The 72,089-nt window shown below is 40.2% G+C and overlaps 4 protein-coding genes across 4 annotated transcripts in view; 1 reads left to right on the top strand and 3 right to left on the bottom strand.

Annotated features, from left to right (window-relative positions):
- The window catches only part of PTPN9 (protein tyrosine phosphatase non-receptor type 9), an 11,396-nt gene extending 10,936 nt beyond the window's left edge, over positions 1–460 (bottom strand). Inside the window, exon 1 of the mRNA XM_053464724.1 lies at positions 186–460. Coding sequence (XP_053320699.1) covers positions 186–218 — 33 coding nt within the window. The 5' untranslated portion in view covers positions 219–460. The remainder of the gene's footprint in view (positions 1–185) is intronic.
- Positions 461–4,452: 3,992 nt separating this feature from the next.
- On the bottom strand, positions 4,453–8,185 carry SNUPN (snurportin 1). Its single transcript, XM_053462989.1, has 9 exons — positions 8,045–8,185; positions 7,472–7,630; positions 6,752–6,932; positions 6,553–6,657; positions 6,365–6,461; positions 6,178–6,275; positions 5,630–5,707; positions 5,410–5,490; positions 4,453–4,737 (listed from the first exon to the last, which is right to left on the bottom strand). Exons 2-9 carry the CDS (start codon positions 7,627–7,629, stop codon positions 4,483–4,485), a joined length of 1,053 nt encoding a protein of 350 aa, XP_053318964.1. The 5' UTR covers position 7,630; positions 8,045–8,185; the 3' UTR covers positions 4,453–4,482.
- Positions 8,186–15,798: 7,613 nt separating this feature from the next.
- Positions 15,799–23,345, top strand: SNX33 (sorting nexin 33). Its single transcript, XM_053464412.1, has 5 exons — positions 15,799–15,958; positions 16,398–16,540; positions 18,579–19,282; positions 21,113–21,828; positions 22,443–23,345. Exons 3-5 carry the CDS (start codon positions 18,603–18,605, stop codon positions 22,694–22,696), a joined length of 1,650 nt encoding a protein of 549 aa, XP_053320387.1. The 5' UTR covers positions 15,799–15,958; positions 16,398–16,540; positions 18,579–18,602; the 3' UTR covers positions 22,697–23,345.
- Positions 23,346–28,972: 5,627 nt separating this feature from the next.
- CSPG4 (chondroitin sulfate proteoglycan 4) lies at positions 28,973–66,985 on the bottom strand. The gene is made up of 10 exons (XM_053464806.1): positions 66,919–66,985; positions 58,480–58,631; positions 53,265–56,825; positions 44,956–45,423; positions 44,527–44,703; positions 35,325–35,520; positions 34,878–35,009; positions 34,379–34,545; positions 33,413–33,596; positions 28,973–31,702 (listed from the first exon to the last, which is right to left on the bottom strand). Exons 1-10 carry the CDS (start codon positions 66,983–66,985, stop codon positions 29,301–29,303), a joined length of 7,506 nt encoding a protein of 2,501 aa, XP_053320781.1. The 3' UTR covers positions 28,973–29,300.
- Between the last annotated feature and the right edge of the window lie 5,104 nt (positions 66,986–72,089).

Genomic DNA, 72,089 nt, shown 5'->3' with positions numbered 1-72,089 from the left:
ACAACACATGCACAACAGATCTGCATACTGCGCAGAATGCACAGATGTCTTGTTACTATTAACACATATGTAATAGGTTTTCTTACAATTGAACCAGTGACATAGTGTACATTAATATGTACACATTTGTAGTTAGATTTCTGATCATTGAGTACACATATGCACATTTTTACAAGCTGCATTACCTGTTCCTCCTCCTGTGTGAGCACCTCTGCCATGCTTGCTTTCTCGGTGCCAGGTCTCTACTCCAGGCCGGGGATCCTTCACGGCCTATAATTTGACTGGTGTGTCTACTAGATGTAAGCTCTAGTCCAAAAAGCAGAGTCAGGAGTAAAGAAATATGGAGAATGCGGACTGCAAAGAATAAAAGGCTGGAGGATAAGAGATTTAATATTAACGAGGACGTTTTAGAGATTAGAGATCGGGTGGAGGAGAAGGAAGCAGTCATAAAAACAGTAAGTAAAAGCCACAGACACCCTCTAGTGGCATCCATTAATCCTACAAGACAGTGATGATCATTTAAAAGGAAGTTATACACAAAACAAAACATTAGTGAAACATTGTCATATACACAAAACAGATGGTATCATGCATTTAGCAGAAATAGTGATATCATTTGGTTATATGGTAACGTAACATACTATGCATTGTGTAATATACTGTTAATCACATAAGTGGGAATCACTTAATATGAGTTTGTATTTTCCGCATTGCATGAACACACCCACATTATATATATATATATACACAAACACCATCAGCCATACCATTATGACCACCTGCCTAAAATGGTGTAGGCCCCCCTTTTGCTGCCAAAACAGCCCTGACCCGTCGAGGCCTGGACTTCACTAGACCTCTGAAGGTGTGCTGTGGTATCTGGCATCAAGACGTTAGCAGCAGATCCTTTAAGTCCTGTAAAATGCAAGGTGGGGCCTCTATGGATTGGATTTGTTTGTCCAGCGCATCCCACAGATGCTCGATTGGATTGAGATCTGGGGAATTTGGAGGGCAAGTCAACACCTTGAACTCATTGTGTTCCTCAAACCATTCTTGAACCATTTTTAGTTTGTGGCAGGGTGCATTATCTTGCTGAAAGAGGCCAATGCCATCAGGGAATACCGTGTTCATGAAAGGGTGTACATGGTCTGCAACAATGCTTAGGTAGGTGTTATGTGTCAAAGTAACATCCACATGCATTGCTGAACCCAAGGTTTGCCAGCAGAACAAAAGCATCACACTGCGTCTGCTGGTTTACCTTCTTCCTATAGTGCGTTCTGGTGCCATGTGTTCTCCAGGTAAGCGATGCACACACACCCCACCATCCACATGATCTAAGTTCATGAAACTAGGCCACCTTCTTCCATTGCTCGGTAGTCCAGTTCTTATGCTCACGTACCTATTGTAGGCGCTTTCGGCAGTGGACAGGGGTCAGCATGGGCACCCTGACTGGTATGCACATATGCAACAATCTGCAATGCACTGTGTTTTCTGACACCTTTCTATCAGAACCAGGATTAATTTTTTCATTAATTTGAATTACAGTAGTTTGTTTGTTGGATTTGACCAGCCTTCACTCTCCATGTACATCAATGACCCTGTCTCTGGTTCACACATTTTCTTTCCTTAGACCACTTTTACTGACCAGTGCAGACCTGGAACACCACGAAAGAGCTGCAGTTTTAGAGAAGCCATCACAATTTGGCCCTTCCCATTTTTCCCACACATCAACTTCGAGGACGAAATGTTCACTTGCTGCCTAATATATATCCCACCCACTGACAGGTGTCATGATAACAAGATTATCAGTGTTATTCTCTTCACCTGTCAGTGATCATAATGTTATGGCTGATTGGTGTGTTATCAATCATTGTTGATTAAAACAAATTTAAAAAACAAACAACTGTTTTTCCCTCTGATACATGCTATTTTTTTAACATGTTTTGATGAGATACTTTGCAGATAATCTGTTTAATCATTAAAACAATGTTTTATGACGTAAAGTGGCTTTGTTTTTTTTTTTGGCCGCATAAGGTCATCTTACATTCAGGCCTGGTGTACAAAATCTGCGCCAAAAAAAAAATAAAATAGACACTGCAAAAAAATAATGCAGCGCATTTCAAACCAAAAACCTTACAAACCTTAAAAAAATATGTTTTCATTTTTAAACAGAAGTCACCCAAACATTTTGGGTCATGAAAGCAGTGGCCTCTTAATCCCTACTGGCTGTACTGTGGAATAGAGGACTGCACTGGGAGGCGGGTCCCGCGCCAAAAAACATGCGGGTGCGGGCGGTCAGGCACTGTACCTGCGGGTCCCGGTAATCCTGCGCAGTCCCGCAAGGCTGCCTTCTTGCTGCTCCCTTACAGTGTGTCCTAGCTTGCTCCGCCCAGGAACAAAACTGAGTCACGTGATGTGACGTCACTTCCTGTGACTCCGCCTTGTTCCTGGGTGGAGCAAGAGAAGAGACGCCGTGAGGGAACAACTCGAGGGCAGCTGCGCGGGACTGTCCGGGAAATCAGGTAAGGAGGCGGGCATGATTGGCCACAAATGTGGCGGGAGCGGGCAGGATTGGCCACAAAAGTGGCGGGAGCGGAACACCCACATTGCGGGAGCGGGATTAAAAAAGTAGTCCCGCGCAGGGCTCTACTGTGGAAGTAACATCCAGGACAGAGGTGCATAAGCCAGTTAAACCTCACGCTGATGGGTTCCTATTAAGGGGCAAAACAGCTGTTCAGCATATCATCAATGGGGAGAGGGTTTCAAGGATTTTTGCGTACAAGCAAACCCTTTGAATCTGCCATTGACAAGATTTGCTAATTATAAATTATGTAATGTATATTACCAGTGCAATGCTTTCCCTGCTGTTTTGTACTCACTATGAAGTAGTTTGCCGTAGCCACATTAAAGAAAGCAATATATTCCAGGGGGTAATTGATATCTACTGCTACATAGTTTATCCTAATCCTCATTATTAGTGTGAAAACTATATTACTGGGCCAGACACATCCCCTTTCCAGAGAGTTGCCGTCTCGTGGACAATTGCCCCCATTCAGCCTGGGCATTGGGGGGGGGGGTCAGTTGTAAAAATGCAGGTTGAAATGTACAAAGACTATCTGCTCACACCATAGGAGGCCCCTTCCATAGTCATTGTTTCCCTGCACCTTAAGTTAGTCTCTGGCATTTAGGAGGTTAAAAGGCATATTATGGGGCAGAGTGGCATTAAGGGAGTTAAACGGCATTTCATAGAGCACTCTGCCTACAGAAATGCCTTATGCCCCCCATTTAAGCCCCCCCCAAACTTACCGGTGCGTTGTCCGGGTATGCGATTCGCGTAGACAACTTCTGCTGCAGCGGGAAGGAGGTGCGGTTAGCAGAGGGGGTGGTCTGAGTCCATCGCGCAGACCTTCCCAGGCTGTCAGTGAGGAGAGTTCCCCGCACCAGGTGTCAGTGAAGAAAGTTGGACGATGGACGCAGACAACCCCCGCTGCTAACCGCACCTCCTTCCGGCTGCAGCTATGCGAATCGTTTAGCCGTCTACATGCTTCGCCCGGACAACGCACTGGGGAGTCAGAAGCACTGGTGAGTTTGGGGGGGAGGGGCATAAGACAGGAGGATCCAGGTCCCCTGCAGCGCTGTGGGGGATTTGGATCTTAGTCTCATAGTCAGACCTATTTGAGGTCTGATTATAAGACGAGGGGTCTTTTTCAGAGCATTTGCAGGGTTCCAAGGTGTGTGTGCTGAAAGTGTTTTTGGGGACAACAGGAGGACACATCTGGGTGATCTCTGGGAGTGACTACAGCTCTCTTGGTGAACCCGTTACATTAAGTTTTCAAAATTAGTAGTAGTGTACTGTATATCTACATATTAGATTGTAACCTCATTGGAGCAGGGCTCTACTCACCTGTTTCTGTAAGTCAAATTATCATGTTAAATATTACTTCTATATCATTTTTACCCATTGTACAGAGCTGTGGAATATGATGGCACTATATAAAATATATACACACACACACACTTTCATACATAAATACCCAAGCTTATAAAAAAGTATGTAATTATATTTATTTTTTGAGATAAACAAGTAGAAACAAAACAAATAGTGCAGTATTAGATGCAATTCTTTTACAGCACGTATAAAACGAGAGCAAGAGTGGCAATTGATGGGCTTTCTGCACTTTACATAGCTGCATCACACAGCAAAGATTATAAAAACAGTTCCACATGGGAAAAAGGAAACTGAAAAGTACTAAATGTTTTCACCATCAGTTCTTATCAATTTACCTTGTATAATATAGTCAATGCAGGACATACAGTACATCGGATGAAGAAAAAGCTGCATTTTCCTGCAAACCAGGCATGTTTCTCATCTTATGATCTTGTCATTGGAGACCAGCGTATCTCTCTCTCCCGCCCAGAAGGCCCTAGCACTAGGTGGAGAGTTTCTCTTATCCCTTTACATCGTCCTCCTCACATACTAAGTTATCACTCTGGGGGTGGGAGTGTGGAAAGGTGTTCGAGTTCGTACTTCCCACCCTCTGCGCCACCTTTCCCACCCTTTTTGTGTTCTACAATCTGGCGCATCTGCTCTTGGGCATAAAATGGCTTCTCTGCCAAAGGCCCCGGAGGAGCTGGAAATCCTAATATTTCAGGGGCCATGTATGGACGGAGCCATCCCACCAGAGGAGTGCTGCCTGGAGTGTAGTGAGTGTGCTTATGGTAAAAAAGAAGGCCATCAACCTGCAAGAAAAGTTAAGGAAAAATCGTTATGCTAGTGATTACGGAAGATCAACACACATCAGTCACTGGTGTCACCACTGTCCGGCATTCAGATACTAAATTTGTGCAGTTCTTTTTGTATGAACACATTCCCTTTAAAAGAAAAGTCTCAACATTTGTATTACTGGTATTATAAACACATTCAAAATTAGTATTCAAAAATATTGTGCCATTTCTTTGTTAAAACAGTTCTAGATTTTGCATAAAATGTCTTCAGACAGCTGCATATTAGTGATTTGTACATGTTCCAATTCTTTTATCTTAGCCCATTCAGCAAAAACACTGTGGCTTCTTATCATACTTCCTTGAGGTAGCTATGTGACACAATGACTAAAGAAACTATATAAAGGAAAGAGTTTCATTAGACAAGCAATGCTTCCTTATTACTACTATAAAGACTTAATACGACAGCCTCCATATCTACAGAGAAACAAAGTTTAAAACCCCTTAAAAAGACAACAGCCTTTTTAATACATTGTGAGCCCGTACATGTGCAGGCTTTGTCGTGAAGAGGTTAATGGAACAAAATTAAATGAAACCTAATTTTCTTCAATGGAAAGTTACTCCCACCACACGCTACCATTATTCTATGACTGCATGTAGAAGATTTAGCTTGTTGGTGGAGTATGTTACCTTATAGGGGAAGTTCTGCATCAAAACATTCTGCACAGACTCCAGAGAGCAAGGAAGATGATCTAGGCCGACAAACTTGAACTTGAAAAAAGAAACACAGCACTAAGTTAGAGATCACACCCTTTCCTTAAAGTAACAGTTTCTGTCCCCAACCCCAAATGCATAATGCATATTAAAGTACTCTGTGAGAAAAGTTAAAAGCACTATCATTTCTACTTACTGGGTTGCGCTTGGAAATCTCACTTAGTCCTTCTTGTTCCTGGAGTTTAGACTGCAGCCAGTAGAAACGGAAATCCGTCTGGATGTAGAAAATAATTCATAATCATTTTTTAATTAAGACAAAAAATGTGAAGCAGCCCTTCAGTGCCTGTTAGTATTCCTTCAGCTTACAAAATGGGCTTAATATAACACTTCTGATGTCTATACATTGTGCTTATGCTTGTCGGTACATTCCTTCCCAGTTTAGGCCAACATTTGCTATTATATTCCAGTTTTAAAATGATCATTCCTGTCCTATTTTAGTTTTCATATATTCCTAAACATACATGAAAAGCACTTAGAATGAAAGGATGAAGTGCTGTAAATAGTATTGTCCTTACCATTTTAGTCTGAATCATGCAATGCAAGTCTACAGAAAAGCAAGATGCTGAAACTTGCATGTTTAATACAGAAGTATGATGTCATACTAGTACAAAGTGCACAATAGCATACCACTACAGACAGAGCTAATAACAGCATCAAAATCATAACCATCTACATTCACGTTACCTGACAATCATACACTGGATGTCCCCTCCAACACATGACATCCAATACGTAATATGTCCTTGCCTCCTCGTTGTATATGCAGTCCAGAATGGTATAATCTGTAGAGGCAGAGAACAGAAACAGTTCCAATTTGCAAAAACACCAAGGTCATGTCCCTAATTTTGCTTCTGGCACCATTACCACTCACCTTTGCCAGTGGAGCTGTTGTGTCGGTTGCCCCCGGGCAGCAATGATGGGAACCTATTCACACAGTAGCCACTTTTTGTGTACGCAGCTGTGGATCCCTGGTTGACGAACAAGAAAATAAAATCAAATAAAAACGGCTTATAAAGGTACCAGCGAAGAAAAGGACATGCAAATTTAAAGAGAGCTTACCCGAGAAGCAACAATCAGGGAACGTTTCCCCACAGGACATACCACCAGTAGCCAAAGTTCAGCCAGGTCTGAAGGGATCTCTATTAACCACTCAGAGAGCATAAGCTGGAAGAAGGGAAATTAAATGGGGCATGAGGGGTTGCAAGACAGCCTAATGACAAAGAAAGTAAAATAAGTGACCCATTCCAGTTACACCTACTTGGTTAGAATAATGTCTAGGCAATTTCTTTCCAGGGTCCACATCCATCTCCTCTTCCTCTCCATCTTGTTCATTATTTTTTGGGTTTTCCAGATTTTCCTTCACTTCATCATCATCATCATTCAGTGACCAATCTCCCTCTGCAAGTCTTCGAGCATGATTCACATAGTCCAGACGTTTCCTGTCGAGAGGAACCGTATGTCAGTGACCCTTCTATAACAAAAAGTGGGTTTGTAAGCAATGATCGGCAATTGAGGCATGTGTTGGCAGCCCGGAGAATTGTGCTGAAATAAATCTCAATATGTAAATCTTGGAGAAGAGTGGATGTGATAGAAACATTTAAGTACATAAAGGGATTACACAAAATACAATAGCCTAGTATATTTCAAAAGAGAAGAAATGAGCAAACTGGAGGGTCAAAGACACTGATGTAAGGAAGTTTTACTTTATTGTGAGGGCAGTAGATAAGTGGAACAGCCTTTCAACAGAAGTGATGGAATATATATACTGGATATATTAAGGACAGATTAAGGTTTGAGTCTTTACAGCAGGAGCGATGGACTGACTAGATAGGACAGATGGTTATTTCAACTGCAGTAAAATTCTATAAGCTGAATAAAAATAAGGGGTGTTGATAAAGGATGGAATGTTTTGAAGTGACATATACACAATGTATTTTTGATTCTCCCAAGTAAACAAACAGAGCTTCCCCTTTCTCACGCTTTCTGAAGTTCCAATAGTTTTCTTCTACGCTCGCTCTGCTCCAGAGAACTGTATTTGCTCTTGTACTGAGACAACCGCGGATGGGGCGCTGAAGGATTGTTCAGGGATGATGAAACGGAAAAACTTCCAGCGAGAGCATCTGCAAGAGCGTCCATTCTGGAGGAAGAAACACCAGCTGAGTATACCTGAGGCATTAGCTTAAAATAAGGGACTGACTCTTATGAATGGATATAGTGGTTACAAATATTAATAAAACACGTAATGCAGACAAGCTCAGTATCATACATTAATATAATACCTTAAACATATACACATACAGGTACGCATATCGCCTGAGTGTCCACAAAGGTGGAGAAGTTGATTTCAGTGAAATGGAAAGAAGGCTCATAGAGAATGCATACACACATGCTACCCAATACCACTGAAATCAATCAAGACATTAACGTAAGCAGACAGAGCTCCCATAGAGCGCATAGCAAGTGTTAAATCAGCAAATACATGGTTAAACGGCACTAGGCAACGACACGGAAAACCATCAGGGGGAACACTCCATTTACACCTTTCACTTACTTTACGTGACGTCACGCACTCGGGAAGCGCCGCTAGCAGACGTATGCACGGCACCACAAAAACGAATCACGCTTAGATGTATTCACGTGGTCTTTCTAGTTGTAAGGAAGAGAGTGCGCACACTAGAGCCAGTAATACCAGCACTCGTTTCCACCAAAATGGTTGCCAGAGATATCATTCAGTATTGAGCCTCGACTGTATAATACTTAGTAGGGGAGAATTTGGGGCGTGGCAAGTAATAATGTTCTAAATACACAAGCCAACATTACATTATATTTTTTTATGTCTCTTATATAGTGTATACTAGCCTTCTGCGAACTGGGCAGCACGGAAGTGGTCGTGTGGTATTATGGCCTTTCCAAAATAATACTTTGTATAACCGTTTAGATACTTAAAATAATAAGTTACTTGTTACACAGCTATTTGACCCGGCCACACCAAGCGTGAGCCAACCAAACTATGTGGGGTTGGTATACAAAATATTATTATTAATAAAACAACCAACGGAATGGCCCTGCTGATTGGATGCTTTGGAGATAAAATTTCTTGTGTGTGATTCGTTTCATCACAAATTATAGAGAACTGTCTATGTATTTGGCGCCTAAATATAGCCCACACATCACTAACCTACTGTCCATTTCAAATGGCTACCCTTTGTTTTAGTAGCCACACAAATTCTAATTTTATTTTGTGATGCTTATGTCTCATTTGGGACTGTTTAGCAGCTCAACTGCTCAAAATACCCCCACAAAAAAGTATCTTTTTGGAGAGAAGACAAGCCAGGGTATGTCACTAGGGGCATTTGGATACTTGTTGTGCAACCAGTTGGTCACCAATCCCTGGCAAAAGGAGCCACAGCGTTAATTTCAGTTTTTTTTTTTTACAGAACCTTCCATGTTTCTTAGGATTGTTTGCACAGAATATATGCAACTGCAAAGAAACCCACCAAAATGTATTCAACTGTATCCCCGGATTATAAATATACCCCACATTCATAGGTTTTTGTATATTTTTTTAAGTCTACGGCACACTACATGGCGCGCTCATTTCACATAGAAAATAAAGTGGTGATACACTATACAAAGACAGTTTAAAAAAAAATAAGTTTTCACAAGTATGCCAGCCTTTTGCTTTTCTTGAGTACTTAAAACAAAGAAATAAAGTGCTGCGCAAAATTTACAAAAGACACCACAATATGTGCGCAAATGAAATAATACTTAAATATTTAATACTTAAATAATACTTAAATCCATTTAAGTGGACTCTTCAATAGGTTCCTCTGTTGGAAAGCCCATAGAGCCCCTTCTGGGGAATGGAATGGAGTTTCTTCTTTGTACCGGTATAACAGAAGAAGACTGGAGGAGAGAACTTTAATAGAAATAGTAACTTTAATAGAAACAAAAAAAGTAGTATCTTACATATAAAAATACTTTAAGGCTCCTCTGGAGAGGACCGGAATAATGCTGTGCTGTAGCAGTGACAGCTTGGTTCTCACAAGATTCCTTTGTGTCCACTTCCATGCATCTGAGGAAACCGATTGGTGAAACGCGTTGTGCTGAATACGCCCATTGAGGAAGTGGACGCAAAGGAATCTTTCCACATATTGTGGTATCTCTTGTAAATTTTGCCCAGCACTTTATTTCTTTGTTTTGTGTATTATCTTTTACACACTTGTGGTCAGTGTGTTGGTTCTGAAGCACCAAGGTATTATACCTGTTTAAGTTGTGTTAACACAACTTAAATACCAGATATCTGGCATTTTTAAGTTGTATAAACACCAGATATCTAGCATTTTTATTTTAAGCGCTGAATATCACTCTTTCTTTTCTTGTGTACCTGCTTTTGTGGCAAGGACTCCATCACCATACCTGGGTGCTCTCCAGGTTTGACTTGGAGAACTCTGGGAGAAGCACTTCTTCTCCTGTTGTCAGGGTCAACACGCGAATCCTCTAGGTCTTGGGAGCTGGGTCTTGACATGCCCCCGCTCCCCGCCCATTTTCCATCAGTGGGACCACCCACCAAGGACAGCGGGACTGCCCACTGATGTCCTGGCCTCGTCCTACAAGGGTAGGCCCTGGGTAGCCAGAGCTCTGTTTTTTCAGTGTGTCAGCCAGCTGATCTAACTACAGATAGGCTGGCAACACTCTCTATTAACTTTTATTTTTAACTTTAATAATTTTTTTGTTACTGTGCTGAATCTGCTGATTGTTCTCTGACTGATTAGCAGCGTTACATTACATAAATGGAGAATCCATTCAAATCTAGACTTCTCACGTGGGGATCATGAATGGCAGTTCCTGAGGTTTTTGAGCCACTTCCTTAATGAAGCCATGGAACATCAAGGTTTTAGCAAGCTAATTCCTCTCACGTACGGTAAAATAACCAGATTTTTTAAATGCAATCTGAGGGCTCTTTTTTTTAACAAATGTTGGTAGTAGAATTAGTGCATGGGGAGGGATACAATAGAAGCATTTAAAATACTTTGGGGTGTCAAGTTTTCAAAAATATATGGTTTGATATAAAATTGAAGTTGCCTTCTTCAAAGATGTCCCAAATAGCACGCAGGGGCAGAATCACCTGATTTGGAAAAAAGTGGTTTTGAAATAGCAATACGCTACTTGTACTTTTTGCCCTATAACTTGCAAAAAAAGCAAACAAAAAATAAAACATTGGGTATTTCTAAACTCAAATAGAATCTATTTAGCAGGTTTTTTCATTAGCACATGAATAAACAAATTTCAAATAAAAGTGAGAAAAAGTGCTTTTTCAAATTTATTGATATGATAAAAAAAAGTACCGGGAGAAAACCCTTCTTGTTCTGAAGAAAAGAAACAATATATAACTTGTGTGGGTACAATAAATGATAGCAAAGAAAATTACAGCTAAACATGAGCGCCACAAAAGTGTTAAGGCAGCCTTGGTCATGGAGGATAAATAAAAAACAGCCTGGTACTTAAGAGGTTAAAGCAAAAGATATTTTGAAATCTACTTTATGCTTCATTCTGGGAACAAATAAAAATTAAATATATTTATGGTCACCTTACCTGATAGAGTAGTTCAGTCCATCTCTTGTTTCTGGAGATTGCTTTATCACCATATGGGCATAGAGTTGCACACCTTCTCTGCTTAGCATCCATAGACAAATAGTCAAAACCTTTGCATGTATTGTAACGTTGAACAGAAAACTGTATTTCTCTTCTCCCCAAATCTGAATCTTTGAAGAACAATGGCTTCTCACCCTTGTGTGTAACCTACCTTTTTCTACCTTGACTTGCCAGCTGTCAATCAACATATTGTAGATCTGGCTGTCCACTGGTGAAGGGTGAAAGAACACCCGGAGAGAACCAAAGTGAAGGCTGCAAATAAATGCAGAAGTCCAGCACCAGTCTATTAGGCAGGGGACTTTGTCTGGTTGTCCACATAAACACCCTCCAGGAAGTTTGGTCCTAATTTTATAGGACCCTACAAAATAAACCAGAGGCTCAATAACATCTCTTATAAATTGGCTTCAAGCCACCCTCAGAATACCCAAAGCTTTTTATGTGTCTCTGTTGAAACTCGTGATCAGGGCTCCGCAGCTCCTTGTGGCGCTCTGCTAGTTTGGGTCCAGGACCATGACGAATATGCGGTCTATATAATCCTTGACTCATGAAGGGTCAGAAGCTCCCCTCAATATTTAATTGAATGGAGAGGAGTCGGTTCAGAGGTCTTGCCTGGCTGCGCTAGGCAGCCAGTGTACGTCTCGAGTCCTGACTCCGGTATACGTGACCTCAGCCTGTCTTGGCTAAGATTTTGCCCTGCTCTTCTGCACTACGTTCTTACTGTTCCTGTCCTGTGTTTTGCCTTAAGGCTGCAGCGCAAACATGTTAATCCATTTACACAAATACTAAACTACCCATTATTCTCTGGCATTAGCCTACACAGCCTCTTTCCTCGTAAACCTTGAATCCCTCTTTGCTTTTGCATGCATAAAAATGCTAATATTAAGGTTACACTCAGTTATATGCATTGAAGGGTGTAAGATGGCTGGAGTGGACCTTTAATAGGTTATTGAATAGTCTCATGTAGAATCAAAGCATACCAGTGACTTTTCACTGAGTTAATTTGAGTTTATTGAAGTGGCCGGAAGATTCTCACAGGGAGCGGAAATATAACATTGTAATGCTTCAGTTCCTTTTGTGTGTAAATGGCCTGAGGAAAATTCTATTGCTAGTATACCAAGGCAATTGTGTGCAGCTGGAAATAACTGGCCTAATGTGGATCACAAATGCTTTTCAATGGCCCCTGTCTGACTTTATGGTTTATAATATCATTTTTTTAATAATCCATCTTGCCATCATACCACGATGATCTGTAAGCCTCATTTGTTCTATGGAACAGGACTGCCACCTAGTAACAGCTAGACAAAGGGACTCACTGCTAGTTTATACTGGATGTTGTGGAGGGATTAGGCCAGTTCAAGGTATACGAATGAGACACATGTCATTGATTTCCACTTCCATCAGCCTGGGTTGAGAGTGTCTTGCACTGTTCCTAGGAGCAGTGTTCATCCCTACCAGACTACCCCAGAAAAAGGCAATGCAAATGACCTTTTTCCCCAAATTCCCATAAATGATAATGGACTCCATTTCCAGTTGGACTAGGGTATCTTACAACTGTAGGGGGAATGCTAACTGCAGCAGGGCTCAGGTCTCCTAGTTGACTAAACTCATAAAATCAGGGCCTTCCTCTCCTTCTAATACATCTTAACATGTGTTTATCTTTTTGTCAAAATGCATATTGTCTGTTTTATTGTTATTGTTAGATTTTACGATCCCCTATTGTAATAGGGCAATTAATATACATAACATTGATTTACCATATTGGCTCGAATATAGGCCGCACTTTTTTCCCCCACTTTAAGACTTTAAAGTGGGGGTGCGGCCTATATTCGGGGTCTAGCGCCCGACGCCCGGGACATGTAGTCCCGGGCGCCGGGCAGGCAGCGGGGTTAGGATACAGATCCCCCGCAGCGGTGCAGGGGACCTGTATCCTACTCCCCGATACGCTCAGACAGCCTCCCCTGCCAGCACTTCCCACGGGGGGGGTGCCGGCACGGGAGGTTGTCTAAGCGCATCGTGCGGATGCGTTTTACCTCTGCACCCCCCCGGATTTACCGGAGCAGACTCCCGGGTGTCTTGCGGGGTCGGCGGGGGACGTCTACGCAGTTGTATTGCGTAGGTGTCCCCCGCCGGCCCCGCAAGACACCCGGGAGTCTGCTCCGGTAAGTTGGGGAGGGGGGGGCAGAGGAGGACAGTGGCAGCATATCTCGGGGAGGGAGGACAGTGGCAGCATATCTCGGGGGGCGGGGGGGGTACAGAGTGGCAGTATGTTTTTTTGGTGCTTTTTTAAAGAAAAAAACTTTTTCTTTAAAAAAGCACCAAACTTTTAGGGTGCGGCCTATATACGGGGGCGGCCTATATCCGAGCCAATACGGTATATAGCACCAGCAGGTTCAGTAGCACTCTTTTAATTAGTGGGTTAATTTAAAGTCACACACAATAACAAACTGGTACAAAAAGAGAAGAGGCCCCTTCACTTGTGAGCTTACAATCTCTTCAGCGGTTGATGGGGAAGTGAAACAATATTATTTGCTTGGATAGGGATGAGTTGATAGGGTCCAGATGATCTATTGGAGTTGTTGATCGTTCAGATGGCTTCATTAGGATGATGGCTGAGAGTGTTAGAAAAAAAGATTGTATGCTTCCCAAAAAAGGTGGGTTTTCAGATAGCTTTTGAAAGTTCCATATGAGGAAGAAATTCTGATTGGATGGGGAAGGGAATTTTACAGAAGACGTGAGAAGAGGTAAAAGAGGGATGCAAGGAGAAACGAAGGATGGTGGTTAGGGGGATATTTGGATAGGAAGGTAGAGTTATAGGGGGTGCGGAGTTGTTAAGGGCTCTGTAGGTCAGGGTCAGAAGTTTAAATTCCATTCTGAAGGGTATGGGAGCCATTGTAGAGATTGACACAGTGGAGCAGCAGATGAGGAAACAATGACAGAGAAAGATGAATCTAGCTGCAGTGTTGATGATGGATTGCAGCGATGAAAGGCATGAGAGGGGAGGACCAGTTAGTAGGGAGTTTCAATAGTCTAGACGGTATATTCCAAAAGAGTGGATTAACATTTTGGTCATTTCTTGTGTGAGGAAGACGTTTTTCAGGTGAAGGTGGCAGGATTTGGTGAGGGAATAGATGTGCAGCAAACTTGGGCTGTCAGTTGGATAATGAAATTGTCAACAGTAAGAGATATTTCAGGAATTGTGGACAGAGTAGATGGGAGGTTTATGGCAATCCATAATAAAATCCCTGAAAGACAGTGGGTGACGCAGATAGAAAAGAGGGTGAAAGGTCAGGAGAGGAAATGTAGATTAAGGTGCCATCTGTATATAGGTGGTACTGGAAGCCAAAAGAAGATATCAGTTGTCCGAGGGATAAGGTGTAGCTATAGAATAGCAAAGGCCCAAGAACTGAGCCCTGAAGGAAACCAAAATATATATGATAATCTAATGAAGAACAAGATAATCTTCCTCTTTTAGTTACTTTTAGAATGACTCTCTGTGAGGGAACCAAAGGGGTGAGTTGAAAGTGTCCCCCATTACAGGTGTTGAGGAAAAAGCTGAGCCGTTGATGTACTTGATGGGGGTAATTTCTGTGATGTCTGTCAGCTCCCCCTTGCTATTGGGTATGTGTTACGCCTTCCAGAGAATAAAATCCTAAAACTAATGTCAGCAATAATATGTTTTTATTGGCTTTTACAGACAATGTGAACCACTGGACAGTGACATGTTTAATCCTTTCAACAACTGGGGTACGCAAAGTGTACATTCCTGGACACCAGTGTCTGTGACAAAGATTGTGGAAGATATTGTTGCTTACAATGCATTCACTCAAAAGTCCTTTACAAATAAGATTGCTGCTTACCCCTGTTGATGAATCAATAATGTAGTAAAACACAGTCACAGTAGTGGACAAAGTTTCCATACCAAGATCCCAGTGCCATTCAAATGGCTTGTTTTGATCAATGGTTTATTAGAGGCTTTTAGTAAAATGACTGCCTACCTCTTTACATAAACCTTATTGAAATTGATATTTTATTTGCTAGCTTTACCATTAGAAATAAGCACCTTATGTATAGGTCATATTACAAGCCTTGTACAGCTCATATATTAGCAAGCAACTAGAATGAACTAATAAAGTTTAGGAGATTCTTCAACAGACTCAACTGACTAACTCGATCTAGAATCAGTAACCAGTAAGACGATGTTGCTGGGTCATGATGTTTCTCTCATTTCTTCCTGCAGAGGGCGCATGGGGCAGTTTGAGTTTTCATCCAGCCTCAGGCTGTTGTAATTCACCCCTCCTTATACTGACATCATGGAAAAAACTGTCAGTGAAATGAATATAACAGAGGACCGAGTGGTTAATTTTATATGACGCATGGAAAAAAAATAAACTGATACCCAGCAACCTCACATGGTACATGGAAAAGCAAGTCAATGGAAAGATAAAATATATTAGAGATATTGGCAACATCTAATACTAATCAAGTAATAACCTAATTCCCAACACATTTATAGCCAGCACAGTCACACACAACCTATGTGTTTATCTGATGGTACAGTACATGTGTTTATCTGATGGTACAGTACATGTGTTTATCTGATGGCGAGCCATAGCTGTAGCGCATCCCGTACACTCCAATAGTATCCAGCGCATGCCTATTAGCGCCTCCTATGGAAGGAGGGATGGACAGGAGGCGGGGTTTACCGAACAGGAGTGAGAAGAAGAGGGTTTTAATCCCAGAGTTATCCCCCGTGTAGTTTGGGGGTTCTGCTGTTGTCACCCCTCTGTGGTCACCTCCTGGCTGAAGGAAGGTAATTAACCCTTTTGTGTCTGCCCTGAGTGCTGTATAGCTGGCATTGGAACTCGATTGCTTGTTGTTAGAATGTTTGGATAAATCCCAAATTTTTTTTATCAATACATTATTCCAGCCCCTGAGCCCCTAAGGATCCCATAGATCGCCGATCACTATAGAAACTTTCTCAGGCGTGCCCCATGTGATCCCCTTCTCCCTGCTTCGGATGCGCCGTGTTGTTTTTTTCTGCAAACGGAAATCCTTTTTTTTTTTTTTTTTGGATTGAATTCCTGAGGTTCTGACTTTTTACATCACAAGGAACTTTGACATTTTTTTTACTGTGATCAGCAAAACCGGATTTTCCCCCTTTTTTCCTGCGCAACTGAACTCTAACAGCCATAGAAGTTGCATAGACTTTGAGACTTAAAACCCGATATTTCTTCTTTTTTTTCCTGTAGGATCATGGAAATTTGGAAGTTTCCGCCCTTTCGTACATGGCTTTAAACGGATATGCCGACTGTGCTTTCCCCCCCCCGAGTTGCTGGAATATTTGAGCTCTGGGATGGGTCTGTGTTGAATCTCCAGGCGGATCAGACGTGGGGTGAGTTTGTTATATTGTTTGGATTAGTCTTATAAACACAGCGAGTTGGGAGTCGGAGCAGAAATACCTGTTTGTGGAACCAATATGCTGAGGAAATGTATGTCCGGATGGAGTGTGTGTGCTCCCTGTGTGTGTGTGTTCCCCCTGTATGTGTGTGTTCCCCCTGTATGTTCTCTGTGTATGTGTGTTCCCCCTGTATGTTCTCTGTGTATGTGTGTTCCCCCTGTATGTTCTCTGTGTATGTGTGTTCCCCCTGTATGTTCTCTGTGTATGTGTGTTCCCCCTGTATGTTCTCTGTGTGTGTGCTCTCCCTGTATGTTCTCTGTGTGTGTGCTCTCCCTGTATGTTCTCTGTGTGTGTGCTCTCCCTGTATGTTCTCTGTGTGTGTGCTCTCCCTGTATGTTCTCTGTGTGTGTGCTCTCCCTGTATGTTCTCTGTGTGTGTGCTCTCCCTGTATGTTCTCTGTGTGTGTGCTCTCCCTGTGTACAATGCCCTGCATTGTGTATGCATGAGAAGCCACAAGATAGAATGTTGGTGTAAATGCAGCACTTATACGTTGTAGAAAGGTTGTATTTTAATTTTTAGTTGCTTTTAAATTTTAAGCAAAATATTAAGGAATATACACTCTACTAAACAATAAACATGTGTGTTAAGTGTTTATTTTAATGCATACTTTGGGCTAACTGCAGACACTTTGTGGGTGACGGTAGTACCCGGTCACCTTCCTTCCATGTAACAGATGACGCGTTACAGGGACCCCCGAAGCATCGTGGGAACAGGCAATGCACACAACCTTTTCATGTTACTCAGAACAGGGCTGTATGGTAATCAGGATGTGGCGACTTTTCCAAAAGAGTATGTATGCGGATGCCTGCTGCTACATGTATGTCCGCGTACTACTGCGTGTGTGATGTACAACAAAGCAAGGAATCGGTGCACACCCAGTTAATACTATTTAAAAATCACCTGAGGCATAACTATTGCAGATCCCGTCACACTATATGGCCATATATCTCTTCGCCCACCGCTACGTCAAACTACCACAGTTTTCATATAACCAAACAGAAAATGAGTGTAAGCCATAAATGATAATTTTACAGAAAGTGCAGGGTGTCTTACTTTTGTGAGTTTACATTCTACTTGGGAGTTAAAATAGCTGATGAAGCGTCTCCAAGAAGAGAAAAAAAACAAAACATAAAAGGGACAAATAAAAAATATGCTGTCATCCCTGCAGAATGTGGAACGCTCTGCTGATGGCTTAAGGCTTGGCCCTCTAAACGTGATAATATGACTGATAAGTCATTGTGCCAGGTGGCTGAGAATGCATTGGGAGCATGCGAATGCCTGTGAGTGAGCGAGTGCGCGCATGCATAAGCCACTAGACTAAGCAGTGCTGCCTTCCAAGCAACAAGCACTGGTTAGGGAAGCAAAGTTATGTTACCGTGTAGGTGTCTATAAACCTTCCATTGGGTTGGTTTGAACATCACTACTTTTTAACTGGAAATGGTTTAATTTCATCCCAAAATTACGGTATGTTCAGCTGTTACCCGCCTGTCTGCGATGTGTATGGTCCTGTTACGGAGTAGAATGGATTAGTATGCAGGGGTACATTTTAAAGCAAGCACAAAGTAAATCCTGCACTGTGTGGATGTGGATTGTGTGATATAGATTTCGAGATAAGGTGGAAGAACAGATTAAGGAAGTAACTAATGAGGACAATTAAGGAAAACATTGCCAGCTGTAGTCATTGGAGTATTCTATGGTGGCATTTAGGATACGTTTATGAATATGTTTGAGAGTGGTCATATGGAGCAGTTTATGTGGTAGAGTCAGGAGAGATGTTATGCGCAGCGTTTATAGAAGGAGGTTTAAGGGGTTTATAAGGGGCCAGTTTTTTGTTTGGAGTTGTAAGGCACAGTTACAGTAGGTAGGGTTTGGTTACCTTTGATCTATAGCTGTATATTTTGCACATTCCATGAATGTTACTTTTACATTGTATGTAACTGCATTAGTGTAATGGGTTAATTTAATGTTGCAGGCTGTGTTTTTCCTGTCTGCCATCATGGCGCTGAAAGCGAGAGCTCTCTACAGCTTCCAGAGTGAGAACAAGGAGGAAATTGACATTGTGGAGAATGAGGAGCTTCAGTTGTTTAGTGATGCGTCCTTGGATGGATGGCTTCAGGGAACGAATAGCCGCGGTGAGACAGGTCTGTTCCCTGCATCCTACGTGGAGATCCTTCGCCCACGTTCAGACTCGGTCCAGGTAGATTACTCACGGCATCTTACAAGTTATGTGGAAACTACTCACCATGGAAGCTATGATGATGACGACGACGATGATGATGACTGGGATGATTGGGATGACGGGCAGTCTGTGGCAGAAGGACCCAGTGGTGCCAATGGAGTTCCACACAGTCAGCCACAGCACCACCATTATTCCAGGGATGAGCCAGTCCACCGTCCACGGCCACAGTTAGAGCGCCAGGATAGTGTGACCAGTGCCAAAAGGGGCAGTGTGGTAGGGAGGAATTTGAACCGGTTCTCCAGTTTTGTTAGGTCTGGTGTGGAGGCCTTTGTTCTTGGAGATGTCCCCCAGCTGAGTAGAATCGTAGAGAAACATGCTATAGAAATGGGACCCAAGGGGCCACAGTGGATGCCGCACCCCTATCCATTCAATTGCTCTGTGGAGGAGCCCACGAAGCAGACCAAGTTCAAAGGAATCAAGAGTTACATCTCTTACAGGTGAGACCTTTTTTTAATGAGGTTTAGGGCAAACTTATTTATTTGACATTAATTTGATGTTTATACTTTTCCCAATACGCATAATGTTTGTAATCCATTTTTTTCTTTTGCATGTTCGTTGCAATGAGACAGTGTTAGTCTACTGTCTGCCAACGTGACACGCTACTTCAGCCTGAATATATTGTACTTACACAAAAATATACCTTTTAAAATATTTATAGATGCTCCTGTGAAGTTTTTTTTAATATATAAATATAATGTAACTTTGGATGCTTTTTGCTGAGTTAAAACGCAGTTGTCTGTTTTAAATGCTGGAGAACTTGCTTTCTGATGTCTCGGTAGACTGTCCCTTTAAATATACCAAGACCTAGTCTTACTGTATTGTTTGCGTTCACACTTTGATTCTTTGTCTGACTAATGAAGCTGAATGGGGACAAGACTGAAGGAGCTCTGACAGAAAGAAATATGGAGCATAGTTGGGTATTACATGATGATTAACTCTGATTGTATCTAGTGTAACCTGCAGCTTGCCTTTCCAACCGTAAGAAATAAAGCAACTTTCTTCAACGTTAAACTTTACCAGTGTTCTCACAACATTTCCAACAAAAGTACTTCTAGTTGCTGTCTCGTGAATGCACTCCTGACACATATACAGTAACTGTACCTAAAAACACTGAAAATACACCCTGGCTGTATCCGTTCCCAACAAAAGCTTTTCTGCTCTGCTGTGACATTTCTTCCTTTTATTATTTAGTAAAGCTTACACACACACACACACATTTGTAGCATAAATATTTTGGTGAATTTCAGATTTCCGAGGAATTCAAATTTAAGCAGGCAATGCAACAAAGTGTCTGGAAAAGCAAGCAAGCAGGGTGCTGGGCTGTATAGTGAGAGGCATTAGTAGCAGGAAGACGGAGGTAGTTCTGGCACTTCACAAATCTCCGTTCAGGCCTCACCTAAAGTATTGTGTACATTTCTGACAGTTCTGGAGACCCCATCTCCAGAAGGATATTGACACATTGGAGAGAGTTTAGAAGAGGGCTACTAGTAGGTGAATTGTTTGCAGAATAAAAATGATCAAGAAATACTAAGGGAGCTCAATGTGTTTAGATTTGAAGAGAGAGAGGGGATGTCCTGGAAACATTTACATACCCAAAGCAATTTAATATAGTGGAGAAGGGAAGTTTGTTTCAAATTAGGAAAAATAGCAGAACAAGTGTTCATAATCTAAAACTATGGCTTATATGTAATTTAACGGTGTTTTACTTTAGGAAGCTAGTAGTAAATTAATTGAAAAGACTCCGAGCAGAAGGGGTAGAGGTTAAAACAGTGAAGGGCTTTAGATGTCCATGGGTTCAGCATAAATTACCATTCCGTTTGTAGTTAAAGATTTAAAAACCAAACCATAAATTAGATACTTTTTTATTATAATTTTTTTCCCCTGTGTCATTTTGTTCTGTAGGTTGTGATGTGTAAACTCAGGGTGGTTATTAGAGCACTGTGTGTTATATGGGTGTGACACTTGTCGGAGAAGTACGCTTCTGCTTTTATTATTGTAAAAGGAGTTGTTGTGTCACTGTGTCACCATGCATTCGAGGGAACAATGCGTGTAGGAAGGGTGAGATTCCAAGAGAAACTGCTGCATTTTTACTTGTCACAATGTCATCATGAAAGTTGAGTGGTCATATTCTTCTGTTTCTATGCATGGGGTAGATAACGATAACATTTCTAAATATCTGTGCAAATTTCCAAATTGTGACTCCTTGTCAGGGATGCCACAATCAATCATCGCAAAGTTTTCTTAATCACATTTATTTTATTTTACAGACTGACTCCTGGTCACACCAATTCACCGGTTTACAGGCGCTACAAGCACTTTGACTGGCTCTACAACCGCCTGCTGCATAAATTTACTGTGATCTCTCTACCCCACTTACCAGAAAAGCAGGCAACAGGTCGATTTGAAGAGGATTTCATTCAGAAGCGCAAACGTCGGCTTGTCTTATGGATGGACCACATGACCAGCCATCCTGTTCTCTCCCAGTATGATGGTTTTCAACATTTCCTGAGCTGTCGGGATGATGAGAAACAGTGGAAGGCAGGCAAGCGACGAGCAGAGAGAGATGAGCTGGTGGGTGCCAGCTTCCTTTTGACATTGCAAATACCTTCTGAACATCAAGACCTCCAGGACGTGGAGGAGCGAGTTGACGTTTTCAAGGCCTTCTCCAAAAAGATGGATGAAAGTGTCCTTCAGTTGAGTGGTGTAGTATCAGAACTTGCACGAAAGCACTTGGGAGGCTTTCGTAAGGAGTTCCAGCGGCTAGGAAGTGCATTGCAAGCATTAAGCCATTCTTTCCAGTTGGATCCTCCCTATAGCTCTGAGCCGCTAGTGGGTGCCATCTCTCACACTGGACACACTTACGAGAGAGTAGGGGAGATGTTTGCTGAGCAGCCCAAGAATGACCAGTTCAGGCTGCTGGACACTCTTTCGCTTTACCAAGGCCTGCTTTCCAATTTCCCAGACATCATTCACCTACAGAAAGGTACAGCACTAAGTTTGCTTTGTGTCCTTTTATGCTTTAGACCATGTTAAAAGTGACTTGTCCACTAAAGGAATCATTAGGGCGTAAAACTTTTTTTTTTTTTTTTTTTCTTTTAAATCTCTCTATAACGCATAGTTTAAACACTTATACACTTTAATCTCTCCACATTTAATATACTTTATGCTGGGTCATCTCGGACCATTTTGCAGAAGGTTTAACGCTTCATCATTAATAGTGAAATTGGTGAGATGAAGTTCGCTTAATGTTATCTTGCAACTGTTTCAAGTGAACAAACATACAAGTTTAAATGGGCTCCCTTGTCTCTAAAAACACTGTTTCTGAAGGTCAATGGTTTTCAGGTGTTCTAATTTTTATGGGCCACATGCACTTAATGTTTCAAGTGCTCAGAACGTATTTCCCAATCTGAGCACAAGTGCAAAAAATCATGTTCGTAAGTATTACCTAGAATTTTGTAGGGAAAGTAATTATTTGAATGTCTATGATTTAAAGGAAAAATGTAGCTTGTAAACAGAGTTTGCATATAATGTAACATTTTCTGTTAAAGAAACTTGTATTCTTGATGACCCCTTTTGTATCTTCTGTGGCACCTGCAGGAGCGTTTACGAAAGTGAAGGAAAGCCAGCGGATGAGTGATGAAGGGCGCATGGAGCAGGATGAAGCAGATGGAGTCCGGAAGCGCTGTCGTGTGGTGGGCTTTGCTTTGCAGGCAGAAATTAACCATTTCCACCAGAGGAGGTTGCTGGATTTCAAACAGGCCATCCAGCATTACCTAAAAGAGCAGATTGTCTTTTACCGCAGAGTGAGCGATGAGTTGGAGAAGACTCTACACAAGTATGATGACCTGTGACACTAGTGGTTACAAAACAGACTAAGCCTTTATGGAACTGTTTGGGAGTTTTGTCTTTACTGGTCAGAGTTTTATAGGCAAAAAAATACATTCCTGGTTACAGTTTGACTGATTGAATTCTCTGTGGATTTCTTTTGGACTCTGAAAGCAAATCTTTCTATGCTTTTACGTTTGTACCAAGTTGCCTCTCTAAGGGGATCGTTCCTTTTAACATTAGCTAGATCCCTGGCTGCAAAAGGGCGGGAAGGTTTTAGAGGGCAATTTTCAGCTTTAGAGTCCAAAGACTGTGTGATTCTGTTATGAAAAGGTTAAGTTTAGAGATGATTTATCAGCTGGTGTTTTATATTGGTATAATGTATATTTTGATAGGTGCTGCTGTGTTACAAGATCAATAATAAATCAAAGCTTTATATTTTATGCTGTGTCAAAATTTGGTTCTAGTTGTCACAACATTATTTTGAAGCAGCATCCTCATACCAATATGGGATCTATTATTACATTTCCCTTTTTATATAAAGGTTTCAGGTAATGGGTTGCAAAAATTGCTAAAGAACAACTCTAACTGTGCAATGATTTTTCGTTTGTGACATCAAAATCAACACCCATACATTAAGAACTGGAGAATAAAACTGCCGCTGTGCCCTATTAATTTTTTGTTTGATTTTTCTTATTATTAACAAATCCCACGTGTGCAACCTGTATTGTGCACTTAACCAATGTTATTTAGCAGTATGCACCTGACATCTTCCTTACGCCCCTGCTTTATTGTTCCCCGTGGACAGCTGTATCCATAAAATGTATTTATTGAAAATGCTTGTTTAATTTACAGATATCTGACAATTTTATTTCCTTTGCCCCTTATTCATTTTATGATGTGGCACCAAAACACCGTACTTTCCTTTTTAGATGCCCTCCAGTTATCGATGGAGATCTTTAATAGGGACGATGCATGAAAGCACTTTAACTGACCATGTTCATTCACAGAGGGAACGTGATCACTGCTCATGGTAGAAACTGTGAGGGAATGATGAATACTGAAACAAATCTTTAGGGATTGCTATTTTTAAATCCTAATGGAGGTTACACATTGGCTTCTTAGCTGTTCTAAGAGTTGTTAATTCTGCTATGCAATGCGAGTGGCTCTTTCCTTGTTCTGCGCCCGCTGGATAAACGGCAGTATCCACAGGGCTGCTGAGCAGTGCAGGACCTGACCCCAGAGCTGAAGGGTGTGCCTGTCATGGTCCAGGGTGGAGTTTGGTTCTGTGCATAAATCCTGCACACGCTCGGTGCCTTGGAGGGAGTGATATCACACAGTAGGAATGCGATCCACTCAGAGTGAGGTGGCAGCAAGTCAGTCTTCTACGCAACAGCACAGCCCCAGCCGACAGCATACACCTTCTAACTAGAAGTGGAATAAGATCCGAGCAGACGCTACACAAGTTGCTGGGAGCTCGTGTTGACTTGCGATTATTCATGCTTTGTTTGCCAAACAAATACACACTTTGTACAGATTGGGAGATCAATAGACAATTTCTGCACATAGAGGGAGGACCTAGTTTGTATTGTAGTTAAAGGATTCGGAGCTAGAATGTGTAAGTGAGGTTATATTACATTATATAGCACTGCGTTTTATGCTGCAAGTGAATTTTTTTTTTTTCCATGGGACCTCTTTAAAGACATGAATCACGTTGCTGTTGCCAAACCTCAGCAATGTACTACCTTTAAGCTTGCTTTCCATCTTTAGGCCTTTTGCAAAGCCCTGTGGTCTTTCTTTCAAGCATGGCTTCAGAATATAGCCTTTTGGTATTTTATTAGGTTTTTATATTTAAAGTGCTTCAGCAACACCCTTAAGCATCACTTTTCTCTATGAATGAAATGTGATGTAACTTTGACCATACGTACTGTAGATTATTTATTACGGGGTGTAAGTGAGACATCGTGCAGTGGAATTGAATTAGTATAATGAATGGCAAGTGGGAGGAAATGGCCGGCATCGATGAGCCTCTCCGACAACTCATTTATCTAAAATGTGTAATATAGTTAATTCTAAATATGCAGCGCTAGACTCTACACACCAGCACCAAAATAAAGAAAATCGAATACAAACCCCCAAATGGCTAAAGGCAAATGAACAGAGGATTGTCTCACTGTAATAAATAGGCTAATTAAGCTGCTAGTAATTTATGTAGTTCATTTATGAAAGACAAAGCCGGGCCGATACATAAGGCTGGCATTGGAATATGGTGCACTAATTTTTCAGACCCATTGATCTCATTCATGGCTAGAAGGAAGGAGACACCAAAGATTTAAGACACAATGAGCACTGGGGAACCAGCAATCTTTATATCGATCACTGGAAGGTTAAAGTAAAAATACAAGATAAGATGTGGGAGTATCCTAGGACCCCACGTTTTCACTAAGCACTTAATTTGATGGTATTTTTCCCTTAGCGTTGTGTTCATGAAGATCATGTTCTTACAGTATATCAGTATCCTGCATATTACCATCTAAAGTACCGTAATACATAGCTATTAGAAACACACTTTTTTGCATTTGCCATAGATGCAGCCATCTTTAATTTTTTTACTTAATTACTGTTTTTCCTGCAACAACTGAGTCAACTGGCTCAGGCATTCTTTGTAAGGGGTGGGGTGGTTGAGGATATCTAGATATGATCAGCATGCTGGTCAAGCCACCTTCTGGCAACTGATCTTAGCTTCCTGGTAAAATATTCACATTTAAATATCTCTACTGATCGGAAAACAAAGCCACGCCGTGTAGTTGGTTTGCATAAATGGGTTTAGTTAAGACAGCAACGGTTCCCAGTTAAAAATAGATTGGCTTAAAAATAATTAGTTCTGGGCCTATTATTCCTCTAGAACAGGCAACTTTACACTGTCTAAAAAGACCTAGAGCCTCCGTAAGAAGAAATCTATGTGCATAACTACAAATTAAACGTTCCTTCCTGAAGTCTACAATTTCCTCTTAGTGGCTGGAATCAAGTCACTTTTCATTGCCGTGCGGTTGTACTTTGTCAGTGTTTGCACTGTGTACGTAGACGTGCGTGTAGCAGATGCAGCAGCTGTATAATTGTAGGAGACGCTGGTACAATTATAGAGCGGTGTTTCCATAATAGTTGTATATGGGATACTGATGCAATGTTTGTTGTGCATGTGTGGCGCTGATGCAATGTTGGGTTTGTGTGCGTTGCTGGCGCTGTAACAGTGTTTCACTTTGAGACTTGGGAGAGGATTAGTGTGCTGTACAAACTGCTATAGCTGTAGTGAATACGTACAATAGCAGTTTGTGTGATAGGTGCTGAGCATTCACGCATGAGGGTTGCTGTGTGTGGTGAAATTGTGTTTGTGCGTATATGGTGTTGATTTAGTTGTAGTGTGAAGGTGGTAGATTTGAATGTGACATTTATGGAAAGTGTTGCTCTGCACGTAGGAGGTGCATTTGTGAAACGTAGAAGCAGTTTGTGGCCACAGAGACACTGTGTGTAAACAGTGCATGTACACACGCTACGAGTGTTGGTATCTGTGGAATCTGGCGGCTCCTCTCCCCCTCGCACATAGAACAATGCTGGATAACAGTTTCATTGTATAATATTGTCTTTACAGATTCATTTATTCTAATTAGACTAGTAGACTGCATTTTCAGTATTCTCGCAATCACTGGCTACATGAAAAGGTCATACTTCTGTAGACAACTCTTAGGAAATAGAAAAAAGAAAACAAAACAAGTTATGATAATGAACAGATTTTTTTTGTTTTCTCAATGATCAGGACATTAAAAAAAAATTGTATAAATTGCTTACCCCATATATTGAAGTGCAAAACAAATTATACATTTCTTAAGGTATAAATAACTGATATACTACCATTCAAACGTTTGAGGTCACTTAGCTGTTGGAAATTTCTAGCTGTGTAACATAATTGTAAAAAGGGAATCTAAGGATTGATTAGGCTTTTAAACTTAAACTTGTATTAGCGAACACAATGTGCCATTAATACACAGGAGTGATGGTTGCTGATAAGAGGCCTATGAAGATATTCCATAAAAAAATTGCCTTTTTTCCAGATACGAGTCTTTTGAACAATAGCCTTTATTACTGTACATATATTCTTTAAAAATGAATATACTAACAAGACGGTAAATCATAAATATAATCTCTCTGAAATAATAATGCTCTATCTCCGCTCATATGACAATATATATCAAACCCTTCCACATTCGACTACATGGCACCAGCTTGGTACCTTTTTTTTTTTTTTTAAAAAATTTTATTTTATTATTTAACACTGATGCCTAAATGTGTATGAGGATATTTTTGCTTAATTTTACATAGCTGTAAAATTACAGACGATGTTAAAATTAATTTTCACCTGAAGTTCACATTTTATTAGCTTGATGCTACATCTGTTCCTGGTGTCAGACCAACACAATCTCATCATCCATCCCATCATGCTGAAGGCTCTTTCAACTAATGCATTTGAGCATGGAATTCTGATGACAAGTACAACCACTTTAACGAGGTTTGGCAGGTTGTCGGATCCAGCTTTCATTAATAATGTTAACATTGGTGTTGAGGTCATTCTCTGATTCAGTACTGTTTGAAGGTGTGGACAAACACACGCATATTGTCCATTAAGGCCTTCAACTACACCAGATTTTGTCTCGAAAATCAAACTACCATTCTAAATATTGAACAGCTGTAGGAATTCTGATTCAATTTTCTTTGCTTGCAGATTAAATATTTTCTTTAAAGATTTCCCAAAAAATATCCAAAACAAGTTGTCTGCCTATCTTTGGATTGGTTTGCCTCTCACTGATGTCATGATGTTGGTACATGACAAAGAAGTTCTGACCATTAATGCATATGTTATGAACAATTGAATGCAGCATCCTTCTCCCTTCTGTTGACCAAAGAATAGGGGAAATGTTAGTTTGTCCAAGTTGAGTGAGAAAAAAAGTATTAAACTTATATTTTGGCATTCAAAAATGCAATCTTTTTGTATTTTATAAATATTTTAGTTTTTATTATCACTGTTGTCATTACTAAAGTCTAAATTACTAAACTGGTGGCTTATGATTGCACAAAATTGGGATTGTCCAACAAAAAAACAGGTAATTTGGCATGTATACTATAAGTAAAATTTTATTCCAGCTCTTCAACATTTGTATATTGTTATGTTTAGTGGTATACTTGGACACTTACTGAAATAAAGCTTTGGCTCCAACACACAAGTGCTGACTCGATGTGAGTAGTTTAGTGCAGCTCTGCGGCCTCCAGCAGCAAAAATGTAAGGCCCAGGGATGAGCTGTCAAGTGCCAACCAGGCAACCATCAGCAGTACTACTAGACTAGGGGTTGTGAGGGGAAGCTGTATAAATAATTTACCAGCTACAAAGCAGCTTCCATGTATTTGAGTCATTACTTCAATGGTTTAAAAGGGACTCTCTCCCTATGCGCTGTACGAGGATGACATTATATATATATGTCATACCTACCTTATGTTTTCATTACCATCCCATTATTGTATATAAATAGATTTTATTCATTTTTAGCTCTACAGACATCAAATGAGAATAACAGGTATATATATATAATTTTTTGTTTATTAACATTGTCAAACATGGAGTAGACATCATAGATTCCTGATGAAATGCAAATGGATTGCTATACAGAGTGCTTGTGACGCCTGCATTGGCATTTACAAATAACCCTGTAGATTATTGGAAGGGTGTACACATGATAGAGGTAAGGTAATCAAAATGGGGAAAAATAAATAATATGCCTCTAGAACTGGCAAAATCTATATATATATGTTTAGCAAGAACACCTCACCTAAAGTGTTGCACTCAAATTATTCGTACCTGAGTCAGCTGCCTAAATAAATAGGGGCTAGAAATTTGTGATGTGGTTGAGGAGTCTTTTGATCAAGGCTGTGATGAATTGGAACTGGATCTAGGAAGACATTGTAAGAATATGGTACAGTCATATGAAAATGAAAAGGAGGTAGACAGAAAATAGGACAGCTAAACAGAAAACAGATACAGAGATGTGAGATATGTTTGTTAAAATATGCTTTGTTTAAGAAAATAATCCAAGCAGAGGCCAAAAGCCAAGGCAAGGTCCAATCAAATATGGGAACCTGCTGTGAAAGCCAGGCATTGTCTGTTCAATTTTGTAAGCATTTCCTACTCCTCATAATCCTGCCGGACTGCCAGTACTGAGCGATCCAGCGCTAGGGGATATACTCTTTCACTTATATGCGGTACAGCATATATTTTATACAGAATACACATACAAATTGTTTACACTGATCCCTATGGTCAACGACATGGACAGCAGTAGATGCCTCAGTTCATCCTGCACTACAACTTTGTCATTTGGTCTATGTAGTCACATTTGACCCACAGTGCAAGATGATATGAGCATATTGAGTATCTTCCGGAATTCACAATACCCTTTTAAGTTAAAAAGGGACATGTCCATCTGTGGAATATTAGAATTTCACGGTTTGTTCTCCATCTTCAGAATTGTTGGGAGGAAGTCTCCCATGTTTCATGCCAACCAAAGAGGATGTGTCCATTGGGAGTTAGACCCAATATTGGCTTCTAGATTGTCCTTGTGTTCCTGATCCATTTCCAACCTCACATAAAGGGATACCTCTGTCTGGGTCGGTTGGCCGAAAGTTTTGCCTGTCACTGGCTCCATTCTCTGGTTTGGCAGAAGATGTAGCAGCTTTCTGCACATGATGCATGCCCATCTTTTTTCTTCGCAAAAGGTAAATTAGAAGTAAAAGACCAACTGCAACCAGAAAGAGGACTAGACAAATGGGAATTATAATGTTATACACATGAGCACCCATGAAACCAAGCAAAGCATCATCTTCCTCTGGTGTTGATGATGTTGGTACTGCTAGGCTCCATGAGCTGTTGAAAAGCAAACTTTGGGTTGTGTTGCTTGTGGAGCTCTCTGCATCAGAGAATCTCGAGGACACTTTTCTAAAATGTGTGGTAGTATAAGACAAGTTTGGACTTGTGCTCACTGTGTTTGTGACTGTTGCTGTATTTATTGTGTTAAAGGTGGTGGAGTCCACTTTTGTGATAGGATCTAAACTTCTTGTAGGTTCTAAATGTGTTGTTGTCAGTAGTTGTGTTGTAGGGTTGAAATGTGTGGTCGATTCCAAGGTTGCTGCAGGTTCTAATTGTTTGGTTGAGTCGATATTGGTTGTGGTTTTAAAATGTGTGGTTAATTTGAGAGGTGTTGTGGTTTCTAAATGTGTTGTTAATTGTGAAGTTGTTGGTTGTAAGTGTGTGGTGAATTCTATATATGTTTTGGGTTCTGAGTGTGTGGTTGATTGTATGTGGGTTGTGGGTTCTGAATGTATGTTTGATTGTGTATTTGTTGTGGTTGACTCTATATGTGTTATGGATTGTGAATATGTGCTTGATTCTGAATGTGTAGTTGATTGTATCCTTGTTGCAGCGATTAAATGCGTGGTTAAGTCTAGTTGTGTATTAGGTTCTAAGTTTTTGGTATCCATTGCTGTGGTAGATATCTGATGTATTGGATATGGAGTAGTTTTCAAAACCTCTAAGACTCTTAGCAAAGTTACTCTGTATGGGTAAGATGAGTTGTAGGCTATAGTGCTAAACCTCACAGTGATATTTGCAGGGGGCACCCTGTTTGCACGTAGTTCCATATGGATTCTATCACTTTGTATCTCTGTACCACTTTGTCCATCTTCCCATAGTTCCACTCCAATCAACCCTTTCTCTAGTTCTAACTGATTGAAAGAATCTGTGGTTTTGCCTTTTCCCTTGCCTTTCTTCTGAGGAAACCTCACCAACCTCCCTCCACGGGGTTGGCGAAGGACTCTGAATTCCGGCACACTTGCTGTACGCATGGCCAACTCACTTGCATCAACTGTCTCTCTTCCAAGTTTCACTGTACATCCTCTTGGCCACAGTTCTTGATCTCCTATCTTAGCCATTCCAGATACGCTAATTGCCACTAGACCAGCTACTTCCTCACCTCTATAGGACATGGCAAGAAACCTAAACTCATCATAGGAAGAAGAGAAGCTTGTAAACATATAAAATACATCTCCTTCCTTTAGCTGCTTCCAACTAAACTCTGTCACCGGCACATTCCCAGCAATTAACTGCCCATATGTTGGTTGCTTGGTAACCTTATACAAGACCTCCTGTGACATCCCTTCTACCACTGGTGGAACATGATCTATTGTCAACACTGATGTTCCCAGGGCTTGTGGGACCTCAAGAACAGCTTTATACACAGCAGGTACTTTCACTGGTACCATCATTATTGTAGGTGACTGATGCCCAACACTAAAAAGCATGGTACCAGAACTGGCAGTGCTGTTAGCCACAATGACAATGTTTAGTTTGGCAAGATCATCTTGTGTAAAATGTGAGATTGGCACCAACATGTTATCGTGTTTTGTCACAGTAATCCCTACTGGTAGATCAATAACAGTGTAAAGTATCTTATCTGGTGGGCTATACCTATCTTGTACAGATAAGTGAACTGGGGAGAGGGCAGCATGTGAGCCTGGTGCAACATTAAGGGATGAAGAAGGTGTTGACATTAGAGGGGGTTGGTTGGGGGTGGGGATGATGGTAATATTAAGGGTCTCTGTAATAATTATATTATCTACATCACTGGGTGGTTCATGAAATGCTTTTAACTTTGGCCATAGCCATGCTTTGAATTCAAAGGTGTCCTCCAGTATACCAGACCCAGTGTGGGAATAGAGAAGGCTTTCTTGCTCCAGGTGAAATTGCCAAAAATGTGGACGCACTGGGTCAAGGGGCGAACCCTGGATAGAAAGATGGCCTTGAGAAGGCAGTCTGGTGACCAGAAATACTACATCATGCGAGATACTGGAGATGCCACGATTTGCCAATAGGTTTGAAGCATCAAGTGTTGTACGTGAGATGGGGGAAGAGCCACCTTCTAGGACAGTGAGACCTGTAAATGGAGACAGATGTAGCATAGGTTATTTAATTTACATGGAGTGAAGTAATATACAGAAAGAGAAGAAGAGATACATATCAGTGCGAAGAGGGCAAGAAGGAAACTGAAAACAATTATAAATAAACATTCCCTCCATAAATATTTATATCCATAATATTTTTTTTCGATATAATTTGTACCATGCTTGAGGAGGCAATTTCTAGCATTCAAACGTGCTTAAATAAGCAGCAACCTCAGTCCACATACACTACTTGAAGTAGCTTCTTATCCTGATCTTATTGTGTGGCTGAACTGCATACACAACTAGGAATCCAGGTCTTCATGTATTGTCCAATGGTTGAACACGGAACAAAGATATTTTTATATACACATTTTGTATTAGTATTAATACATTAATTAAGTAGCAACTATATTATTTTTATATTCCTGTTATTAGTATTTTGTTATTATGACAACAAACATGTTATATTTCTTTAATCCAAAGAATGTGTCAAATAGAATTTGGTGGCATATGCTCCAATATATTCCAAAGTATTAATGGCTCACTCTAGTTAAGCAATTCACCCATTCATAGATTAATTTGTGTTTAACTAAGCAAACAAAGTTAATAGGTTGATGCCACAGAACCTTAACAAATTTGAGATTTTCACCAAGAATAGACAGCTGCTTCACAGCCTGTGCTACGGGGTGGTGTCTGTTTTGAAGCATGTCGTGTTTTAGCTCTCTTGTGTCACTACAGAGGAAAAATATCCATTGCTGTGGTAGATATCTGATGTATTGGATATGCAGTAGATTTCAAAACCTCTGTGACTCTTAGCAAAGTTACTCTGTATGGGTAAGATGAGTTGTAGGGTATAGTGCTAAACCTCACAGTGATATTTGCAGGGGGCACCGTATTTGCATGAAGTTCCATATGGATTCTATCACTTCGTATCTTTGTACCACTTTGTGTATTTTCCCATAGTTCCACTCCAATCAACCCTTTGTCTAGTTCTACCTGATTAAAAGAATCTGTGGTTTTGCCTTTCACCTTGCCTTTCTTCATGGGCACCCTGAGTGGTCTGCGGCTACGCAGCCCCATACGCAACAAACTGCGATGCCCTATGTGTTCTGACACATTTCTATCAGTACAAGCATTAACTTTTTCAGCAATTTGAGCTATAGTAGCTTGTCTGTTGGATTTGACCACAGGACCAGCCTTCACCCCCCACGCACATCAATGAGCCTTGGCCGCTCATGATCCTGCCACTGGTTCACCCATTTTCCTTCCTAGGACTACTTTTGATAGTTACTGACCACTGCAGAACACTCCACACGAGCTACAGATTTGGAGATGCTCTGACCCAGTCATCTAGCCATCATAATTTGGCTCTTGTCAAAGTCACTCAGATCCTTAGGCTTGCCTATTTTTCCAGCCTCCAACACATCAACTTTGAGGATGAGATTTTCACTTGCTGCCCAACATATTCCACTCACTGACAGGTACCATGATAAGATTATCAGTGTTATTCGCTTCACCTGTCAATGGTCATAATGTTATGGCTGATCGGCGTATCTCTGATTCTGCTTCAAGGGCAGTCCAGAAATGAAATGTGAGGCAAATTTCCCCTTCTGTTGTCAATATGGTATATACACTTATGTGTTTATATATATATATATTAAAAACTGGGACGCAACCAAACTGCATGAACCTAGTCCTCTCACCTGCGTTCTTCCAGAGGCGCGTCTGAAGGTGGGGACAGGGCCCCTGGAATGTCACAGTCACATTCAGGATGTAGCGCTGGGACACAACGTAAGAGGATGTCACATGGAATGAGATATAATCCTGCACTGTCCAAAATGGGGTGTCCAAAGCAACATGTTGATAATATATCAGATTTGCATCCACCTGAGAAAAACAGATATTCTCAGCAGGTTTCTTTAATACTAGAAAACAATACATAAATACTTGATAACAAAAATTCACATAACTGTATCAGCCAAAGAGGAAATTAAGTTGTTATATGAAGTTGATACTTTAATTGGGCCAGCATAGAAAAAATATGTAAAGCTTTAGAGACCTTAAAATTATAAAATGGTTGTAGGTACTGTACTAAATTAATTCACAGAGATGTGATGTCCTGTGAATCGAGTGATGTAACTACTGCGACAGGGCCGGTCTCTCCGGGGGGCCCGGGTGATCCCTGTGAGCACTTGTTCCTGTCTCCTCGTCCCCATTCAAATTTGTTAAAAAAACAGACAAGCTGTTTGGGGCACCGACGAGCTGGGGCAAAGAAGACACAGGCAAGCAGTTTGGGGTAAGGATGGCACTGATAAGCTGCTTGGGGCAAAGGTTTCTCTGTTGGCATGTTGCTCGGTGATGTTGAGGGCCCCAGGGGAATTTGTGCAGCTATAGAACAAACACTGCTCTCAGCAGCTCCAAAATCCAATGGGAAGAAAAGAATCCAAATGCACACAGGATAATGTGCAATTCTGAAGCACTCGCCTATTTATTGCATAATGATCAAGATTTTGCTCCCATGCAATAACACATTGCACATTATGCTGTTTGTACTTGGATTATTTTCTTTTTTCCTTATCAGTAATGAACTGAAAGAAAGCATCTGGGATACAAAGAAAAGAGATCTCTGCGATCCTAAAAGTTCATAAAACTAGGATCTGGATACTTACCTCTGACTGGGTAAAGTTAGTTATTGCTGTCTCTTCTCCATTTTTCAATCGTGTAACCTGACCAAACTGAAAAGGTGTCTCTATGTGATAAACCAGTTCAGGGGGTGGGTCCTTTCTCTCGTTTGTTACTGCCATCAGATGCTGGCTAGTTATTGGCTTAAAGGATTCTGGAAATGAGAAAGTAGATGAAGTTTAGGGGTTAACATTATCATGTTTTTGGGTTTTTTACAAATCTAGTCTAAGAACAAAAAACAAAACAAGAAAAAAATAAAGGGAAAAGATATTTGAGACAATGTAAAACAAAATGTTTCCAAAGTCAAAACTTGTGTCAAAAAGAATAAAACCAGAATTAATCCATTGTAAATAGTGGTATATACCATATTCTTCAAAAACAATGACTTAAAATATCATTAACTACATGTCGACAGAAATGCTTTTAAGTCGCAAAAGCATAAAGAGCATTAAACCACATTAACCATAGAACTAGAGGTTTACTCACGTGGACAAACAATGAGGTTCTGTATGGACTTCATAGTGATCGTAAAAGGTATGGCATGGATTTGGAAAAAAATCCTCAAAGATTGATGCTCTCCATCGGAGACTGTGAAGAAGAATCCCCCATCCAAAGGACCTGAGAGAGACATAAAGCTGGCTCAATTCACTAATGTCTTACTCATGCATTATCTGTCTTTCACTGATCTGACCCTTCACTGATCTTCCTCTCAGCTTCTTCTGGAATAGTTGTTCTTTCATCTAATTGTATCCACTCTTATTTCACCTGTGTTTTTCATTGAGGTCCTGTATTCCACACATTTGCTTAAAGCACCAGTCCTTTATTTATTCCCTCTTTTCTATCAATCCCCTGGTATGACTCCCTCTCATCAAACTTTTATCTCACACCTAACAGTAAGTCATTGGTGCAATGTTTTGAGCATCGATACCTCACCTTTATGTTGAAATTGCAACAATCCTTGGTCCACCTGTTTCTGTGTGAAGCTCAAAACCCCACCACTGGATCCTTTTAGCACTAACTGCCCATTTGTTGGGGGCAGAATGGAGTACACCAGCTCTTCTGGGAGAGAGTCCGCATCGATAGTTTGCAGGACCTGGGCATCAATGTTCACTGTATCTTCTTCCAATATCTAATATGAAAGAAGCAACATAATTACGATCATCAAAGCACTGAAAATGTATCATAATTATACAATACAATACAATTTATAATTTCTATTTTCCTACCATCTCTCCTCTTTCTTACTATCTCTCTCCCCACTTCTTACCTCTCTTAATTCCTGTAGGGACAGTGCAAGGTCTGTTTCTACAAACCTCCGTTTCTGTGCTCCATCATGGTGTGGGCAGGTTCTGTGCTGAGTGCCGGGAAACAACATCATATCACAGAGCTCAGCATCAATGGCTGGCACGCTTTGTGAGGGGGCGCTGAAACAGAGGTCTGTATGAACAGACCCCACTCTCCCTTTATTTTGGGTCGATTTAAAATGTGAAACGGTCATTTGGCACCTTGGCTGTTTGCCACTGCAGAGGCCGTAGCATGCCCATTGTGGCAGACATGCCATGCGTTTGCCGTCGCTGGTTTAGGGTGATGCTTAACGTTATATAACATAACATACGCATCATTTGGTTAAAACAAGGAAATAAGAAAACAGGTTGTTCGGGTACTGCTTATTGTTCCCTCCTTATTGTCCCCTCTCTGTTGTCTCTCCTCTCTCCAGATACTCATGTTCCCTTATTAGTTTGCGAACAGGATCACATTGCATCTGTAACAGGTGTATTAATGTTGGGAGTGGACCAGTGAGCCAGGTGTCAAGTTATAAACATGCAGCAAGCTAGAATGAGAAAAGAAGATGCATTAAAATATGAAGTGGTATGAAGGAGGTTGAAAGTAAAAGCTTTAACTAATAATTTGATCTGTCAAACTGTCATGCTTCATTCATACCTCTCAATGTCTGACTACCACCATGTACATGAAGTTGTCAGACCTAGATACATAGAGTTTGACAGCAGCCCATCTAGTCTGCTAATTTTTCCTGATGTAAAGACTCAGACCATAATCAGTCCTTGGTCTTGTCTTGGCTTCAGGATAGCTTTATGCCGATAGCTTTAATACCTCACTGTATTATCCCCCCTACCACTTCTGCTTGGATGCTGTTCCATTTCTCTAACACCCCCTCAATAAAGAAAAACTTCCTTACATTATCTCTAAGCCTCTGAACCCTCTAGTTTAAGATTACAACCTCTTGTTCTAGCATGTTCCTCAATTGTACTAAACGTCTATTTTGTACTTTGTTTAATCCCTCCAAGTACTTAAATGTTTTTCTCACATCTCCCGTCTCTCTTCTTTTCTCCAAGTTATATGTATCTAAATATATTCCCCATCATTTTTATCATGCAAACCATTCAATATTTTAGCCCTCCTTTGAACTAAAATATCACTATCCTTGTGAAGATGGGGTCTCCAGAACAGTACATAATGCTCCAGGTAAGGCCTGACCAGAGAACTGTAAACCACCTCCTTCGCCTAACCTCTAGCACCTAACCATACAATCCAACACCCTGTTTGATTTCTATCATTGTATTGCCCGTCTACCTCCCGGTCATCACTTCATCGGGTTACTGACCTCCAGTCTCTGGTACAGGCTAATCCTGATGCGGTACCGGAGAGGAGGCAGATCATCTGGCATATTGCCTCAGGAAAAGGCAAAATCACCAAGCTGAAATTATGTTTTGTGGTTGTATAGACAACAGTCAAATATCACATGTATATTGTATATATTTATATGTTTTTCCTTTACCTTTTAGTAATATATATATATATATATATATATATATATATATATATATATATAATTATATATATTTTTACACTGCATGGTTCTACTTTGTCTTGTTTTGTTAAATATTGTTCATATGATAATTTATAACTTAGCAGATCATGTCTTTTAGTAGCTGTTACGGAAAGCTTTATACACAGCTATGTATATTTAGGTCTAGATTCATTAGAGATCATGCCAAGACATGTGAGAATTGTTTTGGGATCCATTGGGTTAAGGCTGTGTCGAGTTTTGGGTATTACAAAAGCCTTGATCTGGTGGAAGCTCATCCTGGGGAGAAGATAGGGGACTGATCTCCCCAACCAGGAAGAACTATCACTACTGGCTCCATGTGGACAGATTTTATGTAACAGTGCTCATGCTGAAAGGATTTAAATATCCTAACAGATGTGTGGTCATTCCCTTCTGGCAGTGTCATCAGTTATACCACAAGCAGATCCATCTGGGTCTGTACAGACACCATAGTGGATTCTGATGACTCCCTTCCACTGATCACCTATACTGTGATCAGGAAAGCAATGCTGCCAAAAAAGCATAAAGTAAAATGATGTTATCATAATACCACCTGGTGGTTCATTTTACGTATTGTTATTTATTAATATTTTAGCTCTTTGCAATTTCTTTCATACTGTATCTTTCTTATGAATTTGTGCCCAAAATTGAACATCATTTTATTAGTGAGGCCAAATAATGCTCTGTGCAAAGACACAATCACATTTTCAGTTTCAATGACAAGAAAGATCCCTGGGGTCTACAAAGGTCTCTAATCAAATTCTCTTTGATAGGGAGGAGCACAAAATAGAGAAATGTATTTAAAAATTTAAAACTCAGAAAATTTAAAAGGAGAATCTTGGAGCCAAAGTATCATCACCAATATACATAAAAATTAAATAAAAAAAAACCTTACTTCCAACCAATTTAAAAGTAATTAAAACACCTGTGCATGTGATATTACTGTACTTGAGTGATATTACTGAGCCGACGATTGGCACTTTTTCATCGGTTGCACCTACACCATGCGAGAAATCCAAAGCAAAATATCAAAGCCTGTGCACGGCTTAGAAAAGCATGATGGGGAAATGGATACATGAAAAATGATGGAATGACCTTGTAAAAGCTGTGAAGTTGTCGAGAGACATGGTGCTTGAATCAATTCAATGGTCTACACAATGAAGATCTCACACTAAGCAATTCAATTCCTAGTTATTGTCACTGCAGAGGCCTTTATATTTGCTGTTGTTGTCTCATTACTCCTGCGCTAAAAGGTCTTGCCAGCAAGAGGTTAAACTTCACCGACTTGTGAATTCCAGTATTGTTATATTTCATATATTTCGGTTTATGGCCTTTTCCTCTTCTGAGGCTCAATACTGAATGAAAGGCAGTTATTTTTCTTTGAAGCTGGTTTTATGATTACAAAAGGGAACTTCAAGCTTCAGCACATGAAATCTATTTACTTCTGCCCTTAATTTATTTTCAACAGCTGTAAATCTCTGTTCAGATGCGTATTTTAATACGACATGAAGAAAAATCTGAAATCACCGGGTTTACAAAAGCGTATTGAAATCACACTATGATGTAAAAGGGTACTTTATACATATTTATTATTGTCATAACGTGGGCATATGTTTTAATATTTCTCTTTAAATAGGAAGCCTCACAAATGCACTTCATCCTGAAATGATATTAATTTATATGCCTACCTATAGATAATGGTATTATTAACAGCATATTAGTGTAATTTAGCACCTTCTCTGAGTTAAGTACTGGGAGCCAGGTTAGGAAAACTATGAATATAATTCACATACAAAATTCGATTCCAATAACGTATTGACTACAAAACCACCTAATAAATTCAGGGGGTTGCCACTAACCACAATAATTCCTGGTCTCAAATGCATCACCAGTTATTCTTCAGTATGGGCTTTTCATGATAGAAGACGGAATATAAATTTAATGTGGTTTTGTCACCAAAAATAAATTTGCAATTAAAGAGCATAAAAAGCTGACTATACAGTATGTCACTGTCTACTACTCATGTTGTGGTAACATATTGTAATGTAATGCCAACAAAGCCATTATATACCACAAACAATGTCACTGTGTAATTGAATTATACAGAATGCAGAACTCATAATAACAAGTGGTGCTTGATAATGCAAATGTACATAATAGGGAATAATCACTACAATTCAAATTACATTTTAACTTTTATCATTATATTATTTTATGATTGGCCATTCTCCTTAGGACAGAGAATGAGTTTGTTTTTTTTTTCACTACAGGCAGATTTGTCTTTGGTTTCACATCTCCAACTTTACTAGTCATCATGAAGGATTAACACCTGCAAAGTCCTCCAGCAAGAAGGGCTGTTAAAACACATATCTCCTTTCAACTCTCCATTTAGTGAATTGACTCCTATGACTTTATGGGAAGTATCTCAGTGGCTCTGCTAGTGTTATCCCAAACACCAATATTCCCATTCCCCATCATTTTCAGAGAGCATGTCCTGGTAAATATAGTTCTTAGAGCTGTTTCAACATTCTTGACCAATGTAACTGATTGTAGACATTGTAAAATATTGTAGCTGGGTAGTCGCAAATCACATACTATTGTGATACAAAATGAAGCTCCATCCAGTGACACATATACTCTCACTATCCAATTATTTACTGCTTAGTATATCTTCCTGTAGATGTTTGAAGCCTGTGTCATGATGGATGGGAGTTTCTACTAAAAATTCTTGCGACACATTTACCTGTCTAGACAAGCAGGCTGAGAATGACTCTTTGACAAAGAGGTGATGCAACACAATGCTCTTGAGCCCAAAGGGTTAAGACACGCATTGGTTATATTCCCATGATTCCGTTTGGCAAAGCATAGTGTACATTTCTACTAAAGCCTGTCCTTTACTGCCCTCTTGTGGCCATACAAATGTACAGAACTGATACTAGCTAATGTTAATGTGATTTAGGGCCTGGTTTTGGATATATGAAGCCTAAAGCTTTGCATGGCTTTTCAGCCACAAGGAGTGAAATGTTAATGGACATACCAACCACCATATGCACTTTATTGCATAGTATAGCTACGTGGTCCCTTTACATTTTCATGGTGTTCCCTCTCGCAAATCCACGGAGGAAATGCTGCAGAATCTCTGCATATGTATTTGCCCCTTTACCTGCGACCCTCAGCTATTTTTGGTTGATAGACTTATGCCAGTCAGCTCCAGCATTGGCTTGGCAAATGCTGCAGGCGGGTATGTGTTCAGACCACCAATTGGCTACTGCAAACAGCGAATCAGCTGCAGATTCTACCTTGGGTAATGTGCATTATTAATTTATTTATTTGTTTGTTTTTGAAGAATCCATATGAAAGTACTCACAAATGTCAGTGGGTAGTCCTGGCCGGGTCCCTCAAAGGTAGGCTCTGTATAACTGAATGGGTACGAACCTGAATCTAGTCCCAAAGAGGAAAGAGCGGAGGACCGAAGTGAAGTCTGAGTTATTTCGAGAGCAACCTTGACTTTAACTAGGAGGAGGTAGGTGGATTAGCTTTCTGACATATTAGAAAGTAGCAAGGTGATGATAAGATGCATTAAAGAAAGTGAATACCTATCATACTAGTTTTCACATGACACAGGTGGATGAAACAACGTCTCATGGTTTACGCTGGTAAATCTGTGATCGGGTCAGAATAGCCTAAAAAAAGAGCTGTTGAAAATACTTGGCTGACTTGAGCAACTTGGACGTCTGTGCAGAATGGAACTAGTAAATAAGGAAGATGTAAAAATGTTACTTATTCAATAGGTCAATCATTAACTTTTAAAATAAACAGTAAGTTGAAGAGATAGGGGAGTTTCCTTGGTCAAAATGAGGCCCAGATCAAACCTAACCCCAGTTGCACCTAAGGAGAGAAACTGCTAAGGAAGAATCAATGGTATGAGGTCTCTGCTGGTGGCTGCACAGACCACTATCGTGTCCTACAGACCTTTAGTCCCCAATGGATTCTAAATGGCCCAAGGGACACCTGCTGTGGAGCCCTAAGGCAAACGTGGCCACTGGGCCAAACCATGTTTTTTCCCCAAAATAATGTGTATTACTGAGCAGTTTGAAAGCCCACAAGCTCTAACTGAAAAAAAGCCAAAGGCAATCTTGCTGCTATATGCAAAGCAACCTGGTCACCCAGTCTCCTGTGCCTCACAGCATAGGATTTGTAAACAGAGAATAAACACATAAAATTGATGGAAGGGTTGTGCATTCACTTCTGATGATGTCAAAATAATCTCCTTGCTTCAGAAAGTATATGACAGAGCTAAAATGTAAGGCTCCCTTACAACATGCCGAAGCACTTTTTGGAGCTGCAATTTGTCATAAATATTAGGGAAGTGGCGAAATTAAACTGTCAAACAGCTAACACAGCTAACAGCTAACACAAACCATTCTGATAAGGAAAAATAATGGTCTAATATGTTATGAGCAATACATTTTTTCTTTGATAGAATAACAAGCTTGCCAGGGACAGGATGATAAGGGAGGGGCAGAGGGACTTTCTCCTCTTGAGTGCTCTGCCGTTGGAAATGTGGGTCACAGGCAGCAGGTTTTGTTGCATGTTATTCCACATGCTGCCACAGCATAAATCGTTAGCTCACTTGCTACAACAACATGCTTGGTGAGTGACGCTGTGCATTTGGCAGGGCTGCAAAGTGCGTGTTGACGTGATCAGAGCCCAAAATGTGTTTTTGGCTGATCGCTTTTTGGGGACAATTTTCGTACTTTCACTATGTCAGCAGACCCCCCGCCCTGAAAGCTTCCTGTAGGCACCTGTACCCTGCTTGAACAAACAATAGCACTAAGACGCATGAAGCTTTACAGAAACAGCAAAGGTTAAGGGTTTGATTATGTAATTCGAGCAACCAAGAAATATACTTTCCAAAAAATATTTTCCCACTATTAAATTACCAACTAAACATACATAATGCACAGAGAAAGAAGAGTAACAGAATGGGGACCCTACACAATCCCATGTCATAGGCATGGAAAAAAAACATAGTAGATACCTGCAATACACCTCCAGTGGAAGTAGTACAAGTAAACACAATGAAGGAATTCAGGAAGGTTTGGAATATGCCCAAAGCTATACTAAATAATGAAGTCAAACATGATTAAAAAAGGGCAGACCAAATCGGCCAATTGTTTTTTTCTGCCATAACTGTCTATGTTAAATCTGCTCTGTTACTAATGGTGTTCCAATACTTTAATGCTTTGTGTTTCTAAAATTAGGTCATATTGCAGTAAGTAGAAGAAGCCTTATAATGAGGTTTCTTTATACTGGGTAGGACCACGTGAGTGCTTCCTTATGATGGTGTTCTTTAATGTCTTAATCCTTGTACTAAATAAAAAGGAACATGTGAACGAGTAGCTTTATTAATAAAGAACATATTGTTCCTAAAATGTGTAGCAATGGCTCCTCCGCATTATGTCTAAATTGGCCTGGAGGGGAAGTATACACTAGATGCGCTCTCCTCATTTCTATGCTTTGCAGTTTTACAATTATTTCTGATCTTTGACCAGTAGGTTGACGATTTATAAGGGTATATCAGAGAGAAGGAGTGATCCACAATTTCATATCTTAATCCCAACTCTCTCTTGATCTTGATGCACCTTTTTAAACACTATGGAGTAGCAAAAGGTTGGAGATCCCCAAAATAGAGGTTAGCAGAGAATAACATGGGCTGTAGTCCAATAACAGCTGAAAAGTTATGATTGCAACATATAGGCAAGTATGGTAACATTGGTCAAGGAAAAGGTGTCAGATCTAATTTCTTTGAAGGGGATTTCTCACATTAAAGGCTTGAAAAAATATAAAGAAATAAATCCAAGTCATCTTACTTTATAACTGTGCTTCACATATACAATGTAATGTTGGAGCATCTGTAATGTATGCCAGCGTTATCATTTTTTATAATGATCTATATATTTACTACTCAGAATTTGTTCAGAATGATTGGACTAAACTTTCAGGTGCGACTTTTTCTCATGGTAGATTGACTTAACTGTGCCATATTTTGGGCTGAATATAACTTTGGTAATTAACCATAGAGTGATGCAGAAAAGTGTGATAAATTTCACTTAAGCCTTCTTGGTTGTACTATGACCATGACTGATTTCACTTAGGGCAAGTGATGCAGAGAGTCAATTTTTGCATATTCTTGTTTTCTTTCACTTTCTGTATTGTACGTGAATACTTCCACATATTGTGGTTTTGTGTGTTTGGTTGCATGGTTACTCATCATTATTAAAAACAAGATAAAAATAGAAGTTTCCACTCAATGGGGGATGAATTTGCATTATTGTCAAATTACCCATCTTAAGTTCTGCATAAATGTGTTGAAATAAATAAATCAAAGGACATCTGGACTATGTGCAAGATTTAGAAATGCCATTATTAAATACAGTATATCTGCTTATAAGGCTCTATGATGGTATTTGAAAAAATCCACAAGAGGACCTACATTCACACACAAATAGTATATATATATATATATATATATATATATATATATATATATATATATATATATATATATATATATATATATATATATGTTGGAATCAAGTTGTGATTTTGGCATTACTGCCTCTAAGTTCAGTATAGCTGAGTAAAATTATTGTACTCTTCAGTATTTTTGCAGGTAATTTAAAGATGTATCTTGAACTTCCTGCTGAATCTGTTAGCAATTCATACAAAAAATAAATTGCAACTTAAGTAAATATATAGCCCAAGGAAATACATTTTAATAAGTCATTTGGCCCCTCCTCCATTGTGGCAGCAACATTGAGCCTCATACAAAAGAAATACTAAAATTGAGAATGATTTATTTGCATATGTGGCTGGATAGTCACATCACTACGATCTGGTGCACAATACATATTTAACTGGAAATTTGCTAGTACAATCCTTTGGGCAGATGATCTTTACTGAAGGAGAAGTGTTCAGAGTTCAGTACTTAAAAGAGAGAAGCAAATCTCCATCTAAGAATAGATGTTCTTAAAAAGTGCTAATATGTAAAAAATAAAATAGCTAGTATATCAGTGAGTGGCAAAATGGTTCTTTTAACTATTTTTATTTAGTACAGTTTATAACTGATTATGAATAATGTTCCTTCTATAGGAAGTTACACAGCAGAAGAGGTGGACCCATCATAAAAGAAAGCTCTGAGATTATGTTCTAGTAATTATCTTTATATGTGACATGGTGCTGCATGTTCATTTGTGTGGCACAGTACAAGGAGCTTGTCCTTACCTCGAGGCCTCTGTTGGTGACCACATGTGGGCGCTCATCATTTACTGCCTGTACCGTCACATTGATAGTAACCGGTTGACTCTGATGGTTGATATCTGTAGCGTTTACCACAACGGTGAAATTGTCACTCAGGGTCTCACTGCCGTCATGTTCATAAAATACCCTCCCCTGATCCAGCTACAAAAAATGAATAGAAGTTACATGTACACATGATTTAAAATGTTGCATAACAAATTACTAAAATTCCTTAATCATAAGTCACCCGGTTACCTCAAGAAATAATTATATATTTTGCCATTAAAGAAGAATTGAATCCAAAAGACATGTTTTACCCAAGATTGACTTGGTTTTGTTATAGTTTCACTCATTTAGCCTGTAGGGTGTTATTAGTATAACGACTCTGCTATGATGGACTATAGCTGTCCTTACCTCATTCCAGCTGAATGTCCTCAGGTCTTCCTTGTCTGCATTCACTATACGTCCTCTGCTAGGAGCGAACATGATAATAAATTCCAGATGGAGTCCCAGAAAATACTCACTGGATACCTGTAGGATGCCGGTGGTTAGTGTAGCTATATCTCCCTCTTTTACCTTAAGCTCGGTTACCTCCAGTGGAATGTAGAACGGGAGAATTTCTATGAGAACCACGATTTCCAGAGATGTCTCACCACCTACAGTCACCTCTAGGGTCATACGATCAGGAAGCATTTCTGAAGCTGAATGTAGGTACATGATTCTGCCCTGGTTAATATCATCCTGGGTGAATGTCTGGACAGAGTCTAAACTTGCTGAGCCATCAGAAGACGGCTCAGTACTAACAGCCACCAAGTATCCGAAAGCTGGAGGGTCTGTAAGAGTGTAAATGACTTTGTGTGGGAATGTATCCTCAGCAGAGACCTGTGAACAAAACAAAGTTTTAACTGGGAAATGTATAGATATTTTTCATAACTATCATATTTTAGAAGGATGTGCTGGGTCAGGTGACGGTCTTTTTACATGTTTTTGCATGGTTGTATTTAATATATATGTATAGTTTGCAGATAGCTGAAACAGTAGGCGGCATACACAACACATAGTATTTCTGGGAACTTTCCTAACCATGAGAACCTCCAAATAATTGACTAACAGGTAATGACTTAAAAATCAATGTAATGAGCATCCAGTTACGAGAGCAAAGCTGACATAATACTGGGCTTTATGAAAGCTCTAAATTGCAGGGACTTCAAGTTATACTTTCTTTAGTGAATATTCGACTTAATTCAAAGTTTTCTAAAGGCTAATTTGATAAACAGCAGGAAAGCTTATGTCAATATATATTCTGGAATATTGTAAATCTGTCAGACCTGCCTGCTTTTGTGCATGCCTCTCTGCAGCTGCTTGTATCCGAAATAAACTTTTATACATTCAAAGAAGTCTGGTGGTCATCACAACTTCTGATTTCCACAACATAACATTCTATCAGTGTAGAAAACTGAGAAGCTCAAGAGTGCATACCTGCCAACCAGTGGCGTCGCTACAGGGCGGCAATTGCCCCCCCAGGTTAATCCTTGCCCCCCCGTTGCCCCCCTACCGAATTTGGAATAAAGTCGCAATGCGACTTTAAATCCTGTCTCTTTTTAAATTATTTTTTATTTATTTTTTTAATGTGGAGGAGAGAGAGGGTGCGGCCCACGTAAGATCGGCAGCCAGGGCAACTGATCTTACTTGGGCCGCATCTCGGGCCCTGCTACTTACCTGTGGGAGGGTCTTCTGTACTGCATAGAGGAAGCGGAAGCTAGCAGAGAACGCAGAGGGAGGCCGTGCCCCCTGCTGAAGTCTGTGAGCGGCATCGAGGAGCTGCAGTGCAGGTAAGGGGGTGGGGAGGGTGTTTGAATGAGTATGGGTGATTGAGGGAATGAATCTGTGAATGAATGAGTATGTGTGTGTGTGTGATAGCATGGATGTGTAAGTGCTGGAACCTAGGCATGATGGGACTGTGATTGCTGTTAGCAATCACACTCCTATCATGCCAAGTCAGCCAGTACATGCTGAAACCTAGCTAGCTGCCCCCCTTGTGTATTGATGCTGCCAGCAGTATGGGGTCTGCACATCACTTACAGCCACCCTGTACCAGTATGTACTGGCTGACTTGGCATGATAGGAGTGTGATTGCTAACAGCAATCACAGTCCCATCATGCCTAGGTTCCAGCATTTACTGGTTGGATGTGTAAGTGCTGGAACCTAGGCATGATGGGACTTTGATTGCTGTTAGCAATCACACTCCTATCATGCCAAGTCAGCCAGTACAAGCTGAAACCTTGCTAGCTGCCTCCTTGTGTATTGATGCTGCCAGCAGTATGGGGTCTGCACATCACTTACAGCCACCCTGTAGTGGCTGGCTTGGCATGACAGGAGTGTGATTGCTAACAGCAATCACAGTCCCATCATGCCTAGGTTCCAGCATTTACTGGTTGGATGTGTAAGTGCTGGAACCTAGGCATAATGGGACTTTGATAGCTGTTAGCAATCACACTCCTATCATGCCAAGTCAGCCAGTACATGCTGAAACCTAGCTAGCTGCCCCCTTGTGTATTGATGCTGCCAGCAGTATGTGGTCTACACATCACTTACAGCCACCCTGTACCATCATGTACTGGCTGACCTGGCATGATAGGAGTGTGATTGCTAACAGCAATCACAGCAAGCACAGTCCCATCTTGCCTAGGTACCAGCATTTACTGGTTGCCTGGGTATAATAGGAGTGTGATTGCTGTGTGGGCAGTGTGGACGCAACCTGTGATCTATTCCTGTAATTTAGGGGGTTTTAAATATACCTTTTAATGACGTGTTTTTATGTGAATTCCAGTTGATCTATACCTGCAAAGCTGGGTTTTTGCGTTATTCTGTAGAGCCATATCTATATATTTCCATACATTATTTATGTATACCTGCAAATACAGTGTTTGTATGTCTTATTCAGTTGATTAATACCTGCAATGCTGTTTCCATGTATTTATTTGATCTATACCTGCAATGCTACGTTTCATATACTATTGTATACCTGCAAATACAGGATTTGTATGTCTGATTCTGTTTATTTGATATATACCTTCAGTGCTGAGATCACAAGTGAATATCAGTTGATCTATACATGTAAAGCTTGGTTTGTGTGTTAATGTGTTGATCTATACCTGCTATCGGCAACTGGGGCTAATATTAATATATATATGGGCAGCAGGGGCATCAATACACAAGGGGCAAAAACACTAAGGGGGGTATAAACGACAATGCAGTGTGAAAAATCCATCCTGATGTAGACGTCTGTGACGTAGATTGTGTCCTGCTGTTTGTGTGTTTTTGGTTATCAGTGTAGCAGAGCCTGTCCTCGGGTGTGTGTGTATAGGTGTTGGTGTGGCAGAGCCTGTGCTGGTGTGTGTTTGGGTGTTGGTGTGGCAGAGCCTGTCCTGGTGTGTGTGTTCAGTTGTCAGTGTGGCAGAGCCTGTCCTAGGATGTGTGTTTGGGTGTCAGTGTGTCAGAGCCTGTCCTGGTGTGTGTGTGTGTTTGGATGTGGGTGTGGCAGAGCCTGTCCTGATGTGTGTGGGTGTCTGTGTGGCAGAGCCTGTCCTGGTGTGTGTTTGGTTGTCGGTGTGGCAGAGCCTGTCCTGATGTGTGTGTCTGGGTGTTGGTGTGACAGAGCCTGTGTTGGTGTGTGTGTTTGGTCATCTGTTTCCTGGCACTTAACTTACAGCAGGAATTATTTAATTTATATTTATCCAGAGATAAAATGCCCTCCTGAAGTTGTAGTGACTTCAGGGGACAAAACGTTCAAGGCCCTGAAATCATTTAGTGGAAAAGTTATTTATTGTGTTATAATATGTATTTCAAGGATTAGTTGCACTCAATTGTGGCTTCAGGCTTCCCATGTTGAATGATCAAGTATTGTTTTAGCCCAATAACAAAAGTATAATTCCATAGCACATTACTTTTGGAAATTATCTATGCCCCCCCCCCCAGTTTGAATGTGGTATCTTGTGTGCCCCACCTATATATTGTTTCTAGAGTCACCACTGCTGCCAACAGTCACGTTGTTTTGGGTCCTGTCAAATTCGGGTTTGTCATACTATGATAAAATACTGCCTATGCACAATTCATTGCACTGTGCACAGGCAGCATTGTGTTCAAGCTTTGTACATCTGAGAGACACGCACAGCCTGGACTGTAGTAAATAAGCAACAGACATCCTGGAACAGAAGGGGGTGGAGCCTAAAGTAGGTGGAGTCATATAATGCCACACAACACCACCTACTTTAGGCCCCACCGCCTCCATGTCCCAGGACACCTGAAGCAAAAATTGGCAAGTATGAGAGTGCGACCCTAAGAATCTCTCCATCAGGATGGTTTTTAACGTAAAATGGCTTCCTGGGACAAAGTACAAAACAGATATATCCCCCATTATTTTGAGGGGCCATATTATTGTACATAATGCGCCATTACTCAATGCATACACACGCACTGGGATAAAATGCACAGGGTGCATATGTGCTGTTGCCTCACTAGGTGGAAACAAATGGACTTACTTACCTAGAAGTTACCAGCGTTTACGTCTTTTAAATTTGTATAAACTTCGTATTGAAAGTTTGTTTGCCTCCACTTTGTGAGGTAACTCCGTGCTAATTGCACATTGTGATAGTATTCATTCTTTAAGAGGGACAGTCCTCTAGGAGCTCAGAATGTTTTCTGTCTGTACATAACTTAAGTATATTTATATAAACAGAAAACGTGTTTAGACATTAAACTGTAAATAAAGTATGTCATATTTTTCTATATGCCTTACTCAATTACACACACACACACATATATCTTTTTATAGCCTAGGCCAGGCATGTCCAAACTTTTTTCGAAGAGTGCCAGATTTGATGAAGTGAACATGTGCGAGGGCCGACCATTTTGTCTGACATTCTTTGAACCATTAAAATTAAATGCACATTTAATTGGGCAACTTATCTGTGGGGCCTTATCAGTCTGGAACGCTGGCCGCAATTAGCCCGCGGGCCGGACTTTGGACATGCATCTTTTTTGTAGAGCAACAATTCTTTTTTTTTTTTCAGATCCTCAGAGAGTTCTTTGCCATGAGGTGTCATGTTGGACTTCCAGTGACCAGTATGAGAGAGTGTGAGAGCGAAAACACCAAATTTAACACACCTGTTCCACATTCACACCTGAGACCTTATAACACTAACGAGTCACATGACACCGGGGAGGGGAAATGGCTAATTGGGCCCATTTTGGACATTTCCACTTAGGGTGTATTTTTGTTGCCAAGGTATTAGACATTAATGGCTGTGTGTTGAGTTATTTTGAGGGGACAGCAAATTTACACTGTTATACAGACTGTACACTCACTACTTTACGTTGTAGCAGAGTGTCATTTCCTCAGTGTTATCACATGAAAATAAAATATTTGCAAAAATGTGAGGGGTGTACTCACTTTTGTGAGATACTGTATATACCTCTATCTATCTATCTATCTATCTATCTATCTATCTATCTATCTATCTATCTATCTATCTATCTATTTATATATATATAGGAAGGGTTAAAACAAAAGGTCTGATTTTTAACTGCCCCACACCGTCTTTACCCCGTTGTCTGCTAGTTTCAGGAAAACTAAGCCCTCATTGGGTGATGGACAAGGTTATTTCCACTCTGCGCTTTGCAGCGCCCTTATGCTGGGAAAACTTTATTCAATAAACAATCTTAATGCGAAGGGCACAGAGGGCATGAGAATAAAGCTGCATGACAGCCAAGTAAAAAGTTACCCTGTCCAGTTACACAAACTACAGTACCTGCCACCTCCTGTGCAGATAATACAAAGTGCATAGGGCTCTGGGATCAGGAGAAGCCAGGATAAGAATGGCAAAGGGACATTTCCCCATGGAATTCTGTAGTGGAAGATTTTGGGCTACTACTTGAAAATCCACACACAGCCACCAGAGGGTGTCTAGAGAAACAAAGGCATATGCACAGATCTGCCTCCTGTTAAAGTATGCCAAATAATTATAAATCCCAATTATTATTTCCGTTACAACTGCCTCTTCCTATACTACTTGCCAATCAAGCCTACTTTAAATCATGGTCCCATTACTGTAAGGTCACTGCATTTCTCAGCATTGGTATACAAAGGGTTAATATTTTAAAAGTGCAGATTTATTACCTGGATCTCATACAGTTTTCAGCTGTTGTTTTGTTACCTAAATGTAGCATTTTTGGATTTTATTCTCGTTGGCATTGCACACTAGAGCTTAGTGACATGATCTAACGTGATTTCCAAGTCACAGAGAGTCCCAGGACATTTTTATTGTTAGCAGCTATGCCCTGTCTGCCAGAGAACTGCACCCATATGGCCCTTGTCCATTCTCATGTGTTTCTTGCCATAGATGGTAACACTGACAAAAAAAATACACTTTGCTGCAAGGCAAACGCTTCACAGTGTGCTACTAGGTATCAACAGAATGCCTACCATTAAGCTGATAGGACTCCTTCCACAAAAGATACACACGTGCAAGGTAGAATACATATTATTATGCTGTGCTTAATGGGAGAAATAGCTTGATAATATAGACCTAATGCGTACATGGCTACAACCAAGATACTGGGGAACAAAAATACTTTCTTCAGAAATCAGGGACAGTTGGCATTTAATATATGCAGTGGTGCTTTTTTTATGTCAGTAGGACATAGATGCTCCTCAGATTCATGTTATTGGAGTATCATGGCCTTGAGTCAATAACCATGTTACTGAGCCATAGCACCTAGTTACACGTCAATATGGTTGTGATGCCTCGGAGACCTAATAACCAAGAATGCCCTTTAATGGCAGCCATGCTCCAGAGACCTATTACCAAGTGTTACAAACCAAGTGCTTCTAGTTACACCCCTGCGATATTATACAGCCTCTCTCTGAGTTTATCTATGCAATGCAGAGGGGAAACAGCTGGCAGGCATGGAACCCCAAGTGGGGAATTGGCGGTGCTGTGCTTCAGCTCACTGTTTGGGGGTGCACAAAGTGGGGAGACTGGTACCATACTGTGGCAGCAGGAATGTTGTGTTCTCTGATTCTACTGAGTACATATATGTAATATGTTACTGGTTCTATGTATGAGTTGATCACGTCTGTAAGAAAATCATTGTATTGACAGTTATATGGACTTTAGCTGGTACGACATTGAGCTATGTATCGTATATTGAAGCAGTCAACTTTGATGGTTCTTTGAACAGGTTGCTTAAATGGACTCTAGGCTACATGAAAATAAAGACGCAAGTTATAAATACCGGTACTACAAATTCATTTTGTGTTTGGCTACTTTTTAAATAACATCTCTGTTTGTCAGGGGTCTCTTTGCCATAATAAATTAATATACTGTAAGCTAATAAATATTGCGCTGAGACTACATTACAGTAGTAGTTTATTACATTACAGTATAAATTGATTCTGAAATTAAAACAAAAAGGCCTTTCAGATTATTTTATTATTGTGGTATTTTGGTGATGTTAAAATACCTTTTTATTAGTGATGCATTCTAGTTTATAAAGTCTTATTTGGTAGATGTGTGTATTGGGTATAGTTTTATAGGATATCCGCTGCATCAGTCACACATTTCTTTCAGTCTCTCAAAGTTTCTTATCTCTTATGTGTCTACTCACATAGTTGGCCTGACAGCAACCCTTGGGATATAATGCCTACCAGGATACCTTATAAATTTGCACCATAGTGATATAAAACCAATGTTAACTGAAAGCTTCTCTAAATTCAGCAGTCTGGGTTTAGATATTTATACAAGAGTTTAGCTATTAAACCATTTCCCTCAATAAAGAATAAGGACTCAACTTTGTTGAAGTCTGGACCTACGTAAGGACTTTGAAAACAGTATATAGCTTTCTTTGTGTGGCCTTCTCAGTTTCCCATGGTAGCTGTTTTGTTATGTAAAAAGCAATTTTTTCCAGTACTGAAAGCCTCAGTACAGAGCCATCTTTCCATTATAATATAAATATTATGTTTGATACGGGCTGATGAGGGAGGATTTAGGCACAAGCATGTGCTATAAACCACAGTGAGATTTTCTCATTTTTGCTCTACAGGAGGCTGAACACATTGTCTGTGTTTTCCAGGATATATGTCACTTTCATATATTGCTAAAAAAAAAACACACATAGGCAATGTGCTGCTCTGCAATGTATGCAATGTATAACTAAATAACTAATTACTTTCCATTAGTTTAGACATCGTACATACTGTAGGGCAGCAATTTCTGTGCTTATTGTAGGATTTGTAATTCAACATGTAGCTGAATGTCAGCACATTTTCCCTGAAAGCCAATATATTTACTGACAGACTTTACAGGTGGTGTTTCACAAAAAGAAATATTAACTACTATGTGAAACAAGTAAACTTTAACAGATCTGTAATTTGGTTCTTACCCCTAAAAAGCTGTATTCAGATAAAAACATTCACATAAAAACAACATACACACTTTTAAGACTTTCAGTACTATCAGTACCTGCTTCTATGTCATGTCATGTTAAGATATAATTTAACATTAATAAATAAGTATTTCTGTAAAGGATCCGGCATTCAGAAATACCAGGGAGGATATTTCTAATGCTACATTTAGTTGTGAAAGTGTTAAATTCAGCTCCTGTAACATAATTAAATATGTCTGCAAGCGTGCAAATTGGTGGTCAGGGACCATAGACTCACCAGAAGATGTTCCTTCTTGATCTCTGCAGCTTCTTCTTGGAAAACATACACCTTCTCATTGTGAATCACTCTTGGTGTTACAGCTGGAATTTCAGTGCCTACTTGTACCTGAATCTCTCCAAATGCCAAAACTTGGTTAGCCTCAACAGAGATCCTGAAATTATCCCTTCTGGCGCCTTCCACACTGTGCTGATAAACTACTTGTCCTTCTGCGAGGTCAAGCTGCGAAAAAGAGTCTGTGGGTTTCCCTCCTTTCAAAAGCTCTCCCCACCTGGGTGGAGAGATGATATGGTACCTGATTTCATCTTCTTCACGTATATCCAAGTTTGTCTCTAGATTGAGGCTTGTAGCTGTCAAAGTCCCCCTGCCTCCAGAGGGAATAGTAAGCATGGTCAAGTTAGCTATTTGAATAAAAGGATCAGATGCTTGTATCTCAAGGACTGTGGTAAGGTGGTATAATCCATCTGATACTTGTAATTGAATGGAACCCTGGTCAGGTCCATTGTGGATATAAAGGATTCTGTGCATCCTAAGGTCGTCTTGTGTAAATCGAAAAACTAATAGTGAAGGGTCATCCACCAAGACAATTTTGCCAAATGGTACACCATACCTTACTAGAACTAACTGTGCATCTGTTGTCCCTAAGTCCGGGTCTGAAAAGGCAATATCATTTGTAGTTAAAAGCTTCTGCCCATCACGGACCACGTGAAAGACCTTCCGCACCAACTGCACGGGAGGATTGTCATTGACCAGCTGGATTGACACACGGAAAACACCTCTCATCACTTCCTCTTCTTCTTCATCATCTTCCTCTTCTCCACTGGTATCAGTAGCACTACCTTCTCGTTGTCTGGATGCCACAAATGGTATGTCATCCTCTGTTGTCTCTGACCCATCATGCTGGTAAACAAGCTGCCCCTTGATGATGTCCTCATTAGTGAACTCGACTATCCCAACTTCCCTTTGACTATCTTTTCTAATTAGCACCCCATGCTGAGGACCATCTATAACCTCATAGACAAAGTTGACATTATTGCCACTCTTTAGGAAAAGATGTTCGGGTGTGATTCCTACTTCTTCACCCTCTAGTGCATGTAACAGTTGATTGGTAAGTTCAGGTGCATCTGGGTCTACACCAATTAGAATTTTATGGGTATAGACGGGGGAAATCTGGGCTCCCAATGTAACTTGGAATTGAAATTGATCTTCCATTTCCTCAGTGTTTCTGACTGTAGCTTCATAACTGATAAGGCCGTTCTGCAGATCCTGTTGGGTAAAATGGGAACCTTCAGTAAGTCTCTGGCCCTCAAGTTGCAAATTGCCTTTCCTGGGTGACTGGAGGATCATGTAGGTTAATGATGTGAGGTTGAGATCCATTCCCACACTTTCTGCTTGCAGCACCTTATCAGTGATTTTAACCTTACGCTTTCTTCCCACCCTCAGAGGGATGTTCCTTATTACCTGAATATTTGACTCCCTTATTTTTACTTGTAATGTCTTGTTATGCACAACTTGGGACCCTAACTTCATTTGGATGCCGAGTTCATCATTCATCTCCTCCCCATGAAGATCTGCAACTTTGCTGAAGTACCTCACACTATGTCTAATCAAGTCACTCAGTTTGAAGTCCTCAGTGATTTTCCATTGTCCCATGTCAGTTAGCTTCTGAACCTCCCCCAGCTTGGGATGCTCAGCTAGTTGGTATATGATTTCAACCCCTAGAGTTTCTGCATTGGTAAATATAGGGAGGTATGAAGAGGTGATGAGTGCAGATGCCCCTGGAGAGACAATGAGATTTGCTTCCCTGCTTTCAATGACTTCCAGAGCAAGGATAGTAAAGTTGGCTGAAAAACTTGTTGATGTTCTGCCATGCACCTGTATGGTTAACTGTACTTGATTCCCAGACTTATGAATAAACACTACTTTCCCCTCTTTTAAGTCCATGCAGGAAAATTCCCGGACAGCTACTCCAGGTTTGTGTTTAAGTTCTACATGGCCCTCAGTAGAGTTTCCAGAAATGGAGAAGGTCACCTTGTCACAATTTGTATCTGTGTCAGTGATTTGAATTATGTCCGTTGTTAGAGTCAACATCCTGTGTGAAATTATCCCAAGTGTCTTTCCTTTAGGAAACATTAAGTTTGGCAGAGTCACTGCTGGAAGGACATTGATTTCAAGAGTATGTTGTTGTACCTTCCTTAGGCACTCTGGAAGGTTTATACCACTTGTCACAGAAACTTCAAAACTCAGCCTGTCTTTGTGGGACTGAGATCCATCATGAATATAGTGTACTTTGCGATGGGCCACATCAAGTAGTGTAAATTTTCTCCTGGTCTCAGCACCTGGGATTTCAAGTTCAAGCAACCCATGTTGAGCACTGCCAACAATACTTAACACCACTTGAGACTTGCGAATACCTATTTTGCCTAAATCTATTGTGGGTTGGATATTACTTAACTCCAAGATGGTAGATTCCCCTCTTGTGACTGACAATGGTTGAGTACTTACTAGCGAAGTGATATAAGGATGATTTGGATTGGGTTTACAAATGGTAGATTGGCCAAGATGTGTAGTCTTGTTCAGTGGCGTGACAATAGTTGTGAGAATAGGTGTGATCGTGTCTTCATATTCTATATAGTCATCATATTCATAGTCATGACATTCAGCTGTGACATCTTTGGTTAACATAGCATCACGCAGCCCCTTTTTTACTGAGTTCACCATCAAATCTGCAAAGCAACCAATAAAGGATCTATATTCCATATCATCTGCATACAAGTCACCCAGAGGACCATCGCGCATCTTGGCCAGAATGGTCTCATCCACACCTCCCAAGTAAAGGTTCCCATGGAAGTCAAACTCATGTTCCAAATCTCCAATGGGTAGTTTAGAAAGACTCTTGTCTACTGCTAGCTGCACTTCAGAACTGTCCACCAAGATCTTAACCTTGTGAGGTCGACTGTCACTGATGTACACATTGTTTTCAATCTGGACAACAGTTTCTCCTGTTACAATATTCATTTGCAAGTGCCCTCCAGCAATACCTATGTAAAAATATGATCTTCGTGGTCCAGATTGATAAAGCAAGGGGGCACGACCTGCTCTGGATGTAACTAGTGTCAGCTGTATGGTACTTTTAGTGCTGGCATCCCAGCCAGGGAAAATCAAGTAGGATCGTGGTCCAAGGAATCCAAAGGATCTAGCCATTGAGGATATAGGGATTGATTGGCACCCCTCCCACTGTCCATGAAGCTTTACTAAAGGATTAGAAAGCAGATCAATGCCGTTAAACCTAGCCTCCACTATGCAGCCATAGAATGTGGGAATATTCTCTGTGAGATTATTAGAGTCACTTTTACCAACACCACCCAAAAAAAGTCCATGGTTAAAGTTCAGTGTATCTGGAGACCACAGGAGATCCGCAGAGCTATTAAGGTTGTCCAAAGTAATCGCCATCTTGGACTCTGTGACCACCAAATCTAGTTTATGGGTTTCCAGACTGTAATGTGATATATGTCCTATGGCATTTATCACAGACTCTCCGTTCCCCTTGTCCAGCTTGGCCTGTGAAACAGAAGACATAAAATTGAGATTAGAACATGCTTTAATGTTTCAGGTTTATGGAATACTGAATATGTGTTTGAAGAAAATAGCCTTGCATGGGAAACTGTAAAACAACTTTGCAAAGAATAGATACCTATCATACGGATATAGCGTAATATTTAGTTTAAGCCGACATACTTATCAGGCAAGAACAGAGTTTGCCCTTCAGAAGAAGTGACACTGTAATACAGTTAAAGTATTAAGCTATGGGTGCACAATTTTATACAAAGGTAGAAATCAATACTTCAGTATAAACACTATATGGACAAAAGTATTGGGACACCTGACCATTACACCAACAGGGATGGTTCACACTTTGCGCAAACAGTTTGGGGAAGGCCCTTTTCTATTCCATTGTGACTGTGTCCCAGTGCGCAAAGCAAGGTCCATAAAGACATGGTTTGATGAGTTTGGTGTGGAAGAACTTGACTGGCCAACACACAGCCATGACCACAACACCATCAAACACCTTTGGAATGAACAGGAATGGAGATTGCAAGCCAGGCCCGCTCGTTCAACATCAGAGCCTGATCTCACAAATGGGCTTCTGGATGAATGGGCAAGAATTCCCACAGAAACACACTTGTGGAAAGCCTTCCTTGAAGAGTGGAAGCTGTTATAGCTGCAAAGGGGGACCAACTTCATATTAATGTCTATGTATTTAGAATGCAATGTCATAAAAGTCCCTGTTGGTGTAATGGTCAGGTGTCCAAATATTTTTGTCTATGTAGTGTATATTTCCTAAGACATTAGGACATATTTATTTATTTGAAAAAAAAAACAGTCTCTGTAAGTGTGTAGCACTGGACCTCTATAATGCAATATGGAGAAGAGAAGCAGTTTATCTTTGTAGAAACATTTTTTTCCCTATGTGAATATATATCTGTATTTGTCTGTAGAGCAGTGTGTATCTGTGCTTAGCGCTGTAAGGGCTTTAAGCAGATGGGGGCAGCTGAGGATAATATCTGGGTTCTTCAGCACCACATCTGCTCTTAATTAGGCTTCTAGGAACAACAAGATTTATAACGGAAGTTTGTATTTGTCAGTGGTTGTGTGTGTATATTTCTAAAATTATTTTATAGCTATTTAACCCCTTAAGGACAATGGGCGGTCCCTAAACCCATTGAAAACAAGGCATTTTGAGCCCGTACATACGGGCTTTGTCATTAAGGGGTTAAGAATCTGCAACAAATAATCCATTGATCAAAAACATACTCATGGTACACATTTGAATGGCCTCATTATACAAGTGATATCCAATACAGTCCTCAAGGCACGCCAACAGGACTGGAACTACTGCTCTCTCTTCAACTTCTATCAATCTTTGTGTAGCTACTTCTCTCCAATTTCCTCACCCTGTCTTTCTATCTTTGTATCTCTCCATTTTGTCTCTTAATTGTTCTACCTTTCCAGCTGTGTGTCATCCCTTTACAAACCATCTGTCTCTTATTTCTGTCTCTGTATCCTTCTTTTCTACCCTCCTTCCTTCATCACTCCTTTCTTTTCATGTCTGTATGTTTTTATCTGTCCTAATCTGTCACTGCCATGTTCATCTCAGAAAAACCCTTCACTATTGTCCCTGTGCATATTCCGAATACCAGTTTTATCTGCTCACCCTTATGGTCCCATTGGCAAGCTCCACTAGCAGATATTGATTCTCTCCACTGGCCAGAAAGATGAGGCCGGATGTTCTTGTTGTAACAAATGTCACCTGGAGCCTGGAGTCCACCCTGTCCTGGATCTGGGAATCTGCTGTATTGTGTTGTCCTACAAGAAGCAAGTAACAAGCCATTACATTATGACAACTGATGTGCCAACAGATTCTGTGGCGATATTCAAATAAGGAAGAGTAATACAAATAACACTAAAATTGGCAATATACAAAACCGGCAATAACAGTTACATACTTAAGACACATTAATACAAAAGGAGAAGAGTTTACAATTTTAACTTATCACACATGCATGCAGTATATGTATATATAAGACAGAATGTGTGCTTGTATCACGTTGTTAGTGTGTTGTAGTGTGCATATATTACTGTTGGTATGCGTGCTTTAGTGAGTGTGATAGTGAGTCATTTTCTTTAACAGAAGCTCTTTCATTTCAGTTGGAAAATATTATTGCAGCTTTTCCTGTTTCTTAAACTCCTGGGGGTGCAGTGTGAAGGGGTTCACTCAGAGTCACTCAAACATAGACATACACAGAAAAGTTGAAAGAAAACTCACTGTAACATACAAAAGAGATGTTGTAAGAAAGCACACTGATACTACACAGACGCAAGTCATCCGCTAAAAATACAATCACATACATATATTTATTTCAACAAGCAATTCTCACAAAACTGCAACATATACCAACAAAGTTATAAGGTGCTAAAAGTTTAAGGTTAGGTTACTGGCTGTAAAAGTCATGGACTGCAATGAAAAAACATAGTACTGTACAATGATTCATCGTAATTAGTGGAATCTAGTATATATTGCATGTGCAGTGTGATTCCCTATACCGGGGAAAAAGAAGTGTAAGTAGCCGAGGGTACTATTCAGGGTTGGGCTGTAAGCTGTTACTATATTAGGATGTATAATAGCCAGTGTGTAAGTGCCAATACTGATGATTCAGCGTCCGTGAGTCTCAGGGAAAGCGGGAAAACCACATAAAGACCAAAGATCTGCAGAGTATCGCTTTAATAACCACTTTTCTTCCCGAGCACTGCAGAGTATTTCTTCACTAACCCTTTCCTAACCTGATGTTCAGAGTGTGCTTAACTGCAATTAACTTTGCTCCATTGAGACTCTCACTGTGCACTGCTGCCAAAATCACTCTCATGGTAAAGACTTGCATAGCATCACCTAGTTAACTATTCAACTACCAAAAACAGGAAAGCTAAAATGACCCATTAAAATACAGTAAAAAAAACTCTGTAAAATGACATGTATGATGTATCAATTAACCTTCTCCCTGGCCTGAGACATATAGTTCAATCCATTTGCAAATTTCAACAGAGCAAGTGACAGGATCATGGAGTGATACTCTGCAGGTCCCCCTCAGGAATGAAAGACGTCTTAGAGAAAGTTGGAAAGTTATAGTGTGTATAAATAGCGAAGCTGTGAGGTCACCGTGAATATGTTGTGTCTGAGTGCAGTGAGGGAAAGAAAACTGACTTTGTGTGTGTGAACAGCAAAAAAGGGCAGGGCCTCCAGCATTGAAGGGTTAATTCTGATACTTATTGCTGTTACATCCAACCCAGAGACAGTTTTAATATACATTTATAGGACATGTAAATTATACTATATATTTACAGATGATGCACTTTTTAAATAAGTGGGCAGTATGTATATAACTTCAAAATGCACTGTGGGTTCCTGGGAGGAGATGATATGTGTTAATATTAGATACGATGACATTATATATATATATATATATATATATATATATATATTGTATACAAGGATAAGTGAAGTAATAAATTATTACACAACATTAAGGAATTGCACATGCATCTTCTTAGATGCACACGTCTCATGCTCTGTAGAGCTGATTAGAGGGGCGATATTGAGGTTTTAATGCTACAAACCTCTGAATAGCCATAGGTGGTTCAGCCCCCCATGATAACAGCTGTACCCATTTTATATAGTCTTTTGTCCTTTACCTTTAATTATATGACAGTTATCTGGGGCATTGATAACTGGGCCTCTATCCAGTGTTGCATTTACCTTTGGGTCTGCCCTCTGTCCGTCCTAGTGTAGTGCCTTCAGGCCTCTGCCCTTCCATTGTCAGCATCTCTAATACAATAAAAGGCAAAGCACCTTTTAGAAACAGAGCACCAGGATATAATGTCATATCCAGGCACTTTGTATCTTCAAGTGCAGCGCCTTTTAATGACATCTATGGAGGCTGTTCTAAGCTGGGACAGCATCCATAGAGTAAAAATGTTGATTGGGGAGGTCAAAGATCTCCTAGTTGGACAAGTGTGGGATACTGCCTCTATCATATCTTACATCTTTGGTTTGTTGCTTAGCGTATCATACTATTTCTGTTTATTTACATATAGTTTGTATTCATTTTGTAATGATACTAATTGGATACCACTTTCCTCAGTTTCTTTACCCTAACCCCCTTTAGGTGAGAGGCAGACAGGAAAAGAGGGGCTGTGGCAAAGAGAGAGGAGAAATAATGTTAGTTTAGGAGGGGTGGTGGGGTTCAAGAAGGACAGAGCTGATGAGTGACTCAGGTGAATATGATACATCAGGAGGGTTAGCAGGAATAAATCATGCAGATAACTTTCATCTTTCCATAAGCTATTTCAAAATACTACTGTTATTCTACCTCTTCAATAACGCACTCTCAATATTTCATAGATTCCTTCTCTCTCTCTCCCTGTCTCGCTCTCTCCATATTCCACAAGCCCTCCTCCCTTCTCTTCTCCTTGTGTCTTTTTCTCACACTTCCTTTGTCCCTAGTAAAATATACACAATAACGCACCGTTCCCTTGGGAGAGTCTTATTAATGTTTTGGGGTATTTTTAGATGAGGAAAAGGATAAGGAACACATGGGCAAAGGTTAAGGAGGAAGAGATGGAGGGAACAGAAGAGAGGAGGGAGAGAGTGGGGTAGATTGATGGAAGGAGTGGTGAGTGCAGTAATTGCTGCAAACTTATTCTCACCAAACTTAAATATTTTATCCCCCTATTCACCCTTTGCTTGCTCATCAGCCCCCACTATTCTCAGCAAACACTTCCTTGCCCTCTATCTTGGGAATTTATCCTTAATTAATTTGACTCTAATTTTACCCCTGACCACAAAGACTTCCCCTGAGATGGAAAAAGAGATGAGAACAATGATGCGATACAGGGGGAATTCTGTGGGTGGGGAAAACTATTTACAATATGGAAACCTAATAAAGATGTATATAGGCTCCTAACCTGTACGCATTTGTGTCTTCTAGTGCATTGTTTTTATCTAGCTATATCCCATACCTCTCTACAAACAGTACACTATGTCAGCAAGTCCTTACAATTAACAGCATGACTGTGACATATTACTGACAGCACGCAGACCACTTGATAGCTTGTGTGTATAGGTGCATGCATTAGTATGAAATTAACTTGCTATAATGAACAATGCATTATTGTTGGGTGTAAATCAGCCCGTTTAGTCTGAACAGTGGTAATTATTTGTGCTTATACACTATGTGACCTGATATAGATGATTCATGTGTTGTATATGTTCTATATATACAGTATGGTTTGAGTATATAGAGGCGTTTAGACAGTATGTGTTGTGTCTGTATGGTATAGTATGTGCCGTATACACAGGGAAGTCTTTGTGCTCTAAAAAACATTCTCCTTCACCTCTTTCTTTTTCTCTCTCAAACTCCTCTCCTTCGCGCCCACTTCTCTTCCTCTCCCCCCACACCCTCCTCCTTCAGGTTTCTCTGTATAATTCATGACCTCACAGTTTATGTCCAGTTTCTGTCCCAAAGATTGTGTCCAAAAACTACACAGGAAATGTTCACACATCAGCGCAGAAATATATTCAAACACAGGAGTATACTGACACATGCAGGTACAGATCATATGGAATCAATAGACAGGCTTGACATACCATATGACTGCACTGTGTTATGAGAATTATTTTACCTTAGTAGGGTTTCTATGGAGTTATAGGACATGTGCCCATTCGTTTAACTGGGGTTTATGCTTAATGTACAAAGTGAGGCCATATTTGTAAAACCATAGCGGCTTAACCATAAGGCCACTTATACCCATGTCCATTCTGGGCGGAGGGCATGTGCCACAGAAAGAATTAAAGGGCACATGAGGCATAAATCCTTTCCTATTACTGAAAATTTAGATAAATCATTTCTGATAAAGAGATATAAGGCAGATGGAAAAAGTAAACTCAGCTTTTCTTCCTGATCACATGTATACAAAGATTCCCAGGAAGACAAAAAAAATGATGGAACGAAGCCCAAGCAGTCATCTAATTCATTTGCAGACGACCCAGAATTGAAAAAGCTTCTGGTCTTATGCTTACTAAATTATAAATGATATGGTATGTGAATGTAGAATAAAGGGTGCCATGAAAGGATATAAAAGAAGGGCATTACAGAGAAAGCAAGAGCCGCATACAACCATCATTCCATTCCATCAGGTGAAGGAGCAGAATATAAGGATCTGATGAATACATTATTATACAGTATTAACAGCCCAGCATTTAAAATGCACCATAGTAAAATACCAGGATATCAGAATAACTGTGTCAGTGTTTCTTAACTATATCTAGCGAGTTACTAGGCAGTAACCAAGCAAATGTGATTTAATGTGATTGGTGGATATTATGGTTTGGTGTAATGGAAATTATAAAAGCATGCATGTAACTGAAGGTAATTGTAGTCTGGATATACCAGACAAAATTGCCTTTAAGCTCTGGTGTCTCCTGTCATCAGGGCATCGACACTTGTTGCTTTAATAATTAAATATGAATGTTGGGAGCAGTCATGTTGCTGCTCTACAGCTTTCTTTATAGCTTGAATATACAGTCGTGTCCTCCATGATGTCATAGAAAGCACAAGTGCTCCCTGTAGCTCCATTGTACTAGTTTCTACAGTGTTTATTATAAATCATTGGGACTCATGCTTATCTTTATAGAGAACTAACTAAACTACCTAACTAAACTATGGCAAGAGTCCCAATTTAAATAACCCTTTTCAGATGTGTGTTATTTAGGCCTCTACCTCACCATTTTTGCATCCCTGTTTAGAGACTGGTATGAAAACGGTATTTACAGAAAGAATTGCAACCTGTTACATTAGCTATATTAAAAGCACGCACACAAACACATAGTTTAGAGCATTCATGGAACTGTCAGGGCCACAGACATTTGTGTTGCTAATAATCTCTCTGGCTGTCTCTACAGAGGGTCAACTCCTCTGTGGGATTATATAGACTGATTTTGTGAACCTTTGTTGTGGGGTTTAGAAATTGAGTTATATATAGACTATATGTTACGCAATACTGTACAATTTAAATGGGGTGATTAAACACATACAAAACAAATTCACAAAGACACAACAGGAGTTGAGAACTCAACCCGTGAGCTTGCTATCTAGCCTTATGGTACTTTTACACAAGGTTCCTGGCAGGAAAGGTGGTTTTATGAGGACCCCACTTGAGAGCTTACAATCTAATGATAGAAAAAAAAGAGATGAACACAATGATGAAAGAGAGGGGGATTCTGTGAGAAGGAGACGTATTCACAAAATGTAGACCTAATAGACAGCGGACATCTGTGTCTTCCAGTGCATTCTTTTTATATACCTATATCTCATACCCCTTTACAAATAGTACTTAGAAAGTCCTTACAATTAAAACCATGACTGTGATATATTACTGACAGCACACAGTGTGTATATATATATATATATATATATATATATACACCATTGGGTATAGTACTCAGCATGGACTGTAAAGTGATCACAGCAATAGTCTGAAAGTACCATTGTATAATCATCAACGGAGCTGCTGAAGGGCGTAATACTTGGGTGTAGTCATTGGGTGTGTTAAAGCACGTGAAAAAACTAAATTTGGTCCTCCTCCCCCAACACCAGTCTTTGAAAGGAATATTTCTTACAGAGGAGGAACATTTAACGTTAGGCGTGTGGTGTGGTGTTAGACTCGTCAAACAAACACAGACCCCTCTGTCTGCCCCACTCACTCCCAGACACACCCAGATGGAAAAAGTGAGCCTGGCAACAGGACTGGAGAACATTGCCTCCCCCACACACCTCCTACAACTCCCTGTCACTATGTGGCATTAGGAATCACTGCTAGTTAGACCTCGTGGAGTCAGCCAGTCAATGTGCTCGCCACATGGTCTGAGATTCATGAGTTAAGCATGTCGCTGACAGTTCGTCCTACAATACTCACACAAGACTAAATGTATAGCTCATTAAATGCCTTGTTTTATGTTGTTGAACATTTTCATCACTGTGTACAAGATTTAACAAAATATTTTGATTTGTGTTCAAACACATGGATTGTTTGTGTGTTAGAATCAATGACACCTAGGTGTGCTTTCCATAAGCGAAAAGGGGCGTCAAGCAAGATGTGTGTTACAGAAGGGCGAAGGGAACAAAGTGTGAGAAATCTTCTGCTTCTATAACTTGAAGTGAGAAGAATGACAGTTGGATTCAGATTTTCTATATTGTGGAAAGGAAACTGAGATTAGTAGTGCATGTTGGAAGGTGAAGAGAGCAGAGTGATGGAAAGCTTTGTATTCAGTAAGGAAAGAGGGTATATTGAGCAGAAGCTGTACACCTACTAGGTGAGAGTAATGCAGGAACAGGGCAGCTGTGCATATTACAGAAAAATGTTCTTACAGAAAAATGTTCTGTATATGAATCAAAAGCAATGAGCGATATGATAATAAATTATATTATCAATTTATTATATATATGATATGACAATGAAGCAGAAGAATAAGAGATATCTGCAGATTGTGGGTTGTGGATAAGGAAGCTGAAAAAGAATGAACTATAACTAGGTAAAGTACAGTGGTACATTCTGCTGAGATAATTGTATGTTAATATGAGATATAAAAAACCCTGTCTGGTCACCGGCCTTCTGCAACTTAGTTATAATGAGAGGGTAGCATGGAGACAGCTGAGCTAAACAGTGGAAAATATTTGTGTACTTCATAAAAAGTGCGAGGCGATTCTCTATCTCATAGACAGAAATTCACAAATAATTGAATTTTATATTCTTACATAAATTTTTGCACAGGTATCCTTGCATAGATTCAAATGGAAAAATAGATAAAAAAAAAACCCAGTGCTACATTTTCTCAGTTATTATTATTATAATATTGCAATTTAATTCAAATTGATGTCTGGCATTGATTTCAGCTCAGAGTGTTATACATATGTTCTTCAGGTAAATATAAGTACAATACACAATTTTAGCTATTTAGTTTGCCTGCTATAAAATTTCAAAAGGTTTTTGGTCCTTGGTCTTGTCTTATGCCATATATGTTTAAATTACCTTGCTGTAATAACTTTCACTACCTTTTCTGGGTGGCTTTTCCTTGCAAACTGGGAGCTAGCTATTCATCTTATTGATATTGAACAACAGAAAAATCTATCATTTCTAAGTAAAGGCAAATGGATATGATTGTATACCAAGAGAAAACAGAGTATTAAGTTGAAGTTTATACCTTTTATTTGGCCAACATAGAAAAAAAGATGTAGTTACATAAGCTTTCGGGACCTTGGAGGTCCATCTGAGTTGGCCTTATAAAATGTATCACCTTCGTTTTTATATGAAAACGTTATCATATGTATCTGCCAACTTTTCATTAAAGTAATATTTTACCTTATATTCAGAGTAACACATATATTAGCATTTTTCAGAGAGTGAAGATGCATATGAAGTAGTTTTTACTGAATGAAGAACATAAGTAACGAAGAATGGAGTGACAATGTCACACATCTGTTCTGAACAGCAGAACAGTGTAACGTATGTATGTGCATCTCATTTAAGAAAAAGTTGCAACACTAGACATAGCCATCGATCTGATTGGTACAAGATCAGAGTGACAGCTGTATATTTCATTGAAAGCCAGTAGCGCATGGAGAAATAGTGGTCAACACTGTCTCTTATTGATACAAATTGATTCAAAATGAGTGATAGTCGTTAAGCTTATAGGTCATAAAGCAAATTGAGAGGTAACCATGCGTTTTATTGGATGGCTAACAGGATAAGTGTGAGATAAATGTATTCTATGGAGGAAAGTGAGACATAGCTGTACATCTTGTAGAGTGTTGAGAACTATGTGTGGTTGTTATGTCAAAGTTACAGAGACAGAGACAAAGCATAAAGAGGTAAATGAGTGATAAAGTTGTGTATCTTTTAGAGTGGAACACAGCAAAAAGTGGCCTCACATGCTGCAGAGAAAGAGCGGCAGAAAAGCCTGTCAAAATAAATCTGTTTATAGAGCCCCCACCAGCATTTCACAAGATCTTTCCCCCAACTTGCCCCCATCCCCTAATGTTACCTTTGATTCCCATGTCTCGCAGAACTCCCCCCAGAAGCAGGAGTAGCAGCCAGTGTCTCCCAGCCATCGCACAGCTACTGCTCACTGCAGACACAGTGTGAGTGTATGTGAGGAACTCACATTTCACTGGGGTCCCTCCCTGTCTGCTTAACCCCTACTCCACATGCTGTATGAGAAAGATAGCTTTAATTCTGACACATAACTGTTTGTATTACACTGCAAGCCAGCTTTGCAAATTACTTTTAACATTACAATACACCACTGGCATGTGTAAACCCATGAATAGCTGTGTGTCTGCTAACAATGTACCTGTGTGCGGAATCCTGATGGATTTTATCAATGTGCTAGAGGACCGTGTACAGCTGTGTTTAGTATATGGACCAAATGTTTGCGCTGCATAAGGGCTTTGATGATTAAGTCATATTATTTTGTTGTTAAACATGTGCAATATATATAAAAAAATAATGTTGCACTGAGGGCAGTGCAAAAAATAGTTTAAAAAAGGGAAGTTTATTTCAAAGGAGAAATAATAGAACAGAAGGTTATAATCAAAAAGCTAGAAGGTCAGGGGATCAGGATTTCCTGTCATATCCCGGCGCACAACACTAAAGCCTTGCCCACCGCCTTCCGCGCTCACCGCACCGGAAGGACACAGAAGAAGAGCCAAGAGGAAGAACATAGAGGAGGAGGAGGAAAAGGAGCTGTAGCGGGAAAAGTGACAGTGACAGAGGAAAGGTAGGAAGACATTCAGTGAGAGTGGATAAGTAAATGTGGATTGGGAGTCCCATCACTATATATTATGCCAGACATTACATGACTATGAGTATGAGTATATGAATGAGTGAATGAATGTTTGTGAATGAGTGTGTGTGTGTGATAGCATGGATGTGTAAGTGGGGGGGCATGATAGGAGTGTGATTGCTGTTAACAATCATATATATATACATATATATTAATATTGTTATTGCATTTTTTTGTCCAATTTTGGTGTGCATCAATGACACCCACACAGGCAGTAGGGCAGCATATTTTGTTGTCAGATGCAGCAAACAACACTCTGGGGTAGTTCCCTGAGATAGGCCCTAAAATCCCCCTCTGATAACTGTGGGTTGCCCCCCAAGCTGACCCTCACCTACCACAATTAGCTCCCTGCTGCCCTATCAGCATAATCTCCCCAGAGACAAAGAGTGTTGCCCTGATGTCTATTGCTTTATTGAATATAAGAGTATTTTTTCTACAAAAACAGGAACCCTGTTAAGAAGTGGGTATATATGATGACAGAGGTCCTTAACCTTAAACTTCTTTTCATAGTAAATGCCATGACTTTAGTGCACAGATGACTTAGTCATGTGTGCAAGCTCATCAAGCTGGTCACACACATAACACTGGAAATGCAGTGCACGAAAAGGGAAGTGTATCTTTTAAACCCTTAGAGACTGGTGATTTACTAGATATGGGACCAAAGAATGGTCCTACAGGCCGTATCTGGTACACCATCGGTTAAAATCTCTCCCACGTTTGCAAGGACTGAGGGTTCCATGACCTGAGCACTCAGTCTACAGCTTACACCCCACATTTCATGTGAACACTTCTACAGCACAGATAATGTCAGATGACAAAGGTAATTATTTTAAGAACTGTAAGAGCACAGCAGAGTTGGGCTGACCTGGAGGAAAACAGGACCAACTTTAACTGGCCCACTCTCAGAGGTGGAAGCACAGTGGGGTCAAGTAACTCAATCTTCTGTGATCCTGTGTTAATATTGCTGCTTGTGCAGTGTGTGAACCAGGGTGACCATATGCCCCCGCAATAGGACTTCATGTCCCGGGTCCCAGGCAGCCACAATCTGGGACAATGAATGGGAGCGCTCAGCAGAGATTGTATCTTCGATTGGCATTTTATGTTGAAAATTATTAGGCTTAAAGTTTATGTCCGTCTGAAAAAGAATTGAGCCCGTCCACTCAAGATTCTTCATGGGCGGCGCTGGCGGGGCAGCGGGAGCTGCGAAACCAGAAAGATGATAGGTCACATGGAGGGACCGAGGAAGTCTTCAGCCAGGTAAGCTGGCAAACTGGGGTGGGGACAATGTTGGCACTGGGAAGCTGCTTTTTGGGACATAGCGGACACTGTGAAGCTGTTTGGGGACAGGGTTGACACAGGTTAACTGGTTTGTGTTACAGTAAGTACTGGGAAGCTGTTAGGGGACAATGTTGGCACTGGGAAGCTGTTTTTTTAGGACACGGTTGGCAATGGGAAGCTGTTTTTTGAAACAAGTTTATAATTTACTGTATTGTTAGCGTTTTATTTTAGAGAAAATCTTTACATCAATATATCTTTCATTTATACATTAAGAAATGCGTATTTTTTTGCAGTTTATTATATATGATTAGAAATGTATACATTTTTTTGAAAAGTTCCTGCTCATTGAGAAAGTAATAAAAAAGGATGCCTAACATGTATAGCAGTATGACCTTATCTATGTAGCTGGTGAATGATTGATACTGTAAAATACACTGGTAAATACGTTTTTGCCAGTCCCAAGCATAACTTTGATGCAATGTACTTGTCAAAGTAAGTGTCCCTGAATGGCAATTAGGAAATGTGTTCACCCTAATATGAACAGCTATACAAAAAATGCACCGGACAAGGTGTGATGTATGATAATAGAGTTAATTCTGATGATAAATTGGCAATGTTTTATTGTGAGTTTGTGTACATGTGTTTTAGAGTGAGTGTGTATTAGTGTGTGTTATCGTGATTATGCTAGAGTAATTGTATGTTAGTGTAAGAGTTAGTGTGTGCTACTGTGTAAATTACTTACAGGGAATGGGGTAAAGAGAAAAAAATTACATATATGAATATTGTTGTACTTGTTCCGAAAAAAACATGCACTTTGTTTGGGTACACTAACTGAGAGAGAGGAAAATTATAGATAAAGGACGACATAGCATAAGCACGAAAGTTGCTCTGGTCTTGTGCGTAAAATAGCCCTGGTCATGAAGGGATTAAGAGATGATTATGCTGGAAAGTGTGACACAAAACCTTACTCCCATAGTAACCATTGGAGTGGTCCAGTCAGTAGCAACACTCCATTGGTTGCTATGGTGGCAAGACCACATTTACAACATTATAGCAGTATCGCCATTTTATTTACCCATGAGCACTCTTTATTGTCTTGGCCTGACCCAATATTTGTAGGTGATTGCAGGAAAAACATAAACACCAATAATGTGGCTTTATGTTAAGTCCATTAACTTAGTATTTTCTCGATCCCCTTTGTGTTTGTAAAGTGTAGGCTGCTTGCCAAAAAGTACATGTATTATAATTCCACAGTGTCCTATCTGCCCCCAAAACTCCTACTCACTGTACTTCACATAAAATACTTAAATTTGTAGATAAACTAAGTAGGATATATTATGTTATGATAACTATTTTCCACCCCAATCTAGTCTTCATGCAGTTATGATGAACTACACTATATAGGCAAAAGTATTGGGACACCTGACCATTTCACCAACAGGGACTTTCATGACATTGCATTCTAACTACATAGACATGTAGTTGGTCCCCCTTTGTAGCTATGACAACTTCCACTCTTCTGGGAGTAGTGCATTTGTGAGGTCAGGCACTGATGTTGGATGAGAAGGTTTGGCTCACAGTCTCCGTTCCAGTTCATGCCAATGTTGCTCAATGGGGTTGAGGTCAAGGCCCTGTGCTGGCCAGTCAAGTTCCTCCACACCAAACTCATCATGTTCCTTGTCCTGCTTGCTCCTTTATTGTTAATCCAAAAGCAGGACTTGTCAGTTCTAGGATCTGAATTTTACCTGACCATTTACAGAAGGGTTTCATCTGCCACATTGTTTCTAGTTGGTGATTTATGTTCAGTATGTGTTCCATTCTACATCATCCTCAATTTCAGATCATTGCTGTCATTACAAACCTAACCTTAGTTTTTGTTTCCTTCTCCTCTGAATGAGTTACTTTAGATAGGGCTGTCATCAGAAATCTTGGGCCGAGTACAAACCTAAAGACAGGGTCCCCATGGTCTTCCCACTGCTCCACCTCATGCTCAGAAGGTTCGGAAAGGAGCCACCAGGACTACAAAGGCCAATCCCATGAAGGGGTCCAAAGGGGGCCTCATACACTAATGGCACTCTAATGGCAGCCCAACAATTTTGCTGTGTGGATTACTTATACAGACCTAGAATTGTTTTCTACTATTACTTTGCTACCCTTCATGATCTTGGTACATGATTCCTTCAGCAATTTTGTCAGTCCTGACCTTGACTAGTGCTCTGGTTTAGAATCCTTGCTGGACCTTGGACTGTGTTGGTCATCCTGTTCCTGTATACCTTTAAAGCATGACCGCACGTTCTGCTGAGTTTGGAGTTGAGCCTTTTATAACTGGCTCTGTATAACCCTAGAACAAGATTACAGGATGAAGCCACTGCATTTTTAAATAAAGTTACATCTCAATTACCCTACCAGTTGGTGATATTTCTTCTTGAAAGGGGCCTTAATTTTCAATTCACTTGCCAATGTATAACAATTAGAGACATTTTTACCTGCTGCTTTTTTACCTGCTTGAAGGAAAGCATCTTTGGTTGAAACATGGCCATTTATTTATCTTGTTCCTTATTCTTCCTTGTTCCTGATGTTGCAGTTACTCGGACTGGCTACTGGCTAAGGATGTTCAAAAACAAATTAGCTTCTCCTCATAACCCTGTGATCTGTTTAGCTTTTAACCACTCTTTTGCTGGTTGAGATATAGTTTGAGACGTGCTTGCAAAGCCACAAACATTTCTGGTTTAACACTTTAAATCTCAGAAACGTTAGCAACACTCTTTTTCACACTTGAACGCATTAAATGTTCTTAGCTAAGGTCATACAATGATTGAATGCTTTCAATCTTTTATTTATCTCACTGTTATATTGTTTTCAAGGATGAAAAGGTTGGCAGGTGCTTACAATAGGGAATATCTTCCACATATAATACACTTACTAGTTCCATTTATCATTCCTCAAAGTGAGTGAAACTATTTGACCTTAAAAAAAAAAAACTTTAAACTTAACCAACCCTAGAAATAGTTATTCCGCATTCCCAGTCTTACAGAGATGATACGTGGATAATGCATTGTAGGGAACAGCTCACGCATGGGGCGGCAATGACA

The sequence above is a fragment of the Spea bombifrons genome, chromosome 4 (assembly GCF_027358695.1).
Source record: "Spea bombifrons isolate aSpeBom1 chromosome 4, aSpeBom1.2.pri, whole genome shotgun sequence".
Lineage (NCBI taxonomy): Eukaryota > Metazoa > Chordata > Amphibia > Anura > Pelobatidae > Spea > Spea bombifrons.
Note: the sequence above shows the minus strand (reverse complement) of the source record. Positions and strands in the feature narration are given on the sequence as shown.

Bases quoted from the DNA above. Each gene is read 5' to 3' on its own strand.
- CSPG4 (XM_053464806.1), bottom strand. From the start codon at position 66,985: ATGGCTGGGAGACACTGGCTGCTACTCCTGCTTCTGGGGGGAGTTCTG. The intron at 56,826-58,479 runs GTGAGCAGATAA...TCTGTTTCACAG, and splicing joins TTGCCAATGGGACCATAAGG to GCCAAGCTGGACAAGGGGAA. The intron at 44,704-44,955 runs GTAAGGACAGCT...CATTTTTTGTAG, and splicing joins GGACATTCAGCTGGAATGAG to CTGGATCAGGGGAGGGTATT.
- SNUPN (XM_053462989.1), bottom strand. From the start codon at position 7,629: ATGGACGCTCTTGCAGATGCTCTCGCTGGAAGTTTTTCCGTTTCATCA. The intron at 6,658-6,751 runs GTAGGTGTAACT...CCCTTCTTCCAG, and splicing joins CTAGACATTATTCTAACCAA to CTTATGCTCTCTGAGTGGTT. The intron at 5,708-6,177 runs GTAACGTGAATG...TTCTACATCCAG, and splicing joins ATCCAGTGTATGATTGTCAG to ACGGATTTCCGTTTCTACTG.
- SNX33 (XM_053464412.1), top strand. From the start codon at position 18,603: ATGGCGCTGAAAGCGAGAGCTCTCTACAGCTTCCAGAGTGAGAACAAG. The intron at 19,283-21,112 runs GTGAGACCTTTT...TTTATTTTACAG, and splicing joins AAGAGTTACATCTCTTACAG to ACTGACTCCTGGTCACACCA. The intron at 21,829-22,442 runs GTACAGCACTAA...TGGCACCTGCAG, and splicing joins CATCATTCACCTACAGAAAG to GAGCGTTTACGAAAGTGAAG.